At 40.2% G+C, this 69534-nt stretch overlaps 1 protein-coding gene across 1 annotated transcript; it reads right to left on the bottom strand.

Moving 5' to 3' along the window:
* Positions 1-9010: 9010 nt before the first annotated feature.
* ntf3 (neurotrophin 3) lies at positions 9011-48524 on the bottom strand. Its single transcript, XM_030720218.1, has 2 exons — positions 48390-48524; positions 9011-11552 (listed from the first exon to the last, which is right to left on the bottom strand). The coding sequence occupies exons 1-2, from the start codon at positions 48405-48407 to the stop codon at positions 10680-10682; spliced, it is 891 nt and encodes a 296-aa protein (XP_030576078.1). The 5' UTR covers positions 48408-48524; the 3' UTR covers positions 9011-10679.
* Between the last annotated feature and the right edge of the window lie 21010 nt (positions 48525-69534).

Below are 69534 nucleotides of genomic sequence, written 5' to 3'. Positions count from 1 at the left end.
GCACTCCCAAGCTGCCAGTTTGTCTTTGAATTTGTATCAGTCAAACTTTCCAAGCATTCCCGCGTCCCTTGTGCTTTTTCATTTGAGTGTGACCTTTAAGGGTGTTTCGTGGGCTGTTGCCCTGCTGCTCATTTGGCTTGTTTGCCACAGTGACAGCAAACCTGCACATGACCGCGGCGTGTTTTAGTATAAAGATTATGGATTTGGGGTATTTCCAGGGTGTGCACTACTTACAAATTCAGCTGTAGCAAATTTTCATGTGAAATGTAAACTGGTTACACTGGATGATCTATGAATGCTTTAATTAACAGTTTATATTTGGTCCTCCAAATTTTTCATATGGTCCCAAAAATGACACTGTGTGACATCCAGACTCGAGAGTTACAGGGACCCACGGGTGTATTTATGCTTTCCAGAAAACTGTTTGACCAAAATATTAATCTTCCACTCATGCTGTAAGAGGATGAATATACATTTTAGCCGTGCTTGCCTGGTAGCTAAACTCAGTGATTAATGACATCATCCCCGCGTGAACTGCAGTAAAATTAATGATGTTTTTGTGGTGATCAATCTGCCCAAAGGAGTGATGTTTCCATTTTTTGTTACTAAGAAATATAAACATGAGTATTTTATGACCAAAAGTAGGGCACTCAAGGAGAGAGAGAATGTGACGAGGTGTCATTTAGAGTTCCCGGGTCGTGACTCTTCTCCAACAGGATCTAAAATAATATTATGTCAGAAAGTTATGGGAACAGGAGGGCAGCAGAGAAGATCTCTGTCTCTCCGCTGAAGCTCAGAGTTCATGTTTCCAACCTCGTCCTGTGTGAGGCTTTGATGTGACTTGAGAAAAAGACCTGTTTTGCAGGACTTGACACTCTGCAAAAGCACGTCAAAGTTTCGTTTGGCAAACTCGAGTCCTGAGCTGCAAAGTTTTTAAAATAACATCCACTAAGAACTTAAAAAAAAAAAAAAAAAAGCATAACCCATTTATAATAAAAAAGGGAAAAGACCCCAATAAAAGCAGTTTACTGTATGTGATGTAATTTTTTAAGGCCATTCGAGATGTTAAATGATTCCGTTCTATAACTTTCAGAGATGTTATGAAAACAGCAGTGACAGACCTTGAAACCCTTGGGTGCATGAAGTAGCACATATTATGGACGTGCCCCTTGAACTATTAGCTTGCATTTAACCTCCATCAGTGCTGCCAGACAGACAGACTGTTCAGTCTTCTGTCTTTTGGTTATTTTTATATGGTGAGAAGATATCCCCGACATGTACAGTGTTTCTTGTTGTTGCGAACAGCTTCCACTGCTTTACTTCCACTCATGCAAAGCAGCCAAAATACTTGCACTCTATAGAAATGGCAATAAGAGAATTGATAATAGGGATTAACAGTTAACACTTTCTGCAGCTTTTAAATTTCAGTTCTTGTGAGTGAATAAAAATATGCACATTTAAAAGAATTATCATTCGTTTTCTGTTGTTGTGATCTCTTCTGTGGAGTTTGGGATACTGGATTTAATCAGCGATTTTCAAAAGCTCTGCTAGAGGTACACATACTTGATCAGACACGGGTCGCTTTACATTTTGAAGTGCTGCATCAACCACTTTATATCTCAGTCGGGCCCAGCTGTATAAACCGAACCAGACGAGCTCCCTGCCAGAGGAAAACAAAGGAGCACAATCTGTATTCTCAGAGGATTTCCAACCATAATAGTCATCTAATAACACATACAAAGATTTTGATGGGTGTAAATCGCCCACTAGTTGACGGCAGAAACAGACACGGGTTAAGTTTGCTTAACAAAAGACACCACACAGGCAAAAATCCAGTGGAATTCATTTCACTCTCTGGAAAAGCTGAAGGCTCACGAGAGGAAAGAGTGGGCTGAGAAGAGGAGCCAGCAAAACTTTTTTTTTTAATTAATTTCTTTTCCTCCAATTCTTTAAGAATGAACACATTTGATGGTTTTAAAAGCATGTTTGACAAGATGGACTGCAGAGATCCATTTATCACGCTAGAGTCAGATCGGGTGGTGTGACTCATCACTGGTTTTTAGGAGCACAAGAGTTTTGTGAGACTGTTCAGCTGCAGGAGGGAATTAAAGTTCCATTAAAAACTGTCATTTTGTATCCTGCTCAGGTTACAGAGACAAAAGATAAAAAGGAAGAACCTTCCATGTAGGAGGGTTCTTCCTTTTACAATGACGTTTTTCTTAGTAGTTTTTAGGATTCAGGTTTCTGGATTTCAGGTGGAAAACGTGTTCATAGGTCAGTCGTGCTGTTTTAGTGTCAAGCTGTTGATTGCAGCAGCAATTAGAACTGCAACAGATCCTAAAGGAGACCAAATGGATTTTATTTGTGTGTCTGCACACACACACACACACACACACGGACCCAGTGGGTGGTCAATTCTGCATTTAAGTCCAGATGTTCACACTACAGACCAGCTACCCCACATCTCAGGAAATTTTACCTGCCAATCATGTCAGTGAACCGCGCCTTTTCATTTCCTCCATTTCCTCTTTTCTTATCCCCTTAAGTGAATGTCTACACCAACATGCACTCACCTTCTGCCATGTACACAGGCCTCCCATTGTCACCCAATTAAATGTCTCCGTGTGGGCTGGCTTCTCTCAACCGCTGCCAGTGTCAACACTGGATATTCTGTAGCTTAAAATCCTTTAAGACTTTTGATCGAGCTTTTGGCAACACTTCAGTTTTTCTTTTGCTTTTCAACGTAGTGACTGTCAGCACCAACTCTTTGTGGCACGCTAATGGGAAAATAGTTTATGAGCAAAGTACTTTATATACTTCAGCTTCATAAAATCCTTCTGACCTTGTTTGACACCATGGATGCTGATGACGGTGGCATCAAGTTCTAACTATTACTTCTTGTGGTCAGGTCAAAGCCATACTTTTTTTTTTTTTTTAACACAGAAGAGAACCAGTCAGTGATGAAAATGCAGAAATTTGCAGTAACTGTCAGTCAATTGCTTCACTTTTTTTGCTAAATTGACTGGAGCCGTACCTCATAAGTGTTCATATGTAAAGCTATTAAACAATCTTAACCCAAATTTAACCTATTTTCTGTTTTCCAGTATACTCAGTGACATATTGCACCAATGTTATGCAATTCAAGAATGACTCACATTTAAATTATATTGTAGAACATACCTATTTTTGGCAATAATGTGAGTGGGCCTCATTCAGGACCATATTAGGCCATTTTTCTTGAAATGCAGGGAGTTGGTAGAGCCCTCAAAGCCGTTTTATGGAATGTCTGACACTGAATGAAGAACTTGCTCTGGGTATGATCTGATGCTCTAAAGTACTGTTTAATCCTCAGAGCTTTTGACATGAGCACCGAGCATAATATATGTTTGACGAGGTTCCCACAAGCCACAGAAATCTTTGAACTTTTGTAGATTTGAGAAATGTGACATGCTGCTTGTGGTTGAAAATTAATGGATCGCTTCTTTTCTTGCTTTAAGATCCTAATTCATCAATTACAGAAGCTGTCATGTCTTAACCATTCCTGGATTATCCTGCAAATGTGAAGACAAAAATCATTTTAAGTCCATATTGGCTCTGTCTCTCTGGTAACACAATTTCATTTAGAAACATATGCCGTGGATGTTTTCACAGAGGGCCCCCCCTCTTTAAACAAAATAACAGCAGATAAGATTTCAGATGTTACTGAGCTTTTTATACGCGGACTCTTGAGAAGTATTCTGGTGAAACTCTTACAGAAACTGTAGAAGTTTATGAGTGATGGTTTATATGATTAACAGCCTGAGTCACTGATATTTATTACCATGAACCAGCTGACACATAATAAATAAATGACCTTAAGGGGCCCTGCAGATCTCAGGGGGATGAGCTAAAAGCAAAGAAAAAAGAAAAACTGGATTCAGTAACTGTCCGCCCCTCAGAGACTCACAACGTGCTCTGGCTTTTCTGCAGGTCAAGTCATCTTTGTCCCCTGAATCTTTATGTCCTATCAGTCTGACACCTTTTCAAAGTCGTACCGCAGAGAACAAACAGCCTACGTTTCCCCACAGTTCTCACGGGACATCACACCAGGTTGGCCACATGCTTTTTGCCTGTTAGTCTTTGAATTTCTCTTGAATGACCCAGCTGTTTGCATTTTAATAATGATAGCCAAAAAGATGAATGCTTATTGTGCACATGGTGATAATCGCCAGCTCTGCAGGCCCTGGGCGAGGCACCAGAATCCAGCGAAACCACCTCTGAACTCTTTGCCAATGACAATCATCAACGCTTCATTTCATTTATATTTTGTTTGTTCTCAAGATGTTTCAGAAGTTGTCAACATTCAAAATTCTTGTTGGCTTAGAAACAATTTCCTACTATTTAGATAGCTCCAGTCAGGATTACAGTAGCGAGAATGGGCTTGATTGACAGTTACCAGATCTTGTTGACCTCTCCTGTCTTTCTTGTGATCCTGCCACCTGCAGATGCCTCCAGTCTCTATCACCAGGCTACAGGACCATATGGAAACCCCTCCAATTAGCTTTTAGAGGCCGAGTTCAGAATTTTGATTTCACACACTACTTAGCTTCACCTTAAAAACCCCTCGCTGTAAATCCTAGTAGCCCAAGACACACACAGAGGTATCAATTCAGGACAGAGAGGAAAAACCTCTTGTAGTTCAGTAAACAAGATTTACACCCACGCCTGTCAAGTCTGTGTAAAGGAATCCTATTTCTCGGTATAATCCACTGCCTTTCTTGCTGGTCAAGCATGTAAGAGGGATATAAGTTAAGACCCTTACAGACAGGCCAAGCACTACCTGCAGGCACACGAAAATATTTCAAAAAAATATATGGTTCTCACTTGCAAGACACATTTTCTTTCTGTGGGAAATAGATCATTGCTGGCAGGGTTGGGAAGCAATGCAAGAAAACTTTAATTTACCCTTGGCTGATACAGGTGTTAAGAGTTGCAACGGATATTGCTTAGCGGAGTCTTAGTACTTGCAAATACCTAATCGTCTTGGCTCCTCTTACAGTCACCTTTGCCAAGTTCCACTACTAATACTATCTGGAGATGCACGTTGTTGTGACATCACAGATTAGACAAGTCGCTTATAGCTTTGAATATAAGATGAGGAACAAAAGAGCTGATGGGAGCATTACATTTATTTTTAGTGTGCTTTGGTGCTTTCTTTCACCTTTGTATTCCCGTTATAGTAGCTGCTGTTCAGTTAAAGAGGTTTACATCTTCTTTTTCTAGATACTCAAGTCAGCCCTTTGCAGTCAAAGCATTTTAAATTAGCACACACAGTCAGCACACTGAAGGTGTTGGTGATCGGCTCTGCTCTGCAGCCTGACAAGTGGTAAGCTGCTCTTAGAATAGGAGATTACAGCCTCAGATCCCAGCTCTGCATGCATGTACATCTCCTTAAGTCAGCTTTAGCTCTCGGTAAAACTCAGTGTCATTAGAAGTACAGTAACACACTCTGCTGCGCCTCGTTCCACTCATTTCACCTGCTACACAATAATAATAAATAAAGGAAGGGCTATGGATAATCATTGGAGGACTCACTGTTGTCACTTTTCGCAACTGCTTTAGGGAGAAATGATTTGCAATGGATTACCACATGAATTTATTTGGACTGGATCCACCTGATTAACTCACCAGCCGGCAGCTGAGTAGGCGGAGTCTGTACACCATTTAAAGTTTTCTGAGCTTCTTTCACAGATGCACCACACAGTTCAGGGGTTGTATACATGTACACCTACGACTGTGCCGCTAATGCAATCAACAATGCAATCTTACAGTACATGCAAATGCAGCGACTCAATAAACTTTGATTGGCCTGAAAGCCATCCATGCTTTGTTTAAGATGCCACCTCCCCCACCCAACCTCCATTTAAGAGATATACTCCTTCCTTCGCAGCTGCTCATGCAATTTAAGTCTCAAGTGTAGGAAAAGGAGTGCAAGCTTCCCTGACTCAGCTGACCTCACTGCCAGATTTGCTGACCTTTTATCACCTTTTCACCAATATGTGTTTATGTGTAATATGTTTTTTGGACATTTTTCCACTTTAGCGCCAAAGGATCCAGCGAACAAATCTCCTTCTGAGTCCATAAGTCAGGGCAGCCCTACAAATCCTGGCATGTTAGGCGGTGAAACTGCTGCAGTTTTGTTTCACTTGCAGAAATTTCCAAGTAATCACCACAAATAGTTATAACAGGTTTTTTGCGAGTGCCGTAGTTTGTTAAAAATGCAAGAATGAACTGCCCGAATAGACAAGACCATCAATACTGTGATTCAGTTTGCATCCATTTATTTATTTTCTCTGTGCTTTCCAGAACTTATACTTAACTAACATAATTGAACTGTAAATATTACCACTGTGTTCTTGCTTTTTTTTATTTATATTAGGTTAGAGAACTGTCGTGGTTTGGCTAAGAAATCAGGAATGTTTGTTTGAAGAAGGAAACTGTGCCCATCTCAAAATTCAACATTTGATTGCATAAGTTATCCTGACTCTAAATGTTCAGCATAGACATAATTACTTTATTATTTGTTGTGAGCGGCACACCCAGTGCCACCAAACAGCCACACTTTCATTCAGTGCTCCCAGAGTGCTTCAATTTTAATATGGTGCTGGAGTTTGGTTCAAAACTGGCTGCAGAAAACATCTGCTTATAATTCACACCGTTTCATTTCACAGCAGCAGAGACCCTTTAGGATTGAATAAAACTGATCTGAATGAATTGAGAGATCTTCAGTTGCAGACCACACATGGGTTGAATGGGTACTGTGGCGGGGGGGTCTGAAATTCTGCCTTTTGGCAAAAAATCAAGGTCAGAAAGATGAAACATACGTAGTGTCGCTGCTCCAAAGCAGTAGATGGTACTGTAGTACTGCTTCTTTGTCGTGTTCTCTGTGACTTTAAAAATCTACCAATACATTTTCCATGTCGTTTAATATGATCTGCTCTGCGTTCATTTATTTCAGTTTGACCCCATTAGCCATAATTAGTTCAAGTCGGGATATTAGCTTGTAATTCAATCATTCTATTTTTGGTGGATGTTCAGGCTCAGTGCTAGCCCGGTGTCATCTGCTAACAGATACACTGTAACAAAGCCAAATGACAGAGAAAAGCTTTGTTGTTTCAGTGTGGAATCAGAAGTACAGTATTATTGGGTATGATGTTTACTGTAATACCAACAGTAATAATAACAGGTGCAGTATTTGCCCACTAATGTAATTTAGTACGTTACTTTTTAGTTTAGTCAGATGCCTTGTTTTGTTTTTACTTCCTGTCTTTGTCTCCCTTACTTGTTGACTGCTCTGCCCATCATCATCGTCACCTGGTGTTGTTTCCTTTCACATGTGTCCTGTTCCTCTGTGTGTGTGTGTGTGTGTGTGTGTGTGTGTGTGTGTGTGTGTGTGTGTGTGTGTGTGTGTGTGTGTGTGTGTGTGTGTGTGTGTGCCTGCTTCTGTTCCTGCCCCAGTCACCAGTGCTCTTAACCTCATGTTTGTGCTCTATTCTTTTGGAGTTGTGTTTTCACTGAATATGTCAATTTCAAATAGCCTGTATACCTGCAGCAGCTTCAGGTAACTCTCTGTGAGTTCACTGAAATTCCTTTTGTTTGCTCCCTGCCTGTCAGTCTCCAGCATATTAATAATTTTATTCATGATAGCAATTAAAAGCAATGTTTCTTATAGTCTTTCTGTTCACTGCTTGTGAATGTTTCTTCATATTGTTATGTCTCACATTTTTGTACTACTCAACTCTCCCTGTTTTTCCTTGCCATTAGAGCACAAGGCATCTTTAGCACGAAGCCTTTGCTTTTTAATTATATTTGAGGCATCAGGTTATGACGTTACATACTTGGCCAAAAAAAAAAAGAAAAAAAAAAGCCAATCCTGCTAAGAAAACCTTCTGAAACAGCAGAAATGGAGCAGGCTACTCCACGTGCTGCTATATTCTCACAATCATCTGAAATGTATCCCCCCCTATAGTGGAAGTTCAGAATCATCAGTGCCATATGATACACAACAATCTTTTAGTCTTTGTATACATGTGTCTGTCTTCTACAGTAACCTCTTAAGAATTTGATAATGCTTCTTGCTTTTGGCAATCACGTTGCCTCTGCTCTGTTTCTGTAGCTTTGGTTAATTTGATTTTTAATTTGGTGCCATCCTGTCTGTGTTGATCTGCTGTTTATTATTTTCAGCATCAAGGCTGCAGGTTGTTTTTATCAGCTGTTCCAATAATGCCTTATTTTTAGTCTAAGGAAATTATGACCTGCAATATTTTGCTCTTGGGTTTTTGCTCCTTAATGCAGGCTCCGCGGTGACTTTGTGATTTCTCAAACCTCTGAATGCTGTGATATAAATATGGCATTGCAGATGTACTGTGGTGTATTTATCCTCCACATTGCACACAATAGTCAACCCTCCAGATATTTCCTGCATCTCTTCTGTAATTGTACTTTGAAAATTAATGTTTATCATCTTGGTAGAATAATTTGTTAAGCAGTTTGAGTAAAGGTTTGCTGTGTGTCCCAGCGCAGTCTGAAGACCACAGAGGAGATTCCAGGAGACAGGCAGTTACTCTAGGAGAGCTGGACAGGGCCGTAGAAGGTCCTTAACCCATCAGCAGGACCGGTATCTGCTCCTTTGTGCAAGGAGGAACAGGACAAGTCCTGCCAGAGCTACAAAATGACCTCCAGCAGCCACTGGTGTGAATGTCTCTGACCAAACAATCAGAAACAGACTTCATGAGGGCGGCCTGAGTTGCTGCAGTGACATTTTGGTAAAATGGACTAGCTTCCCGCATCATTTTTTTCCACTCTGATTTTCAGTGTCTTTGAATTCAGCTCTCTGTAGGAGAGTAAAATATTTATGTAATTGAAAATTAGCACAACAGGCCTGATTTAAATTGGTAAAAAATCTTTTTATCAATACAATACAAAGGTTAAACATTACAGAATTGTACTGAGTTCCAGTTGGTGACACTTTGATGGTTTGGCAACAACAACAGTTCTTTTTACCTGAGACAATTCATTGTTTTTTTGTTTGTTTTTTTTAATGAAATGTATTTTTAGTGTGAAAATACAGATGATCACGAGTTCATCTTCGACCATTCATGAATTAACCTCACACTCTATTTGGTCTGAACTTCAATTAATGATTTTCTGACTCATGGATATAAAATGTAAAATACAAAAACTGTTGTTTTTTTTTGTTTTTTTTTTCTGTCTTCTCTCTCCTCTCAGCCTCTCTGACTCTGGTACTGCCAAAGGTCTCTTCCTGTTAGGAGGGATATCTTCCTCCCCACAGTCACCAAACTCAGTCATCTGATCTCTCTTTAATATTGCAGCGCCTTAGGATGACAACTGTCATGAGATTATTAGCATTGTAAAGTGAACTGAATCACTAGAACACTTAAAACGTAATAAATCTTTTTTTTTTATTTATCACTATTTAGAGATCAAAGCTTACATCTAATGGCTAGATGCTAATAAATAAACTCCTTTTCATAACAGAATAGAAGTCAGTTGAAGGTCTGCTTATTTGGCAAATTATAGGTATTAGCTCTGTTAGTCTGCAGCTTGTTTTGGAAGGGGCTGTATTTGTTATTAGAGATACATGCTATGGTATAGGCCAGGGAATCTAATCTTTGGAACCATTTTCAAATTAGCCTTTAATAATGAAAATTTTCCAACTTTAAGAAATATAAGTTTTTATTAAAAGGAAGAAACAAAAACAGGTCAAGATACCAGTTGAGAGTAAAAATTGGTGAACAAAGCCAAGGTGGTCTGTGAAAAACCAAACACTTGTATTTTCTTGACTCTCCAGTCACTGCCAGCAGATTCCACAAGAAGATTTTTTATTGGTCAAGATTGTCTCCCCATTTGAAAGAATGGACTTGCTGTGCATTACATCATAAACGTAGTGTCAATTGTGAATGCAGTGTAAATGTATATGATCACAAATCAGTGTTTTGGTCATATGATTTTCTATAGCTTGTAAAAGCACTAATGCTAAGAATTTGGGCTCCATATTGGTCAGCAGGACAGGACAAGTTCCTGCTGTTCTGTCATTTTTTTTTTTGGTTCACCCACCAAACCATTTCCAGCAAGTGCTGTCTGTGAGTTACGGCGTCCTATTGCTCAGCACTGCAGCCACATTGGTCAAGGCACACGTAAAGTCTTACTGTGAAGCACTTTTGCAGCCCAGCTCAATATTACAGTCTCAGAATGAGTTCCTAGATTGTTTTGTTCCTTTTTATAGACATTTTTATCCTTATGAAGAAGACTTCTTTCAATAAATAACACAAATATAGACATACGTCATATATAGATAGATAAACATGTATAAACTACATGCATTTCATATAATTTAAATAATTTATATATACACTTCTCTCTCTCATACACTTATTGCGTCCCTCCCCAGCCCCTCTTAAGTGAGTTCCTCCATGAGAGCAGTGCCACACCAGCGTTTGGATTTGGAGCAGCACATTAATGTTGAAATATTATTTAAATGGACCTAAGTTTCTTCAGTAGAAGTATCACTTTATAGCAGATTGCTGCTTTTCACCAACATGACACATAATCCTGTGGTGGGAAGCTCTGTGAACAGGAAGTAAAATCCTATACAGTAAGTAGAAGCCCAAACAAGTCCCTTACGTCCTGCGACGTTTCCTTGACAATGCGCAAACACAGGAAGTGTTTATGCGTATCCACCTCCAGCGCACTACATTTTTAAACTGCGTCAGTGCTCGAACATACGTCTGCGTCGTCTTGCACTGTGAGTTCCAGTTCTTGTCGTCGATGCCCCTGCAGCCCTCCTTGACAGGCTTGGATGTCCGACAGTGAGTCTCATAAAAGTACTGCTTGAAGTCCTGTGGGGCACTGGTTTTAAACTTGGCCAGAACGGTCACATTCTGTCCGTTGACGTCCACTGCTGTCGTTTTATTTGTCACCCATTGGCTTTCACTATCACAAACAGAATATTCCCCCCGGTAGCTCTTGTGCTCAGTGTGGCGCTTCTTTCGTGTCTTGTTTCCTGCTGCCCCTAAGACTGGCACGCTGCTCACAAAATCATCAGCGAGGTATAGCGGCGGTGGCTGCAGTGGTGGCCGGTCGCTCAGCAGCACTCGCGGCGAGTTGTACCGCTTGTGCTGCCTGAGGAGGTCAGAGTTCAACAGCATCACTGGCTGGTCCACCAGAAAATCACCACCATGACCCCTTTCTAGCCACTGCTCTGCATCTCTTTGCTCCTCTAGAGGAAAGTTTGCACTCAGGAGAGGAGGCAGAGTGTCCTGCGACTCAGTGTCTCTGCTTTTCCCCTGCTGGCTCTGGTTCCCTCTGGTCTTTCCCCTTGTTAGGTCAGCCTGAAGCAGCTGGATTATGAGAGAGTTCAAAGGGTCGGGACTTGGCTGCTGCTGCTGTTGACCCTGGTGACTGCTGCCCATGTTGGTTGCCTGGATACCATAGAGGTACACTAGGACCATGACATACAGCAGGATGGACATCACTAGATTCACCTGTAAGACCTGCAAAGACAGAAAGAGAAAATCTCTTTAAAGGATGATATACCTCAGGGTTCTGTCCTCCTTTTCAGGGTCAAAAGCCAGTGAAACCCAAATCCAGAAAAACACTTTTTTAATCATTATTTTAGATTCAGCTTGACTGTCAGATTCCAAAAATAACCCCAAATTGCTGATGTTTACCTTGGTCAAATATTGAAAACTCTGCTTAGAAATCATAACCTCTTTTCTACTTATACACTGCCAGTTTTGCCACAGTGCCTTTTTGCATTTTTGGCAACAGCGGCTTTTATCGGCAGTGGAGGGAGACAGGAAATGGGGGAAAGATACAGGGGAAGACACGCGGGTAAGCTGGCGACAGGTGTGGACTCAAGCCCGCGCTGCCCGCACCGCAACGCGGCATGTGTATGTGGTCGCCGGCTTCACCACTAAGTCACCCGGGCACCCCGCCATGGTGCCTTTTGAGAACCAGTCCACACCTGGACAGGTTTGAGAACTGAATACTTTCAAACATTACTAGCAGAAATTTGGTAGGTTGTTCTCAAGAACCTACTCCTGAGGGATGTCCCTGGCACCACATAGACAAAGGGGATAATGGTCTCCATGAACAACATGCACCAGGGGAAGGATTGTTTGGTCTTTTTTTTTTTTTTCGGGGGGGTGGTGTAAAGTGCCAGACTTGGAAAACCGTAACTAGTTAAAGTTGCCTGAAGGCTGTGAGAACTTTCACATTTCAAAAATGTAAATAACAGCCAGAGTGCATGTGTGTGCGTGTCTCAGACTGAGCCCATTATGGGAACTAACTTGCTGCAGCATGTATATCATGTTTCTTTTTAGAAAACCCATAATTCTCCTTTGATGGATTCTATGCATAAAAACGCCTGGAACAAGCAGTGGCATAATGAAACCTCACCCTCACGCATGTGTTTATGGTTGTGCCCCCTTTATAATTGCATCAATCTAATCATAATTCACACAAATAAAGTGTGGAGCTTCAAAAGCATCAGTTACCTGTAGAATATCATTTAGAGGCAGTTTTGTGATTGGATGGTTACCAGTTTACCAGGAGAATGATTTCAAAAGGAGACCGCCCTGCTGGTTGCATGACTGTCATACTAATACACCCATCCATTCATTCTCAGTCAAACTCTTTTTCTTTATATTTAATTATAGGTTAGGCATTCCGCGTGGCAGAGTGTGGCCATAAAAAACAAGTGAACTTAGTCAGGACATGCCATTGACTGCCAGATTATCAAAGACAGAACTCGGCTTTCTGTTGTCTCTCATAGTCTTTATGTATTATCTACAGATGACAGAATATATATTTTTTAAATTCATATATAAATGTATGCATATGTGCAAAAGCAGATATATCAGCACCACAAACCACTTCCTACTTAACATGGGTCAAGATGGGTGATGGCGTTAGCCTCAAAGGACTTTATTTACACAAGAAACCTGAATGGCCCTTAATCCTTAATCCCAAAGTTCCACATACAAGCAGAATTCAACTACAGCCAATTCCCCAGCTTTGCTTTTTAAAGTCATAGATATCCAACAAATCATAAAATCAAAACACTTCTAATAGAAAAGCCAGCGTGAAGCTGTTCTTCAGACGAAGGATGAGGTCGAGCCATGGACATATATAGCAAGGTCGTGTGTAGTGAGTGGCTGATGGAAGAGCAGTTAACTTAGTGTCTAAATATGAGCATAATATATATAAGTCTGTCATGTCTCTCTGACTGCAGAAAACTTTGAAGGAGTCCAGATGTACAAGTAAAATGTAACCAAAATATTGCGTGTCAAATCATTCAAATGTAACTAAAGTGTTGCTGTGTATATGCAGGTGGTGTTGAAAGGACAGACACTGACTCCAGTGCACACAAGCATGTTCACTAACCCTCCAGCAGATTCTTGCAATGTCTTAGAGAGAGAGGAGGAGGAAAGAAGAGAAGGTAATGAGCTGACAGATGGACCCAAATAAAAAGAGGTGGCATGTTCCCATCGGCAGTGCTTTGCCCAGACCATGCAGCTGCTGGTTGGGGAAGGTGGGGAGGGAGAGGCAGCAATGTCACCTTACAATCGCTGGCTCAGAAAAGACAAACACACACCCGGAGACATGCATTTCTGTGCTTCTGCTTTATCACAACAGTTGTTTGCAGGCCCATTGAAAAGTATCGCTGCAATGCTGCTGCAGACTCAGACACTCAAACACACAGATGACAGTCATGTGGGGACAAAGATGATCATATTTGTTTTTAACAGCAAACACACTAAGAGCTTTGTCACAATATTCCTGCATCTCTGGAACATATCTGAAATGGTCTTTAGTAACTTAAGTGAAGTGTTTGTTAAAAAGGAACTATTAGCTTTTCCAAAGCCTTGAGCTATGGCACTGAAAGAGAGCATGTATATTTTTAAGAAGCTGTTCGACCTTGTCCCATCAGTCTACTACTTCTTAAAGCTGCAGCAAACAGAAATAGCTTTAGTTAAAAAGAGGATTATTATTTCCATTTGTAGTAATTTATGTTGGAGGTATGGCTCTACTTACAGAAAATATTGGACCTAGCATAAAAAGCAGGAGCTGGGGTTGATGTGTGTTGCATTAGTGGCTTGTAGATGCACAGATTGCACAGACTTGTTTCATTACAGAATACAGAATACATCTGGATACTGTACACAGAAATATTGCCCCCCCCCCTCCCATGACACTGATGTAACTTTAACCTTCACTTCCACTTTAGGCTAAAAATACATGCAACTGGCCTGTAACCATAAAAACTAAAAAAATGATTACACAAATTAATTTCACTCCTGCTCCCATGATCACTGTCATAAAAGCCCAGACTGTAGTGAGATTCACATCGGAAGATAACAAGGCACTATGGGTGAACGATCACCTTTTCAGCTGGAGACTGTGTGTGTTTGTGTGTCTGTGTGCTCATTTTGCATGTTAGAGGAACAAATAAACATATAAGGATATGATGAGAAAACTTTCCTGTTCTTACAGCTTTATGATGCTATTTTAGATGAGTACTTAGGTTTGTGGTTAGGGTTCTATCTGTTCTTACATAGTGACTCTGATCATAGAAGTTTAAGTCAATAAATAGAACCAGGGTGACAAATGTTAATGTTATCCTAAAATAAAATCCAATAATATGAATAACTTTACATGCAATGGACTCAAATTCTGTCCTCAGGTCCCAGTGTTGCCCTTGTAATAGTTATGATGTAAGTATATTAAGAAGAATAAATATAAATATAATGTTACAATAATATAATATAATAATTAATATAAAAATAAACAAATATAAAATTAACAGTTTAAGATGTGGAGCAAAGGTAGTGACACATGGTGACACAGCAGTGACGTGTGTGAATGAAAGCAGCAACAGCTGAGTGTGTGCAAAGACTGATGGAGGGAGCGCAGTGTGTGTGCTGGGTGTGTGGGGTCTCAAGATGCAGGTGGACCTCTTTCTGCATCTGGAGGTGTAAATGTATGTGGTGGTGGCGAAGCTGACTCCAACAGTCCTCTGTGCACCCTTCACCACCCTCTGCAGAGCTTTCTTCTCTGCTGCGGAGCAGCTTCCGGCACACGGTGATGCAGGAGCACAGGACACTCTACACCACAGATCTGTAGAATGAGGAAAGCGCTGAGCTTCTGAGTCCCAGCCTCCTGAGGAAGTAGAGGCACTGGTGTGCCTTCCTGACCACACTGAAATTGTTGTTACCCCAAGGGAGGTTCTGTGGAATGATGTGAAGTTCACAAAGAGCACACAGACATAGGAGTCCTTACACTCCAGGTGGGTGAGAGCAGTGTGAGCCACAGAGGAAATGGCGTCCTCTGTGGCTCTTCCAGTATGCACACTAGTGTGGGTCCACAAGTGGTGTTGATAATATCCTTGATGTGGGCCATAACCAGTCTCTCAAAGCACTTCATGACTATTGGGGTGAGAGCTACTAGCCAATAGTCGTTCAGGCCTGTCACTGTGGAGCTCTTGGTGGCGGTCTTCAGGCAGGTGGAGACAGTGCACTGATATCTATTGGTGCGCAGCCACAAATTGTACAGATGTGAATCCATCTGTTTCACAGGTATCAAGGTGACGCTGCTGACACATTCTGGTAATGAATAACAATTCTGTTTTCTTGTTTTTTACTCCATATTTGAATTCTTTATGTTGGCAGAAGAACAAGAACTGTCATTCACTGGAACCTATCCACTCAGCATTCCAAGTTTTGCTCACATGCATCTGATTAACAAGTACAATTCACATTTCATTAATCCAACAGTCCACTCAGGTCAGGTCATTTTTTTAATCAACTGTAGTCCATGTCTTCCATGATAATGAATGTGTATTGGGCCCAACGTCCTGCCAAAATACAAGTGACCTGAAACAGAGGGGGGTCTCAAACTGTGTAGACAGATGTAGGACACAACGGCTGCTGCTCCCTAACTCACTGCTCTAACTGCACCCCCTTCACAGAGTGCTAGAGTCAAGGAGTGAGTGCTTTGAATAAAGTGCTTGTTGGATTGTCTAACAGTGTTTGAAACTTTTGAAAGATGAGTAAGTTGGCAAGAATGCCTCCCTCCCTCCCTGCTGAACGTCTCACTCACTCTATCTTAGAACCCCCTGACTTTATGGCTTGTCTAGGCAGCATGCTGGATGTTCCAATGGCATCCGAACAAAAACCCTCACATTACCCAGTTATACCATCTGGTGGGTGTCTATGTCACCTTCTGAACAATTATTCAACAATTTTTTATTATTATTTTGCAATCATTCACCCAGTTCAGTACTATCATAAACTGTATGTAATCCACATATTTAAATCTTGTGTTCAGAAGAATGTCAAGAACTACTCCTGAGACACCAAAGCCCTGTTGATAGTCAGGGTGTTCTTTGCTTGGGCAGAATGGACACCTATCTGATACCATGTAGGCAGTCTGTGATGATGATGTAACGTTAGCAAATGGGAAACACATTTCAGTCACTATAGTCACTGAGAGCCAGTGAGACAAGATAGCATGGACCTCATCTCTCTCTGGTTTTACCAGGACTGGGAGTTGACAAATGCTAAAAGAGTGACTGAGATGATGAGTGAATGAAAGACTCAAACAGACCACCTCTTGGTTAGGACTGTACAAGAGACTGTCACTGAGATATGCCTACAGGTGAAGAAAAGCCTGCGCGTGATGTGATTTCTCACAGCTTCAGAAATTCAAATGAGTATAATTAAGGCAGCTGTGACAAGTAGCCAAAGCGCAGTTTTAATAAGACTATAATTCAATAACAATTATTTTGATGAGTAATTTTGAGATTCTTTTTCTTTCTTGAGATTAACTTTATTACTCTAATAGGCTGGTACTGCAAACTGCCATATTAGATTAACTAAATCATACACACTGTGGATGATTTAGTTGAGTTAGATAATTGGGTGCTTTGCCCATTCTCTGAAGTCAACTTGATTTTTGTAGCTTACATGGCACAGTGTGTTTCTAACCAGGCTTTGCGATGCATAAACTGTCCCATGGAGGTTTGAGGAAGAGTTTGTGCAGTTTTCCTTTGCTTTATCAAAGCAGTACTACTTCTAGATTGCAGTTTGAGCAAATTCAATATTTTCTGGTGAATTTAAATTGCCCCAGTAGCTAAGAAGGTCAGAACTTTTTCTCAACCCAGGGGTATAACCCAGGTCTTGTCTTATCCTGATCCTGTCTGATCCTGATCCTGATCCTGTCTCTCTCCCCAACCGGTCACAGCAGATGACCGCCCCTCCCTGAGCCTGGTTCTGCTGGAGGTTTCTTCCTGTTAAAAAGGAGTTTTTCCTTCCCACTGTTGCCAACTGCGTGCTCATAGGGGGCTGTTTTGACTGTGGCGTTTTCTCTGTATTATTGTGGGGTGACTGTTTGCTGTAATTCGGCGATATATAAATAAATTTGAATTGAATATAATCATTTAGCTGCTGTAATCACCAAAACACTGAATCTGACTCACTGTGTGCTGGTTACCACCAAGTTAATGTACTGTGTACAAACTCTAAATTATTAAAGGAGCATGTTAGGACGAGGAGAAATAGCTAAGGCCTCAGGGAAGTTTCTGAGGCACCCTCACATTCATCTACATGTCACCAGAGATTCTGTGTTATTGTGTTCAAGAAAGGAAACGGCTATTGCTCATTACCAGGCTGCTGTTTTAGGGTGAGGTTATCATGAGGCTCTCTTTTTGCAGTTTTTCTTAAGAAGCGATTCTACGTAGCATGTTTACAAGAAATTCACCGCGTGCCTTTGAGCGCTGTGCTTCACACTCAAATGGATAATTGCTCAACGAAAATACATTTTTCATGTGACATTCAGATGGTACTGTGCCCTGAATATAGCCAGAGAACTGGGTAAAACTGGAATGCAGGGTTTTGGGGCTTTGTTGCCCTGCAAAACCACAATAGCCCATGTGATTCACATTAATTTAAAATGAATATTGACTAAATGTTCTGTTGTCTGTAAACCAGGCCACTTATCTTAAATAAGTATTCCATAATAATTCTCCAGCCCAAACTCTGTCTCAGTGATAAATGGAAATGTAAAACAAAATTATCTGTGCTTTAAAAAAAATGACACTAATAAAATTAAACAGGACATTGTTTTGGGTGCTTGATGTTTGGCCTGAAAGTTTTTCCTACTTCATGTAATCAGTTCATGATCAATTATTATAAAAGGCACTAAAATCATCAGCTTGCAGACAGTGTCAAAATCCAACCAACATCCTTCAGCTGGCTTTATTTTCATTGGCTCCTCTTTCTAAGAAAGTACTGAAGAAGATCCCATACCCGTTTAGACAGTCTGTGCAGTATTTCTATGTAAATGTCCCTTTAACGCTTTTTAAATCAATGTAGAATTTTTTCATGTGTAAGTTTAGGGACGGTAAACTCAGAGGGCTGATGTCATGGACTGCTGAAACGAGTTCAGTCAAGTTTGGCATAAATACCTGTGATCCCCTGTGGTTGACGCCTAATAGCTTTGGAGATTCCTTAATGTTTCCTCTAATTCCACTAAATTTTAAATCTAATTCCAGCTCCGTGTAAACCAATAAATGATTATCTGCTTGTTTTGTATTTTGTTGTGGTAACCTTTTAGGCTGCAAAGCAAGATGGGGTTCACAGCAGAAATCAAACAAACCATCAGGTTGAGGCTTGTTGTTAAGTAACAAATCATGCAGATTAGAAAGCAAGTACATTACATACAGTGTATCCCTATACACTGTAAACCCGGATAAGATGAATACTTAAAAAAAACCAAGGTAACTCGTTGTCTTAAATTTTTTAAGTAATGAAACAGTTGAATAAGTGCAGGGGACTATGTTTAATGTACTCGAGACATTTTGGAATGGAATGCTTCTGGGCGAAGCACTGCCGATGGGAACATGCCACCTCTTTTTATTTGGGTCCATCTGTCTAAGTTGAATGTACTAATAACAGAGTTTTAGTAACTGAAGACACTTAGTTTAAGCAATCACCACCCATTTATTTAACTCAGCCTGTTAAATAAGTTCTACTCCATTTCCAATTGAACTAAATTGTATGTTCTAATTGACCAAACTTATCTTTTATAGTTCATGAAAAAATAAAATGTCTTTTGATCTATCAATTCCCCTATCCTTTTCATGGTTGTGGGGGGCTGGGGGCTGGAGCCTATCCCAGCTGACAAGGCAGCATGATACACCCCATACAGGTCACCAGCCTGTTGTAGGGTTGACACAGAGAGAGAGAATCTTTCACACCTGTGGGCAATTTACAGTGACCAGTTAACCTAACCCCAGTAACTGTACGTCTTCAGATTGTGGGAGGAAACCCACACAGACACAGGGAGAACATACAAACCCTACACAGCAAGAGGCCCAGCCCAAGGTGGAATCGAACCCAGACTATTAGAGAGCTATTCTAACTGTGAGGCAGCAGTGCTAACCACCACACTGCCCAGTAACAAAAATGTGTTTTTTACAGTGTTGAACTGTACACTGTTTAAATTTGGTAACTAAACAAACGTGATAAAACTCAGCCCTGCTGAACACTGGTACATTAACATTTACAAATAACATTTGTCCATGGAACAATGAAAAAACTATACGAGAGAGCGTTGTGAACAAAAACCAAACAAAAGGACCAAATATCTGCTATTTCAAACTCCACACAGCAAGAGGCCTGGGCCAAGGTGGACTTGAACCCAGACCTTCTAGATGGCATTTTACCTGTGAGGCGGCAGTGCTAACCATCATGCCACCATGCTGCTGCTCATTACTCCAGTCCGTTTAAACTGGTACTGTATAAACTAGATTTTTAGCAGGTGCAAAACTTGATGATATTAACTTGTTTGAACTCAAACACATGATTACAATAAGATAGACCATCAAAAAGTACAGTCTACTCAGCATTAACAAGTAATGTTCACATTCTAGGTAATTTTAAGTAATATGAACTCAATATTTTTAAGTGGAATCAAAATCTGGGTTTACAGTGTAGCTAAAAGTAGCTAGCAGACCTGACAATAAGAGCAGACAGCTCAAGCTCTGAAAAAAAAAACAGAAAAAACAAAAACCTTCTAAACTAGTCCAAGATTAAATATGAACACAATAGACAAAAGCCAACATACCAGACAAGGTTTCTCTCTGGCAGGTAAAGTCTCACATGACTCAGTTTTGAGGAATTTTACAGAAGGATTTCAAAACAATTCCCACTCACAATGTTACAGGAATGCTGTAGAAAGAGAACACATTGGACACCATTCGAAGAACTCTGGTTTATCTTTCAGTGACTTTTATCGCCGTCTCATCCTCTTAGATACACAGCTCATGACCACGAATGAGGCTCTGAGCAGTAAATTGTTAGATTAGCTTTCAGTGTCTCTCTTAAGCTAAACAGTGTGGATAAAGTGGGATCATTTCAGATGCTGCATCAATTTAACCTGACTTGTAGGTCTTGAACTCTTTCACCTGAAGGAGAAACTTGCCCCCTGTACTGAGAGCAGCAGACTTTCATGTAACCCACTTGCGAAACACACCATCAGCATAATGCAGAGTGGTAATGCTTCATTCTGCAAGTGTTTTACTCTGCCTTTTATTAATAGTCACTTACACAAAAGCCAAAGGTTTAAGAACAGGTCAGGGCTTGATAAAGCCACATCTATGAGTGTGAGCTTTAACACCCTCAGATTAAATAAGAAGGAACCGTTTCCTTTGGATAATCTTCCCACGAGGATGGGGTTGGAGGTTTAAAGTTATGTGAAATGAGGCCAAAGCAAACCTTTTTGAAAAATGTGAGTAGTTTTTGATGTGTGTCAGTTAGAATGATTATTTTCTTTGTTCCCTGATCACCAAGACCTGGGAGAACAATTAATAATAATAATTTTTTAAAAATCCACAGATTTATTATGTCACTCCTATAAATCACAACACTGGCTCTCTGCATAATACATAATTACCTTTAAAATCCATATACCGTAATCTATATTTATAGTTATAGGCTAAATAACTTAAAAGGTGGACCCCTTGGTACATGTTTGACATACTAATTGCTTGTTACTTAGTCAAACCTCAGGTCTTCAGATGTTGTGTGCAGTTGTTGTGTTTTATTGATTTTGTTTGTACATATTTACTCAGCCTCATGTTTGTCGTCTACATTGAATGTTTTCTCAGTTCACTCTCACTCTTCATGCTGACCTCACAGAGTCTGAATAGTTGTCTGTCTCTCTGTATGAGCCCTGCAATGAAATGTCTTAGGTGTCCCCACCCCAGACCATGAGTACCACACCTTTGCAACTTGCAGGTCTTCCATCCTGGGCTGGAGCTAAGTATGTCTTCTTACTGCATTACACTAACAAATGAGCATCTACCACATACACACACACAGCTGGAGGGGGAGAAAAGGAAAAGGTGAAAAAAAAGGAGGGAAAATACCTACAGAAGGAATACAGGGTATGATGTGCAGCTGATAGCCTCTATAGGGTGGGGTTGTTGAGGGAGGGGGGAGAAAATGGTGGTGTCTGTGGCCTCGTGGTGTATCTCCTTTCAGTGACCTTCACCAAGGTGTGAGTATTAGTTGCAATCACGCATACAGTATTGTGCAAAAGTTTTAAACAACCTCTAACTTCTTTTGCAGTGATTTATTGAAACACACATGGAAATTCAGTACATAAGGTCAATATAAGGTCAATAAGTCAATATTTTGTACCATCTTTATTCTTCAACACAGCCTGAACTCTGAGGCAGCTTTCTTCTCATTTCTTTACGTGGTCCTCAGGAATAGTTCTCCAGGCTTCTTGGAGGACAAAGCTCATCTTTGGATGTTGCTGCCTTTTGTTCCACTGTCTGTCCAGATGATCCCACACTGCTTCAGTAGTGTTAAGGCCCATGTTTTTCTATCCATGTCTGCTGTTGCTGTTTCAGCCGTGTGTTTGGGATCATTGCCGCGCTGAAAAAATGAAGCAGTTGTCAACCGGGCGCTTTCCAGATGATATTGCATGGTGGATCAAAATCTGACAGTGCTTTTCTGCGTTAATTCCATCAGTTTTGACAAGATCTCCAACACCACAGCCTCAAACCATCACAGAGCCTCCACCGTGTTTTACTGATGACTGTAGACACTCACTGTTGTTTGTCTCTCCTGACCTCCTCTGTACGTACTGACAATTTGAACCAAAAATTTCACATTTCATCCCTCCAACAGACCTGTTGCTACTGATTTTCAGTTCAGATCTTGTGTAATGTGGCATACGTCAGCCTTTTCTCCCTGTTTCGTGGCTTCTTTACAGCCGCCTTTCCACTGAAAGCATTTCTGACGAAGCTTCAGAGACGGATCAACTGAAGGGCCAGGTGCATCTCTCAGGTCCTGTGTCAGGTCAGCTCAATTTTTTCTATTGCTTAAGGACATGATTTTCAGATACTATTCATCTGCTGCAGTTTCTTAGGTCTGCCACTCCTTCTTTTGTCCTCCATTTGTCCAGTTTCGTCAATTTTTTTAAGGGCACACTCTACACCATGCTGAGACATGCCAATTTTTTTGGTCAATAGCTCATAGGGCATCACCTTGTTGGTGCAAAAATGCTATTTTATGCCTGTTTCACTCTGTTATCTTTGGAATTTTTCATAGCTTCAGCTAAAGAAATCTAGAAAAATTATGTGTTTTTGCAACAGGCTGCTACTAACAAAGTGCATAAAGATAAAATTTTAAAAGGGTTCTTTGCTAAGTTGTCTTCTATGTGTAGATACAACACGGGTTCACCTCTTGAGCTGGGTGTTTTTTTATGCTTGAATTATTCTAACAAAAAAAAAATTAAATTAAAAAAAAAAAGAAACGTTCCTCTGAAAATGTTAAGGTACAAGGACTGTAGTGGAAATAAGAGAGAAAGCAGCCAATGTCCCAAGAAAAACTTGAAAAACTGAAGAACTGTTACTTTGTTGCCACCACTTAAAGAAAATTACATATGAACAACAAGCTGACTCTTATATTATATTCAGAAGAGTCATATCAGTGGTTTTGTTTTGTTCTGTACTTGATTCTGACTCACCTGTCATTTTTCTTCTCTCTTCTGTCACTTTGACTTCCTATTCCTCTCTGCACATTCCTAATATAAATCCTTTGATGTTTTTCTTGCAATAAAAAAGAGAGAAAGAAATACCAAAGGAATGACCTGCCCTGGCCTAATACACCAAGTAGAAATAGCTGTACAGCTACGTAAAGATGTTTACAGCTGATTTGGATGTTCTCTGTACACTTTAAGAAGAAAGACTCCTGGAAAACATGCCTGGACAAGAGAGGATGCACTGCGAACTAAACTCTTGTGTTTATAACTTCAGACTAAAGCTAAAACTGATCTTAAGTCTTGTAAAGCTGTCACTGTTCTTAGTTAATATAAATGGATATACAGCAAGCATAATTAACACACAAAATTAGCTTGGAATTAAATCTGAATGAGTTGGATATTTTGGGACCTTTTAGGGGTAGAGGAATTGCTGGCTTAGCTGTAGGGCCTCCTTATTGTAGTGGTGAACACATTTGCTTGGCAAGTGAAAGGTTGCTGGTTTGATTCTAGCCAGAGACAGAAATTCCCTTTGGGGTTGTGCCAGGAAGAGTATCCAGGGTAAAAATCTGCCAAATCAAGCATGCAGAGCTACCCACCATGGTAACCCCCTTTGAAACAAGGAAGTAGCTTTTAAATGTGCAACTGAACATCCTTCCTACAATGCTGTATTTCTGCCTGTTTGCTATCTATATATTTATGTCTTTCTCCCAGAAACACTCATCTTTTTCCTCTTTTTATGGGTAACGTTTGATTACTTTAATCCCAACATTCATAGACAAATGCAATGACCTGCTACAGACAAAGAAAACATCACAAGACATCACTTGTACAGCATCACAAGAACTATATAAACAGATCGTTCAGGAACTTTTCAAACCAAATATAAACAATTATAGAAGATATCTGTAGGGTCTTGATGCCCAGATGAAGAGAAAATTAGATTTATGTTTAGGCCGATAAATGTGTGGAAGATGTTTTTTTTCCCAGAGATTACAAAAACAAAACAAATCCATCATCCAATGACTTAGTACACTGACAAAAAACAAAGAAAGTGCTTAGCTTTGCAACATTAGAAAACCTGCCCATTCATGGCAGATGATCCCAGAACCATTTCTATGGTTAAAAAAAATGCAGCCAAATGAAAAGCATTCTCCAGGAGAGGTATCTTTATCCAAATCCACCATAAAGAGATGATTTCAGGAGAAAAAATTCAGAGGGTTGGCAACAATGCACAAATTAGACTTTGCAAAGCTCTAAAAGATCATCTGTCAGTGTATAGACATATCCTTTCTCCTCAAATTCAGCCCAATGCAGGAACAATTAATTGGATGACACGAGTCAATCACCTTTTCTCGACCCGACCGAGCTGCATTCAATTCAATTCAGTTCAATTCAGTTTTTATTTATATAGCTCCAAATCACAACAAACAGTCGCCTCAAGGTGCTTTGTATTGCGGGTAAAGACCCTAAGTGCATGTCACTTGCTGAAGACAAACGTCAGAAAGATCCACCAACAAGCAACCAAGGCTACACTGTTCAGTTACGTTTGAGCCACTGAAAATAAGGGACAGTGAATAAGAAATGGGCCTTTACTTAATCTCACTTTCCGAGCTATCCCTCCATCAGCCTCTATCCCTGCGTCATTTCTGTGCCCTAAGCTATCATTCCCTTGGAAAACAGAGCTGAGGAAACTGCCAAGATCTTTGTTTCTCCTGCTTTCCACGCTCACTGAAGCCGTTAATCTGCTACAAGCCTGTGTTGAAACATGAAGACAGAAAAACACGCATACGTGTTCACGCGCAAACTTTAGAAATGTTACAGGTATGTAAGAACAGCGACAAGGGGAGACTGCAAAATTGCATGCTTGCGTGCAGTCTGAGCGTGCAAGGCAGACGCCCGTGACTTTTGGGATTTCCACACTTTTGATTCAGATAATTAGCCTCAGGGTGGCAGCATCTTAGCAAGACCACACGCAGGTTTTGTGTGCGGTTACTGACTGTGTCACAATAGTTGTGAGAGTTAATAGACCCTCATAAATGTGTTTTTTTTGTTTTGGAACTAGCGTGCTTTGTATTGTTGCAGATACTTAGTCAAACAGATGGGAAATGCGCCACAAGGCAAGTAAAGTTACATAGATTCAGTGAAAAGAGACGCCAGGTAAAACCTACATTTTTAATGTTTGCCAAGTGGACAATACTCCTCTCTGAGGACAGTAGGGGGGCATCAGGGGACACAGGGGTCCCAATGTACTTTTAGGCTTTTTAAGCATTGAACAGGTGTAGAATTTTTTGTCACATACAGCAATTGTTAACATCTATGTGTTTTTTAAAAAAGATTTATTAGAAATCCAAAATCTTTTTATTTTCATGTGTCACGTTCATGCACATCGCCCGTACACAACTGAAAGTTTGAATCCATTACAGACATGCTGCAGAGAGCAAAGATGAAGCTCAGCCTCACGTCTAATATTGAATTTGAGGTAGGTATTCACCAAGTCTGAAAATGCTACAAACTAACTATAATGCAATTATCTTCACCAAAGCTGCTGGGATTTCACTCCATCACAGTGAACGGTTCATCAAAAGTAAATTAAAAAGAAAATTAAAAAGCACAGTAACATGTTGGAGCATCACCAGTCCATCTGTCTAATTCACACAAAGGTAAAGGACAGAAGCCTGTCCTTCTTTAAAATGCCACCTCATAGGTTATTTTTGTGACACCTTTTACTGTCAATACCTGTATTTTAAAATTAAGCAACCTCTGTGAATAATGTGTTCGGTTTTCTTTGGGAAATTCCAAGGAAATACATAAATTTGGATTTTCTCAGATTTGTGGGGACTAAATGGCTTTAGACACCACAGGAAAAGCTTAAACATTAAATGGACTGCCTCTTATGTAGCACTTTTCTACACTACTTGAGCACTCAAAGCACTTTATATAACATGCCCCATTCACACCCATTCATACAAGCACTTAAGTATCTTGCCCAAGGAGACTTTGGCATGCAGAGTGGAGCAGCCAGGGATCGAACCAGCCTTCTGATGTCCTGCTCTACCTCCCGAGCTACAGCCACATTACACACTGACACGACACACAAAACATTATTTTAGAAAGTGGCCTGTAGTTTATACACCATGTCACAATATCAGGTTGCGTTGTCTCCTGCCACCTGTAGGGACGCTCTCTTTGAAACGCTCATATGGTTAGTATAGGAACAAACGACTTCTTCAGATTGGAGGACATGTTGCATAAGCCTCATTTTCCGGCACCAGCACACATGCAATTAAAATACAAGCAAGTAATTTGTGTGGCACAAATTACCAGCCAAACAAATATAAATGTAGGAGCACCCAAATGCACTAACATCAATTAAATGTAACACAATCTTCAGCAAATTCTGACACAAGTTGATAAGCCAGTCTGACTAAAAGTCAACCAGGTGGCCTACGTATATGAGAGAAGCCTTGTTTTCCCCATTTCCTCAGCTCCACATGTATTCATTCATGCCTCTGTTCACGGTGATAATTTAGTTATGCTGATGGAAACTAGTACAATAACAGTCATGTCAGGTTTTGCTCCTTATACTTCTCCCCGGTCAGTGTTGAAAACCAAGGGCCTGTGGGGCATCTGCCAGTTCTGGTGTTCTCTGCTGAGTGATGAGCACAGGTCCCATCAGGCCCTCATGCCACACTCATAAAGTCTGTTTCAGTTTGCTCAGAAACATGCACATGAGTAACCTGCTGAGGTCATTTTGTGGGGCAGTGTTCCTCCTTCCACAAAGGAGCAGATATCACTCCTACTGATGGAGCGGTGTCCTTCTCTGGCCCTGCCCAGGTAGCGTCAAGTCTCCTGGGATCTCCTCCACCCTCTTGAAACTGTGCTAGGAGACACAGCTTCTTGTGACAGCACATATGGATTCCCATAATTATTCAGAGCAGTATGTATGTATGTTTCTGTGGGTGCGTGCACATGTTCACAAGAAGTGTGAGACGCTCTCTGTATCTGCACAGTGCTGTGTAACAGCAGGACAGAAAAGAAAAGCAGACTGAGAAGACAGTGAGGAACCCAAAGCTTCACTACATATTGTCATTTTCAGTAAAAAAAATTGGGAGCAGCAGTAGCAAAGGGCAGCAACTGAAAAAATGATTATGGCAGGGGAGCAAAAAGAGGCTAAGACAGGAGTTGTGCAAGAAGATATTTTGAGAAGATGGGGATGAAAAGGACAGTGAGAGGCAGGCCTCTGTGTAACTTCTGAACTGAAGGGTGTTAGCTTGGTAATCTACTGGCACTTATAGTTTAAAATGCTACCAGATGAAAGGAAATCATAAGCCCATGAACGTTTGCATATTTTGCAAAATTAATTTCTCAGACACCAAAGATCAAAAGTGATTCACAAGCTGATTTTGAAGCATAACAGCAGATATTTACTGGCTTGTGGTTTTATTTTCCACTTTCATTTAACTTTCAAGCAGCTAACACTGAAAACCTCTCAGACATGCAACAGTTTTTCAGACAGAATGTAACATAAGAGAAAATATCAGTCATGCATTTTTGTAAGCTTGATTTAATTTAATTGTTTGACTGCTTTTATAGACTCGACAATATAGCTATAGATCTGTGTACTGATTCACTCAAATGATTAACTTTTGCTTTGGCTGCCATGCTAAAAATGTAATAATACCAGCTTTAAACTAATTAGTAATGATATATAATATATATATAATATATATATAATATATATATATATATATATATATATATATATATATATATATATATATATATATATATATATATATATATATATATAAGCAAAAGGTGGCGCATGTGTCTTCTTACCAGCTTTATGTTTGTATTACTACTTTATATTTGGGGTTTGCACATAAATAGCACACTGCCTGTGGTTTTGTGTGTCATATTTACCCATTTTTCACCATTGCTGATCATTTTACAGCATTACATTAATGGATAATGGTTAGGATTAATATAGGGGAAGGATGCTCTTAGTCACAACTACACACCATGGAGTGAGATGCAAACAGCAAAAAAAAAATAAAATACAAAAAATAAATAAAGCATTGTAATCACATGAATGCTGTATTTATTTATTTATGTATTTTTTTGCTATTTGCATTTCACTCCATGGCATGCAGCTCAAATACCAGGCTTGGTACAGTAAAAATCCATAAATAGATACATTTTTTATACAGTGCCAGTAATCAACCAAACAAACACAGCAGCAGTAGGACTTGTGGGATTTACTTGTAAGACAGAAACTCAGTAAGACAGAAGCAGACTGCAGAGCCGGTGAAATACAGGTAATAGCATCTCCCAGCAGTCCATTTAAAAAATTTGGTGATTATTAGTTTCACAGAGTAATTTTGCTGGTGCATTTACACTTAAAATGAACACTTTTGGTTATTCTAAATTGCCCATAGGTGTGAATGTGAGTGTGAATGGTCTCTCTGTGTTTGCCCTGTGACAGGCTAGTGACCTGTACAGGGTGTACCCTGCCTCTCTCCTTATGACACCTGGGATAGCCCCCCCTGAAAAGTATAAGTGGAAGCGAATGGATGGCTGGTTTAACATATTTGGATAAACTGCAAAATAGGTGCTTTTTGAGCATTAAGACATTTACAAAGTTTAATCACAGCAGAGGTGTTTATTTCCCCTTACATTAACACTAACCACAACCTCATATGACGTTTAAGCTGACCCCAAGCTTAACCTCAGCCCAACCAGTTATTCATGCCTACTTGTCTCAGGATCTAAAAATAGATTCTGATGGCAATGCAAGCATCAGTATCTGAAGTTAAACAAATCCAGTACTGGTAAACACAGTGCACTTTAAACTACTTCAATCTTTGAGCACCAAAATGAATTGAGGCAACAGGGATAATTATCGGTTTTCCATATTAGTGATGTATTGTCCCAAGTCAGATTTGATTATCATTAAGAAATAGTCACTAAAATAAACCCTCTTAATCCATTTTCACCCTTGGGACTCCAATCAGAAACCTGCTTGAGCACAGTGTGCTCTGCAGTCGCTGTGGAGACCCCAGTGATGTTGCAGTCAGGGACAGTTATTGATGGGACTTAGTGGAGCAGTGTGCCAAACTAGCAAATCCTCTAGAGGGATTTTCACCCAGCAATGTCTGAGCCCTAATGCTGTCCAATTGACTCCAGATGTTGCAGCACACAGACCGAGAGAGAGAGAGAGTGACAGAGACATCCAGTCCAGTCTGTAGCTCAGCTTCCATCCAAGTGTTTGTTCATCTGTGTGTTCATCAGCAAGCTCAACAAACTGGCAAACATGTTAATGAGTGCCTCTTTCTCCATAAGAGAGATGCAAAAATGCCATTCACATTTGTTACACAGGTGCAGATATGGTGTGGTGAAAAGCTCTATTAACATATACAGCTATTTAAAAGTGGCTCCTGTGGCCCTGAATGAATGGAAAACAGCAAAAGGCTAAAATAGTAATGTAGGGCTCAGAAAGCCTAAACAAAAAATAACAAATAACTTGCTCAGAGTTGAATTAAAACATGGGCAATGTGTGGCAGGTTTAGATTCAGATAGATGCCAACAAACCTATCTGGGCTTCTTTTCCAAATCTCATACTCCCTACCATCTGGCCTGCCAGCATGGCAAGATTAAGGAAAATGATAAAGAACTAGAGAGAATTAGAAAGTGGTCCACTGATAAGGGAATTCCTGAAATATCCTGCAATTTTCAAACATAACCCGTGATAAGGTAAAAGCTGTGGTGCAAGTTGGAGACGATCAGGGTTTCGGGTTTTTGTTATATTCAAAAACTAACTGCAAAACAAGATTTTAAAAAGTAAAATTTTCAACTCAGCCATTTGATGTAGATAACAGAAAGGCATGTCAAGGTCACGGTGAGATCCCTGCTACTGTGAATATCTAAACAAAAGTGTATCTCCTTAAATGTAAATTTATATAAATAGTTACTGAATTAGTATTTTGGCATTTTTTAACTTCCTGTTAGCATATGTGGTCATGGCTACCAGCACATTATCTGTGCAAACAAAGTGAATGTGAAATCCAGCTCTACACACCAATTGAGGCTGTGATGATCTGTGACTTTGTTCTTGATGTTCTTCCACCTCCCACCTCACTCTCTTTTAATGCCCTGGGCTGTTATGGTGAGTACAGGGAAGGGCAGAATTCCAATCATAACTGTGAATTACCCTCTGACTGCTTTGTTGCCTTGAGCCAGGTGAGTCATCTGCATTCACAATAATTATCTCCTGAGAAAACTAGTTTGTGCCCGTGCTTGGACGCCAAAGCAAGCAACGTGGACTCTGTCAAGTGGTGCAGACCTACAAGTACGTGGCTCTGCTGTTATGCGTACTTGTGTGTGTTTAAGAGATGGAAAGTGATGTTGAAGTGCGCGCGCACGCGGGTGTGTGTGTGTGTGTGTGTGTGTGTGTGTGTGTGTGTGGTGATAAACACTCAGTGAAAAGAGGGAGTGGAAAGCTTCAAAGCATTTTGAGGTCAAAGTGTTGTGTGTTTAGGAAAGTCTTCTGCCTGTGCACACACGGGTTCGGGTGTGAATTCTAACTCAGAGTACACGTATGTACACATATACATAGCTACAGGTACACATTCCTTTACCTGACAGAGAAAAAACAAGCTTGAACCCACCTTACAGAGACTGAGAACATAAACCACAGACAGAAGAAAGACAGACAATTCTTCAGAACTTCCTAACAGCACAACAATCTAGTCACCTATTTCTTGTGAATTGTGCACTCATTCATTCAATAAAGGTAACCAGAGTTGTCTTAGTGCTTGCAACTTACCGTGGGTGCCAAAAATGACATGGCAACTGCTGAAGCAGGCTTTGTGAGAATCTGCTTTGGTGTATTTTCCGCCTGTTGTACATCTTCCAATTTGCGCAACCTGCCACAGAATGGCCAGGTCGGAGGCACGAGTGTGCGAGCGAGTCAGTGTTTAAACATCACATGACACAAATTGCTGTTACTCTCAAAAAACATTCATTTCAATTCAATTTTATTTATATAGCGCCAAATCATAACGGTCACCTCAAGGTGCTTTATATTGTAAGGTAAAGACCCTACAATAATTACAGAAAAAGCCTATCAATAAAAATGATCCCCTGTGAGCAAGCACTTGGCAACAGTAGGAAGGAAAAACTCCCTTTTAACAAATGACAATAGACATGCTGTGGAAGAGAGCCAGAGACTAATCATAACTAATGATTATGATTAGAGCGGTGTATAAACAGATGAGTAAAAAGAGGTAAGTTAAGAAGAAATGCTCAGTGCATCATAGGAACCCCCAGCAGCCTAGGCCTATAGCAGCCTAACTAAGAGAGAGGGTTCAGGTTCACCTGATCCAGCCCTAACTATAAGCCTTATCAAAAAGGAAAGTTTTAAGCTTAATCTTAAAAAGAGGGTGTCTGTCTCCTGAATCCAAGCTGGGAGCTGGTTCCACAGAAGAGGGGCCTGAAAGCTGAAGGCTCTGCCTCCCATTGGACCAGTTCTTATATAGTGCTTTTCTACTCTATCTGAGCACTCAAAGCACTTATACAACATGTTTACATTTACCCATTCATACAAGCACTTCCATATGGAACTAAGCTAAGTGCTTTTATCATCTAATATTCACACTCTAACGCTTGCATCAGAGAGCAACTTGGGGTTCATTATCTTGCCCAAGGATACTTTGACACACAGCCCAGAATCAAACCACCAACCTTCCAACTGCTCTACCTCCTGAGCTACAGCCTCCCATTCTACTCTTAAGTATCCTACAAACCACACGTAAGCCAGCAGTCTGAGAGCGAAGTGCTCTATTGGGGTGATATGATACTATGAGGTCTTTGAGATAAGATGGGGCCTGATTATTCAAGACCTTGCAGGTGAGGAGAAGGATTTTAAATTCTATTCCAGATTTAACAGGGAGCCAATGAAGAGAAGCCAATATGGGAGAAATCTGCTCTCTCTTTCTAGTCCCTGTCAGTACTCTAGCTGCAGCATTTTAGATCAGCTGAAGGCTTTTCAGGGAGCTTTTAGGACAGCCTGATAATAATGAATTACAATAGTCCAGCCTAGAAGTAATAAATGCATGAATGAGCTTTTCAGCAACATTCTGAGAAAGGATGCTTCTAATTTTAGAAATATTGCACAAATGCAAAAAAAGCAGTCCTACATATTTGGTTAATATGTGCACTGAAGGACATATCCTGGTCAAAAATGACTCCAAGATTCCTCACAGTGTTACTGGAGGCCAAGGTAATGCCATCCAGAGTAAGTAGCTGGTTAGACACCATGTTTCTAAGAGTACAAGAACTTCAGTTTTATGTGAATTTAGAAGCAGGAAATTAGAGGTCATCCAGGCCTTAATGTCTTTAAGACATTCCTGCAGTTTAACTAATTGATGTGCATCATCTGGCTTCATGGATAGATAAAGCTGAGTATCATCTGCATAGCAATGACAATGTATGCAATGCTTTCGAATAATACTGCCTAAGGGAAGCATGTATATGGAAATAGAATTGTTCCCAGCACAGAACCTTGTGGAACTCCATAATTAACCTTAGTATGTGATGAACACTACCCATTAACATGAATAAATTGGAGTCCATTAGATAAATATGATTCAAACCACTGCACCGCAGTACCTTGAATACCTATGGCATGCTCTGACCAAGATAAGATGTTCTGCAGAAAATTCTGCTATTTCTTTGTTTTCTGTTATAGTTTCTTCTACTTCCATTTCAGCATTGCAGTGGTGACTATTTCTGAGCTAAATCACCAGTTGCCTAGGAGTATGCTGCAGTGAGTCAAATGCACTTCAAGTGCCAGTGTAAAAGGGTTGTGTTGACATCAATACAACATCGAGCAATGACCCAATCTTTGGCATTAGGAGGTAGTGGCAGTGACCTATGTCACAGGACTTTTACATAGGAAAGTAGAATTGGAATATGTAAAAGAAAATTTGTTTTTAGATTTTCTCTTTTTTAATGCTTAAAAGGGACCTTTTGCACTTTAATAGCTTGCTTATCATATACTGGGCCTTGGTGCAACCTCTCAGTTCACTGACTGTCTGAAACAAGTCACTTTGGCTCCCTTTCTCCTCTCCTTAATCAAACTTAAAGAGAGGAGAAAGGACCATATTACAGATATTGACTTTCACTAAGTTTACATAAAGTCAAGAGTAGAAAAAACTGAGCCTGAGCTTTTGGCTTATAGGGATTACTTAGACTTACACTGACCTCCTTATTTAAATCTTTTGTCATGTTTAATATGAACATCCATTATTGTAACTGCACACTATATATAACAGAAAATAAAGACAAGCATGCAGTGTTTCCTTTAAGCTTCATTTTCACATGCTGTTTGTTTGTTGTTTGTGCAGGTTTTGTAAAAAGATCATGGTTTGGGTTGAAGAACATTAACCTCATTTTTGAAAGCTCAACTTTCTCAGCTGGCCAGACAACTCACCGTACCTCAGAGAGCAATCTTGAAAAAATAAAAGTGGTGATATTATGATAACTACAACTGACACACAACAAAAAAGATCAAAAAGAAAGCAATTGTGTTTTGTGACTATTTCTCAAATTATCAATGCAGCATTAAAAGTGGAAAGAAAGCTGAAGGCAGGTAAAAAAATTTAAATACATGTTTGAAATCTGAAAATGCAGTGGCTTAGATGACCTGCCATTTAGTTCTAAGTGTGCCTCGATCCCACAATTCCCACAATGCAAGCCCCTGTCATCTTTTATTATACCCATCGGGTGAACCTACAGGTCTCTTAAACTGTCTAGTTTATAACAGCAAGCTTTAAAATGGCGAACCTATAAAATTGATGGTGTTCTCTTAGAGCCCTGCCAAGTGTAGCATTAAGACTGCATTAAATGTCAGATAAATGAGAGCGCAGCACTGAAACAGCAGGTTACCATGTACCCCAGAATGAAAGCATCATCATAACACAGCACTATGTTACTGAAGCATGCTTTGGTTTATCAGAGCCTTCGCGCTTAAAAATGAAGAGGGCGATTGAAACCAGCTGCTGAAGTGTTTGGGTGGCAAAGCAAATGTGCAGACTCCTCACCCTCAGTGGTACATGCTTGCCCCTCCCTACTCTATTGAATAAACGAGTGCAGCAGTGTTGACACACGCCTGTTTAGTCCTTGTGTGAAAGAGAGAGGAAGAAATGGAACAAGAAAGCCTCTAACCATCTCTTTCTTACACAACAGGCCAGGCAGACACAACAGGGCTGGTCAGTGTTAGATTTCTGTGGTTTGCCCAAAGAGCAAAGCAAAAAAAAAAAAAAAATCATCTTCTACCTTGATGTGGTTTTCATTATGTCCTACATCTGACAAGGCCCACTTTGGCTGGAATTACACACGGACAAACACACTCACAGACTGAGCAGTGTTTCCGGTCTGTCCTACATCTGGCCTATTTTTTTTTTTAAAGAAAAAATCAATTTTCTGCTTTTTCTTTTGTATCTCAAGCACTTTGTGACACAGTTGTTTGACTTCAGATTTACATTAAAGTCGATTTCATAGCCAACACTTACCTAAATCCACAGCTTCTCCACAGGCCTGGCATCAAGCCTCAGGAGAAGAGTGAAAAAAGACTGAGCGCAGGAATAGGCTGACAACTGAGAACTGTGTGATCTGCTCACTAAGAAAGATACTGAATGTGGTAGTGGTCAGGAAAATGCTGAGTGTGAGAGTAGTGTGGAGAGAGAGCAGTAATACTGTAGTTTACCAATCCAAATCAGATGTAGAGATCAGGGAGCTAATCCATTGTCAAGCCTAATAGAATCACACAGGAACTGACTGAACGGCTCAGCAGTGGCTTAGACCTGGCTGCCTTGTGTGCGTGAGAGTGCATGTGTCAGGGTATACTGGTAGTATTCCCCGGATAAATGATTGGTGCAAGGCCACCAAAGTAACCGAATGCTAGCAACGTGTCAGTCCCAAGGTAGGTCTGCCCTAAGGCATACCTAGAATTAGTGTCCTATTTCATTTTAATGTTGATCATACTTTACAAAACAAACAACATGTTTTATTAAATTAGACTTGAAACTAACCACTGAACCCATAAACTCACTGGAAAAGTGTTTACTGAGGTCAATTATGAGGCCAGCTGAAGGCTGATTCTCCCATAGACGTCTACTCAACCTGACTTCTTTATGCAACCAGAAAAGCCACCACCTGCTGGCCATTAGAAAAAAATGCAGGTTTCAGGCACTTCCACAGCAACTTCACTTCAGACTAAGTACCCTTTACTACATCTTTACTATTAGTCTGCCTGCTGAATATCAACCGTGGACTTCTGTCAGTGCAATGGGCTTACAAGCTGTCTCTTTGTGGGATACCACCATGTCTCAGATGTTTTTATATGTCTCCAGTCATATCTGAAAGGTGTCCTATGTGTAAGCAGCTTGGGAGATGTCATTTTGAAATTACTCAAACTAAAGGACTTGTCCTGATTTGCAAAAGTGCAAGTTTTGTGATGCCTCTATGTTTTTTCTTCAGTTCACGTATGATAGGTAATTGGAGATTTGGCAACGTGCACTGCAGGATGTCTCAGCCTGCGCGAGCAAGCAAACTCATTTGACATGCAATTTTGAGCCCTAATCAAAAATACATTTCTCTGCCCAATATCAGAACGGGCACAACTTAATTTGCAAAACCAGATGTTGCAGGTGCAACTGCAACTTTTAAGTTGTTATTTAGACTCTGGAGATGGTGGAAAATTCCTTTGGGGCTTCCTGCCAGCCAAAATCTGGGCCAAGGCTTCTTGTTCATTTTTTGACGATAGTTAAATGTTTTGAGATGCCGAATGCAAGTGCATTCCCGCTTTTGCTCCTATGCCTGTTTTTCTTTTCTTATTTTTTCATGTAGCAGTTGATGTTTCAATGACATTAAAAGCGCAACCAGCAATCTACATAATTATATTAACATGACTTTCAACGTTTAAATTACATTGACAGTTTTAAAACTGTACATTTTTTTGCTTCTTTTTATATGTGATCGAGCGTTATCGAGTCAGACACCATTATCCTTCTCTTTCTTTGCGCGATTCTCATTAATTAGCTCTCAAACTGTGATAGATTGGACAGACAACAATCAGATAAGTCATTAATGCAGTGGGTCACATTCAGCGCACATGATCGGCCTTCCTCTCAGTGAACTGTTCTAAATTTCTCCGAGCACGCCAGCAGAAACAACAACAGAGTGACAAAAGTCAGGGTGAGTTTATTCACAATAGGACCTGCTTTGCTGTTTTGCTCTCGCAGGCACTATTTATCATCTGACTGCGATCCAAAGAAGAGAATTTGGCTGGCTGTGTATCCCGTGGTTAAAGGAAAATTGGCAGGAGTTGAAGCCAGACCAATCACTAAATTGAATAACTAAATTGATAACTATGTTTTACAGTCATTACTTTTTGCCCCATTTGTTTGAAAGACCAGTGCAAACTTGTGTGAATGTGTTTCTTGATTAGTTAGACAGGATTCAAGGATGTAAGACTTCTGAATGGATAAATGTAACTTTCCCTTAGCTGAAAATGTTCTCTCAGACTCACTCGTTTTCACTGGGGTTTAATCTTACTGATTAAAAAGTTGTGATTAAATTATGGGTAAGTGTAAAGTTTAGGGTTTGAATGCTGTCATTAGAGGTCGTCATAAGTATAGCCACTCATCCTGTGTTTGTTCCACTCTGGGTGCTGGTGCTTATACTACTGTCAGGCACTTTGGATACTAGCATCCCTCAAGTACTTAAAAAATTATTAGTAATCTAATAGGCTACAGTTCCCAAAACAGTAATGTTGGTGCAAGATTCCTGAAATGTTAAAGACTCGTGACTAATTCTGTTTGCCCAAAGACTGCTGTTGTTTGTGGACAGAGGAAACCACCACATGCTGAATGATTAACTACCTCCTGTCAGCATTTTGGCAGTGGGTTTGGAGTGGTTTGGCAAACTGAAGGAACTCTAGAATTTCTTGTTCCACAACAAATAATTTTCTCTGAGTTTTAAAAAAATTGATTGCACACATTTTTACGTGTACAATCTTTCGTGTTGCTACAAATTGTGCTGAATGGAAAGTGCTGATGAGCTGAAACTCGATACCAAACCTGAACACCACTAAGTGTGGCAACGCAGTTCTTTAAATGTGTCAAAAAAGTTTTGTGAGGTCAGGTCTACAAGTGTACTTAGACAACTCTTTGCAACAAGGTTACTAACAAGACCACAGCGTCACATTTCCTAATATTCCAAGTGAGTTTCAGACTTATAAGCCAGAATACGCTTGCTAGAATGCACCGTTTTATCTAAGCACCAGACATCTTATAGATGGGCACAGGATGGTTATTTTCAGTAATGAAAACAATACTAATAAAAGCGCATGCTATGCAGCATTGTGTAGCAGTATCCATTTCAACTCATCACATATGGACTCTTGAAAAGGACTCATTTAAGTCACAATTACATGCAACAAGTGAGCTTTTTTAAAAAATATTTTAATGTTTTGAAGGGTCATATTTGAACACAATTGATCATCTTTTTCCACACCTAACCATGTAGTTTTTGGTGTCTAACCAGCAAGAAAGTGAGTAAAAAAAAAAAAGCTATAAATGTACAGAACATAAATTTAATCAACAAAACACAAACCTCAGACTTTTCAACCTGTTTGTATTATCAAGTCTATGTAATCTGAGTAAGCATCCATATGCGAGACATATGGATGCTTACTCAGGACCCCTTGACGCCACATTGTAACCCACTTGGCACCACTTGAGCTCATTTTTCAATGTGCAGGGTATTCTAATAGAGCCAATGGGAGTAACTAAGCATTTGAAATGGGTGCCTTGAGGCTCGACTCAGAAATACCCTGCCGGTGTCATTACTGCTGCAGAACGGATATCTGTGCTCACAGACAGCAATGAATGTGAACAAGCCTTTGATCTGAATGTGGACTTTCATTCTTTAAAACAGAATCATTATCAGTTGGTGTCCAGTACTGACACGGCCAGAGCATCTAAATTACACCTTGTATCTGTGAGATGCTACAAACACTGCCTGGTTCTCAATCCAATTAAATATTAAACAGAGTAACATGCAAGTATACATATATGTAATTACATATATTCAGTATCTATCTAAAATAATCTTAGGTAATGCATTATTTATAGATGTAATGCCCAAACATATGGAGTGCAATGGTAGAAAAGTTCACTGACAAGAATAATAATTCCAGCAATTTTACAGTGAAATTTGTCCTCGTTTACTGGTTCCAGCATCTTAAATGAAAGAAGTTACAGTCTGTAACTTACAGAGTTAAACTTTGGACACATGTTAAAAAAACAAAAACAAAACAAAAAAAACATTTTTTTTTTTGACTATCAAGTTAAAAAAATCCATAATAAACATATACAAAAACAAATAGCCCTGCTGTTTTTTTCTTCTCTCTTGGTGTCAGCTGATTGAATTTTACATGCTGCCAGGTTTGATGTGTTCTACCTTGTGGTTCTGTCCCAAAAGTTATCATATTGCATACAAATGACAGAGATAAACTACTTTTTTTTTTTTTTTTGTAAGCATGAGTACAATGGTAATACTGTACCAAAAAAAAAAAAAAACAACAAAAAATTCCAGCTGCTGCCAGCTGGTTCTTGGAGTGTTTGTTACAAGATGAAACCACCGGGGCGGAAAGATGAAGCTAACGTACAAATGCCAAAAAAAACTGCATTTCCTTCAGAGGTAACTTGAGTCTGGCTCCAAAGGTTAGTTACTTGGCACATACGCCAATGTAAAATTCCCATCTTAGAGGCATTAAAAAGCATGTTTACAGCATGGTATGAAAGCTAACTTAGCTTCTGCGGATGGTTTTTGCTCTATTCTAGGCTTCACCTCCAGTAAACAGAATCACCGAACTGGACTTCTCAACCATGTTTTTGGTTTCGGCGCCTTTTGGAGCATTTTTAAGGAATTTATGTAAATGGTGGTAGATGGCAGGCATTTGTGCCTGTGCATTGCTCCCAGGCACTTTATGGATGCTGTTTGCTAGCCAAGCTAGGCTGGCTGACTTAACTGATGACTCCTATCAAAATATGTTCACTTCTGCCTTGAACAAAGCATAGTGGCAGCTTCAACATTCAGAGTTGGCAAAATAGTGGGGGGCATGAAACTATGGCTATTTTTCATATACAGTCTATGGTTTCATGTAAAGCACCACTAACAACAAATTACTTACATAAAGAAGAGTTTCAGAGCCATAGAAAGACCTTTAGACTGAGGAAAAAAAACACTGACAAATCTCTTTTTTTTTGCCGAATGTAAACATCTGAATGATAGCAGTCATTTGAATTTGCCATAAAGCTTTAATTTGCCTCAACACATCTGTTGACTGTTGGGTTGGAGCATACCACATCACTTGCAGCATGTTTCCAGAGGAAGTTAGAAATTGCCTAACCTCTGTTTTATCATTTGTTTTGCAATGCTTATTAGATGTAGGCAAACAAACCACACTGTTGTCCTTCCACATGCTTGCAGCAAGAAGTCATGACATTAGACACTAAAATGATATACAGTACAGCAGTTGGGTTTTCTTGCCCTTTGGTTTTACTAAACCTGAAGGCTGACACATGGAAGTGCAACTAGATCTAAAAATAGTCTCCTTTAGTGCATTTATCCTCCATTAATCCGCACATACCTAAGACCATTCATGTTTAAAGTGTGAAAGAAAGAAAAAAGGAATAGTACTGTGGAATCAATTTGGTTTATGTTGTGTTTCAGATCTAGAACTGTTTGGAAGCGAAGCGGCTTGTAAAATCACCCAACGGTCACAGAATAGAAAGGACGAGAAATACAAGCAAGATTAAAGGCCCCAAATAACTGCAGCAGATATAGTGCAGATTACAGATTAAGCATCCAGTCAGTCTTGAACAGGAACATAGGACTCTCAGGAAATAAACAGTACTATCAGCCACAGAATAGGAGTAAGGAATATCGAGTCACCTTCATGCCACACAAAGCCTGTGCAGCTAGTACTAGAATTGTGATCATACTGGACCATAAAAGGCCAACCATCAGTGCCACTGCAAAATAATGAAGTGGAAGGCACAAGTATGGCGGACCAGTCTGTATCATACCATGGGTCTAAGCTCCATATATTTCTGAAATACAGAACTTTCATCGGATGTAAAACAGCTCGGACATTGATGGAAAGCAGTGTTTTGTATAATCGTCCAATAGCAGCATTCTTTAGGTTTAGCGTGCACTGCTCTCATGTTTCCAAACGCCACATAAACACATCATTCAGACAGGCTTTCCAGTGCATTACCACCTCTCATTTATACAAGTCCCATTTCACTTAAAGTGTGCTTTGCTTATTGTTACTTCACTCAGATGTGTGAATGATGGATTTAATGTTAGCTACATATCCACGTACTGACCAGTTATACTGGGGAAAAAAAGATACCACGTGTGGCAAACCTGAGTCATAAATCTAACCTTCTTCCTCTCACTCATTCATCACACCTCAGTCAAATCTTGACACACAGGCATGAAACACATCAGTGTGTCATCAGTGTGACTTATGGTTGTAGGGAAAATGCAGTCCGCTTGGTCAGAATGATTACAGTTTTGTTTTTTCTTAACTATCAGGTAATCAGAGGATAGTTGCCTGTACATTCAAGAGTACCCTGCAGACAGGAGCTTGAACAGCTAATTGATCACGCTGCCAGAACTGTATCCACAGGATGCGTTTGCTCCCAGCCGCTGCCACTAATGGAACAGAGGACTGTGAGATCAGGGCTGTATTCCTGAGTCATAAAATGCTGGAATCCAGGGGTGACCTCTGGAGCTGAAAAATCAAGCCACTGTGGAAGTGGTGAAAACTGCAGCTCCTCTAGGAACCACTTGAGGGATCATTCATTTCTGGCCTCTCGTCGATCACCTGGATTATTGAGTTAGGGGCGTGGCCGCATTGATTACAGGTGTCCTGATACAGGCAGCTGGAACCTAGGCTAATATCTGTGTCTGTGTGCACTGTTGGTGCCTTCTCAAGCATTTTTAATGGATTATTTGACTGATATTATTGCTTGTTGTGCAGTACAGCCCATCCCAGAAGTTTATGCTTCAGTTTTGATGAGTAAAATTTTACCTTTTTATTAGTCCGCTGCTTAGCGTTACTTAGCATATGATGCCACTTACAAACTCATATTTGTGATTTCATGTGAAAATATAATGGCAAATTTTAGGCCCTACACAGACAGTATGTACATGGCCAAAAAAATAAAAGTAAACCATGTTAGTATGAACCAGAGATTTTACACCACTGGAAACATTTCTTTGGGGTTATGCTTTTTGCGTTCAGGATAAACTTTAAAGTTAGGATTAGTATTATGTTTGGGTTAGAGTTAAACTGTAGAGGGGACTGAGTTTGTGTGTGATGAGTGTGAGACTGTTAAAAGCACCAGGCAGCAGGTTTCCCCCGAGGCCATCTGAACAACTGCCAGCTCAAATATCAAAGGTGGCCACATCAGCCCACACAGATGTCACCTATAGGCATTTCATTCTATACGTCGAAAGGGAAGATGACCACACCTCAGTATCTGAAAATTGGTTGTTCAGCTAGTTTCAGCTGGATCTTCTTAGACACATTGCAGATGTGTGTGTGTGTGTGTGTGTGTGTGTGTGTGTGTGTGTGTGTGTGTGTGTGTGTGTGTGTGTGTGTGTGTGTGTGTGTGTGTGTGTGTTTCAATAATGCTCTGTGAATCCACTGCTGTCAATGGGAAGAGAAAAAACACAGAAGTCTTTTCACATGGAAGTGACATTAAGATGTGAGAGACAGTATAATCTGTAGTAAAAACAGCACCTCCACAACATCGTCTAAAATCATATAATGGGCTGTAATTTAGTAGATGTGAGAAGCGCTGCAGATTACGCATGAGCCACTTAGGCGCTATAAATCTCTCCTGAAACTGACAGATTGGAGTCAAATGTGACTGGACTTTGCTTTGCAGTTTCATAGATTTCGCTGAGAAACCATAATCATCTTAATGGCTAAGACCCCAGATATTAATCTGATATAACAACTAAATGAAATCAAGTTGCAAATTGGATCAGTGTGACCAAATTTAATGAAAATGTGTACATAATTTCTTAGATACCATCTGACCGTCAGGCCCCTTCTGACAAAGGTTGAGTTGAGCAGCTAAATAGAACTAACTAAAGTGCACATCTGTTTTTGTTTCTATTTTTTAGTTAATTTTATTGTAATTTTTGGTCACTTACTCTTATGGCTGCTGTGTACAGTAGGAATACAGATGAGGATTCATACACATTAGTCTCAACTGATTAAAAGAAGGAATCTGGACCAGTTGCTAAAGTTTAGTTTTCTTTATATTTGTTAAAGCTCATGAAAATAAACACAATTTAGACTGACACAAACTTAATGTTTGCCACACATTAGTTCTTGAGATCTGGTCACCCTAATGCTGACATTCACCTCTGCAGCTAAGCTGGATTAGCTATCATTGTGTTTATGTCTAAAATTTGCATAACCAGAAATAAATCTACAAGTCAAACCAGGAACCTTGCAGATCCAGCAGGAAGCAGTCATTGTGATTAGATACCTACTTCCCATAAATGTTCTGTAAGCAAGGTCAGAGAAGGAACTATTGGAAATGTTTCAAAGGATTTCATTTAGTACTTTCAGTCAACCACACTCCTAAAATTTAGTGTTAACAAGCTGAGGTATTTAGAAACTGTTTTAAAACTCCACTAAAGGATCCAGAAATTAACTTGGTCCTGAGAAGCTGACATTTGGAAAAGTCACGGGACAGCAGAGCCGGATACTAGCCATCTTATGCCAGTTAAATTTTATGTATGTTCATAAATAAACACTTAAAAAGTTTTTTATGGGAATTCGTCCCAGCTGATGTTAGCAGAGATAAACTGTATCAAGATCAGGATATTTAGAAGGAGGTTGGAGAGTCTCCCTTTTAATGTGGAACAGTGCAAGTGGAAAGAAAAATAGCTGGGAGGGAGATGTAAAGAGTTCTAAATGAAGGACATAAAGATCCACACAGTAGACGTGAGGGAGATAAAGCAAATTGCTGAGACAGAGAGGCAGATTACCGGCTCAAGACGAACAGAGTGAGGACAGCTGGACTGTCATATGACTGAACTGCCGGGAAGGCCAAGCCTCACCTTGAAACCTCATGATCTCGATCTACTCTGACTGTCTGGAATATTTTTTTTTAATTAACCTTTATTCATACAGGTATTCCCATTGGGACCCAGTGTCTCATTTGCAAGAGAGACCTTTTTCAAGAAACATTCCATTTCACATCACAGCAAGAGTTAAGGTTACAGGTCAAAGTAATGAATGTCCTTAATGAATTGTCGAGTATGCATCTGCATCTGTGTCGTTTCTGTTCTACAGAGCAGGGCTGTCTCATCCACATCCTTACAGCATGTTTGGCTTTAACTAGTCGTGAGAATGTGCAGTATAAACACTCTGCTAAGTGTGTAAACCATGTCGGAGCAGACAAGGCTGTGAATCTGCAACCATAGGATGAAAGGATCAGCTCGGTCCACAGCAGACGGCAGGGGAAGTCTGGTGAAAAAAAAGCTCAGGGAAAACTCACTAACATTTTTGCTCTCCTCACCCTTTTGGTATGAAGGCTGGTGCTCATTCACCTCACTTGACATTTAGGCTTTAGCTGCCTGTGAATTCTCTTTCATTGGCCAGACAGCTTATAAGATGATGTCAGAACAGGCATGTTAATTGGTCTGCTGCAAAAGGACCCACACCCCATTTGGGTGGTTCACCCCAAAAATCTTAGAAACACCACATTTAACACAAATCTTTTGTTTTCTTCATCTTTAGAAAAGTACTTGAGGTCCACTTGACTTTAATTACAAAAACCCTTTCCCATCTCAAACAGCAGGAACATGGTTGAGGGCTTTTGGAGATGTTGCGTGATAAGTGGACCTCTAGGAATGCAAAAGCTACTGATCCAGCCATCCATCTTTTTCTGCTTATCCAGTTCAGGGCTGCCAGGGGGCTAGAGTTTATCCCAGCTGCCAAAGGGTGAGAGGCAGGGTACACCCTGGACAGGTGACTGATCCATTCACACCTATGGGCAATTTAGAGTGAACATTTAACCTATCCCCAGTTACTGCATGTCTTTGGACTGTGGGAGGAAACCAGAGTACCTGGAAAAAACCCACACAGACACGGGGAGAACATGCAAACTCCACACAGAATGGCCCCAGCCACAAGGTGGATTCAAACCCAGGACTTTCTTGATGTGAGGCAACAGTGCTAACCACTGTACCAAAGCGCTGCATTTCTTAGTATTTTTCATTCATTTCAGTTTGCAGTTTCATGTAGTTGCTGAACAGCACCATAAGGTGGTGCCATTTTCCTGTTGGTTGTGCTGAGCAAGACTTTTGAGGCGTACGCAGACACTGACGAAGAGTATGTCGTGAAGACCTGCTGCTGTCTGATCAATGTTATGTACTGAGAACAAAGTGTGGAAGTCTCCATCCCCGCATCCTCCAAATTTCTAAGCTAGGAAGCTGTACCATGCTAGGTAAGCTAGCCATCTTTTGCTAGTTTTTGACAGGCACCGCCATATGCTTCTGGTTTTGCACTCTGATGAGTGTGGGAGGTTGTGCTGCACACACAAATACTTTAATGAATATACTGGCAATTATCAGTTCTTGTGTTGGCCCTTTGGAAAACTTTTTCCAACCCTAAATATGAGGAAAAGTGATGTATTCTGGTATCTGTAGCAGCAGATACCTGTTGCTTCCAAGCTTTTCTTTGGTAGTCCATGGCCCACCTACCATGGCTTTATGCTTCTCTAGTGGGGCCCACAGCTTATGAGCCATTGGCTGCTCTTCAAACATCAAAAGGGTGCAGCTTCCATGCTGACAGCCAGAGCACCTAATCCAAGTGTAGGCTTTATGTGATCTAATATGATGATGAAAATAGACATGATGGATGTAATGAGTACTTTGAGTACTTTTCCCCTGCTGAGCACAACTGGCTGCTCTTTGTGCATTGTGGATGGACCCTGCTGCCTCCAAGATCCCATTAAGCTCAGCGTGAGCAGACAGCCTGTCCTGGAAGAATATCTCATCAGTGTTTGTTAACAGTAATTGAATTAAAATCAGTTTTATTCAGGAAAATCTACCTCCTGAGCACAATATGAACTTTTTTTTATCAGCTTTCTGTCCCAAAGCATGTCAATAGTGCAGGGCTTTGTGTGTAGTTATTTGCGCATATCTCTAAATGAATTTATAATTAGTTACAAGCAAAACAAACTGACACTGGGACTTATAGGGATTTGCGGCTTTACAGTTGCCACAGTTGGTTCCCTGCAGTAGGTTTGTCCCACTAAAAAATTCCCAACACTGATATAAAACTTGTTTGTGTTTAAAAAATAACTTTATGTTTCTTCATGGTCAAAGTTGTTAAACAGATCTGGCATTAAAAAAAAAAAAATATATATATATATATATATATATATATATATATATATATATATATATATATATATATATATATATATATATATATATATTTTGAAGTTTAAGCTAATGTATATTGATTCATTCATCAACCAAACTTAAATTAATATTTCTCATGTCAAATATTGAAATGCGATTAATTTCGATTAATTAATTACAAAGCTTGTAATTAATTCAATTAATTTTTTTAATCGAGTCCCACCCGTAATATATATATATATATATACACATATATATATATATATATATATATATATATATATATATATATTATTCATTAGTGATTCAATCCTCATTCATCTGTCAAATTGCCATGTTTTCTGTGATCTAATCAAACTAATTTGCCATTTTGGAGAGATTTAATTGTACAGTTTCTGAAGATGTGGAAATGCCAGTTGTAAACCGAATTACACATAATGTTGCAGCACGAGGAGAGGTCACATGTTGAGGGAACATATTTCCAGAAGGGGAAAGGGAGTTCAAGGACACTACAACTTCTAGTCAGTCCCTCTGGAAGTGTCACAAAACATCTGTGATGAGATAACACTGGCGATCCACCCAGGCTGCCTTTTCCTGGCTCATGCTCTGATCCAACTCCATCAGTCGACAAGAGACCAGTTAAACAGGATGAGTGAAGCCTGCATCACATGTTTGCATCTGTTTCTTTATTTATGCTTCTATCTGGCCAGGGGGAATAAACTAAGCACTTTTTTTTGTACAAGTTTACAGTCGCACATTTTTACACCTCGAAGCTTCTTTGGCACACCTACTCTCATTTTTACTCTACATAAGCGTTAAGGCTGATTTCATTCCTCATTACGTTTATTTCTGTTGAAATAAGCTCACATCAAGCTGATCTTAATGTTTGGTTCTTGAGTTGTTGGCAGCAGTCCTTTTGATAGTGACGCATTCTTACTGTCTCGGCATGTTTTTCTCAAGTTTGTCTCGGAATTTAAACCAGCAACATTTAGTTCAAACTTCCCAAACTTTTATACGCTGTTGATTTTGGTCATCTGGGTGAAGTTAAAAGAAAAACAGTGATAGGAAATGAAACAAAAATAAAAACCTATGCAAAAAACATAGAGGACAGGAGATGGATAAGCAGCAACGACAAATGGGTTCGATCCACAGTGCAATCATCGTTTTTGACCATATTTACTGCACTTCATGTTCTTTTAGTGAGCACCGCCCGTAATCTTTTCACAGCCCTCACTCTTTATTTTCCCCATTCTTACTGCAGTAAAGCACAAAATGAACGCTGTTGAACTGCAGCTGCGCTAAAAGCTGCATGGCATGCACGCACGCACGCAACAACTCACAGCTGGAGTAGTAGGTTCTCTCGGGATGCCTGGGAGACTATTATTGACTCAAGTGCCCATAAAGACGGTTACCTTCCATGCGTCCTAATTTGCCTGTCCTGCTGTGTGTCTGCATGTCAGGAAAGCCTCAAATCCGCCACCGCAACAGCTGCTCCAGCGGCCTCTTCGCGTGCACGCACACTTCGACGCACGCACGTACACTCAAAAGTGGACAAGAGGAAGCAGGGACGCATCTACTAAAGGCTGAAGACGCCCACGGATGCGCGCCATTACGCAAAGCTGCCCAGACCACAGGTCCTATAACACACGCGCCTCATCAGGCCGTCACGCAGAGCTTCCGTTCAGTATTTCTGGGAGTTCAGGGTTATTTGGCTAATTCTTGTAAGAACTGCCAACACTGAAATCTGATGTCTGAGGCGGTTTGGTGAAAAATGACAAGGTTTGCCCACATGTGCACTTACTCCAACCCCAATTCTGCAAATATTTTTTTCTTCATAGATTTTCACATTCAGTTTTAATCAGTTTTGAATGTTACTGGCATGCACACTCTTTACACAATAATTATTTATACTATTTTGCAAAACGTTCTGTGTGTAATAAGATTTTGAGAGAGTATCTTTGCGCACTGAGACCACTCACTGTTTTAGGTCTAACAGGTTTACATACGTGCAGAAACAATATGCACGCATACACACTGAACAAGCGGCAAGCATAGAGGGGAAGCAGGGCGCATAATCCGCCTTTGTTTTAGGAGTCATCTGTGACATATCAACTTTCACACCCACTAACCGCAAGATGAGCAACAATTAGCGCGTGGGTAATCCAGAGGCACATCGTCCCCGTGCGCATTCAGCCAAAGCCGCTGCTTCCAACAGGCAAAACTCCCGAGTGTGACTGAACAGGACTCCCTGACATTTCTGTGCGCAACCCAACTTTGGAAATATCTTAGACTACCTGTTCCAAACGCAGATAGAAAAGAGTTTATCCAATCTGGTTTGCCTCGAGGTGCGTTTCGTCTCACATTTTTCTTGGTTTTACTGACCAAAGCTCAAAGTTAAAAGGTGAAATAACTCTGGGATCACAACATGCAACTCACTGTTTAAAAAAAATAAAATAAAGTAAATATTTAATCTCCATCACATATTTAGACGCAAACTGAGCCTTTCTGAAACTTTTTTAAGCCATTTATGAAAGTTGTAAATCCAGCAGCTCCAGAGCCATTTACCCCAGGATTTAACAGACTTCATAAGAAACCATTTCAGTCTTTTACCTTCGTTTAACATATCGCACACTTTGGCTTATTCACTGTCACTTTTTTAGTGTCAAATGAACCGAAGAGTTTTGCACCGACAAAAATACTCCACTGAGCACCCAATTAAATACAATTAAGAGAGTTCCTACCGTAATAAAGGTAACCATAGCATCGGCGGGTTAGTATCCAACAGAGTCGACATGAAGGTGATTAATTTTTTATACAGAATCCTTTGGCGAAAACTTCTCACTTTGTGAGGGCTGCCGCCTGTCTGTGCGCTACACTAGTTCTGTGTGGACAAGATCAGGGTGTGCGTAATTCTCTCTCTCTCTCGCTCTCTCTCTCTCTCTCCCTCTCTCTCTCCCTCTCTCTCTCTCTCTGGACAACATAATCTATGCCGCTCTTTCTGTTACGGGCCAGATGGCTCTTGGCGCATGTAGCAGCAAAGAGCAAAGACCTGCATGCATGCATGCGGCCACTGTCTGTCAGCGTAGCGAGCCTGCTGACATGAATTAGGACACCGAATTAGGAGCGTGTGTGTCTGTGTGTGCGTGTACCTACTGCGCTCTTTCGGTATGTATGTAGTGCCCGCTTTTATTTGTCAGATTCTTCAAAGACTAAAACTTTTAAGTCAAATGGAGACAAATTGTGAATTATATTTAACATTAAAAAACCTCCAAACTAATTCAAATGTTCACCAAACCCTCTATACTATGTAGAGGATGGAGAAGCTAATTAAAAGTTGTTGTAAATTACAGTGAGAGTAATAGTTTAAAAAAAAAAAAAGCATGATTAATAAAGACAAAAACTGTGATTATTTTGTTTTATACTCTGTCCAAACTGCTTGGTAAATCATTGATGAAAAAAGTACTCGTCACACCTCTTAATCTTTGAATTCAGGTGTTTTCAGTCCCATTGTTACAGGTGTATAAAAGCAAGCACCCAGCCATGCAGTCTGCCTTTACAAACATTTGTGACAGAATGGGTTGTTCTGCAGAGCTCACTGAATTTGAGCCTTGTACCAAATTGAGTGATAGGATGCTGCAACAAGTCAGTTCTTCTGTGCTTGATATTTCCTTAAGTTCCTAAAGTGGAAGCCTTTAGGACCCACAGCAACTCAGCCATGAAGTGGCAGACCCAGTAAAAGTTAAAGAGCATGGTCTGAGGCACATGGTGCATAAAAGACAATACTGCACAAAATTAACATCAGCACAAAAACTGTGTGCTGGATGCTTCACGGATGGGTTTCCACTGCCGAGCAAAGTGTCCTTGGGCAAGATACTGAACCCCAATTTGCTCTCTGATGCCAGCCTTGGCCAGCCACACGATCGTGTGTGAATGCTAGATAGAAAGCACTTTGAAATAGAAAACAGTGCTTGCATGAATGTGTGTGTGAATGGGTAAATGCAAAACATGTTGTGTAAAGCACTTTTAGTGCTCATCTAGAGTAGAAAAATGCTATATTAGAACTAGTCCATTTACCATTTTTGCAAAAGAGCAGACTCATCCACAGAGACACAACACTACAATGCACCAACTAGGCATGCACCCTTCAGGCAGACTTCAAAGTAGTATAAGAGGAATGACTATTCATCCCTGATATCTGCATCTGTCCATGTCTGTGCAGCTTTGTTCCACCTTGTGTGTTTCAGGTTTCAGTGCATTCACCTTTGAATAAAATAATGTCAAGCTATGCTCAACTAAGTTCTGGAGTGCTGCTTGTGCTGCTCGTGCTAAAGAGCTGACAAAAGTTGAACTTTTTTAAAAGCAGGTGCAAGCTAATCAAATTGTGAAAAGGTGCATTTCAAACCCACACCGTCCACACCAGCTACCTCATTCTACCTCCTTCGGCAAGATGTTCCCCTGCATGCCACCAATGAGACTAAAGGATCTTGGTGGATCTTTTACTGTAACCAAATAGGCTGTAGACTGCACTATTAGTTTGTAATTTAATTCAACCGACCATTCACAATGCCCTGCCCCACCCAGTAACTGGTGCTACACCTGTTGTGTTCTCCATTTTAGCAGAGAAGAGTAATAACCCTTAAGATTACTTTAACCCAAGAATATCTGTAGCCAGCAAGCTAATTAAGCTTGACACCAGGCAATCGTTGGCTGACACGAAATCTATTTTGTCTTTAAGGAATAGGAGGAGTTTGTGCATGTCTTCCCTATCAACTATGGTACCAGACCAATAATATAAGGTTGTTTAGAAAATAAGAAGAAGAAAAAAAAGAAAAAGAAGACTTTTTTAATGGGCTGTTAGTACAATTAAACACATATACAAAGTCCTCCGTTGGATCTGGTGGCCATTTTGGCCATGTTGTGTAAGCGCTTTGAGTGCTCATATCTGAGTAGAAAAGCGCTATATAAGAACTAGTCCATTTACCATTTACCATTTACCATTTGAGTAGAGAGAGGTTATTGTGGTGTTCAAGAAACCAGTTTGAAATGTTCTGAGCTTTATGGTATGTCGTGGTCCTTTTCTGCATACCTTGTTTGCAATGAGTGGTTGTTTGACTGTTGATCCTCCCATCAGCTCAACACCGTCTGGCTGTTCTCCTCTGACCTCTGGCATCAACAAGGCATTTAAGCCCACAGAGCTGCTGCTCACTGGATATTTTGTCTTTTTTGGGCCATCTGTAAACCCTAGAGATGGTTGCGTGGGAAAATCCCTGCAGATCAGCAGTTTCTGAACTACTCAGCTCAGTCTGTCTGGGACCAACAACCATGCAATGCTCAAAGTCACTTAAATTACCTTTCTTCCCCATTCTGATGCTCAGTTTGAAATTCAGCAGGCCGTCTTGTCCATGTCTGCACGACTGTATGCAATCATTTGCTGCCATGTGATTTGCCTGATTAGATGAGCAGTTAAACAAGTTAAACAAGACAAATATTTAGCTAATATTGATCTTTTTTTTTTTTTAGTAAGTCACTCTTTAACACCAATGGACAGCTGGTGAATCTGGGCCATTTGAGGGTCTGGGGCCCCTGGCAGATTCCCAAGCTGTTAATCCACCAACTTAGGATCTCTGGACTGACTGCGGTCAGTGAGTGGAGGACAGCAGCTCCACCTTCAGCTGACCAGTCAAAACAAACAGAAATATCAATGAGTTATGACTGCATGTATGCATTGCCCACTGTTCCCACTGTTTCCAAGAAATCTCTGTGTACTTCGATTCTGAAGCGATTCCAATGAAAGTTATTGCATGACAGCAATATTAAGTCTTTTAGAACAGAACCAAGAATGCTGTAGCAAAATTATGACTACACTGTACATGTGCTTTTCCTATGACTAAGCATTAGTCATACATCACAAGAAGTCCCTTTTGTTCAGCATCATCACAGTAAAGCACTCGGTAAATTTTTAATCAGCACAGTGGAAATGCACATCTCCTGCAGGTCCCACAGGCTGCCCACGTGACACGAAAACTGTGTAATTATTATCCTGTACCGTGGTGGAATCATCAAATATGTACAGAGAGTGGGACGATTTAGAGGAGTGACGAGGATGTAGGGGCAGAGGATTAGAAAAGTAAAGGAAAATCTGGAGAGAGGAGGTGAAAGGAAGAAAGGACTGAGTGAAAGAAGGACATACTGAAGAGGAATTATATAAAGGTGGAGGAAAAATAGATGAAAGAGGTACACAGTGAAAGGGAACCTTGAGATATTTTCAAAAATGTTGTTTTCTGTTATGCTCTAAAAGATGTTCATCTGACCTTCACACATTATCCACTTTGGTTGAAGGAAACAGAAGTTTTGCAGCATCTCGTCTAGAAACATTTTTATATTTATGTGTAAAAAATATGGAGCTGGAGTTAAAGACATTCACTATATTGCCAAAAGTATTCACTCGTCTGCCTTCACACACATATGAAGTTGAGTGATGTCCCATTCTTAATCCATTGGGTTTAACATGATGTGGACCCACCCTTTGCAGCTATAACAGCTTCAACTTTTCTGGGAAAGCTTTCTGCAAGGTTTAGGAGTGTTTATGGCAATTTTTGATCATTCTTCCAGAGGCACATTTGTGACGTTGGAGAGAAGGCCTGGCTCACAGTCTCCACTCTAATTCATCCCAAAGGTGTTCTATCAGGTTGAGGTCAGGACTCTCTGCAGGCCAGTCAAGTGTTTCCACACCAAACTCACTCATCCATGTCTTTATGGACCTGCTTTGTGCACTGGTGTGCAGTCATGTTGGAACATGAAGGAGCCATCACCAAGCTGTTCCCACAAAGTTGGGAGCATGAAATTCTCCAAAATGTCTTGGTATGCTGAAGCATTAAGAGTTCCTTTCACTGGAACTAAGGGGCCAAGGCCAACTCCTGAAAAACGCCCCCACACCATAATCCCCCCCTCCACCAAACTTTACACTTGGCACAATGCAGTCAGACAAGTACTGTTTACCTGGCAACCACCAAACCCAGACTCCTCCATCAGATTGACAGATGGAGAAGTGTGATTCTTCACCCCCAGAGAACACGTCTCCACTGTTCTAGAGTCCAGTGGTGGCATGCTTTACACCACTGCTTCCAACGCTATGCATTGCACTTGGTGATGTAAGGCTTGGATGCAGCTGCTCAGCCATGGAAACCCATTCCATGAAGCTCTCTATGCACTGTTCTTGAGCGGATCTGAAGGTTTAAAGGTCTGTAGCGACTGACTCTGCAGAAAGTTGGCAATCTCTGTGCATTATGCGCCTCAGCACATGACCCCGCTTTGCCATTTTATGCGGCCTACAACTTTGTGGCTGAGTTGCTGTCAGTTCCAAATAACTACCCCTTTGTTATAATACCACTAAACTCTGGCTGTGGAATATTTAGTAGTGAGAAAATTTCACGACTGGACTTGTTGCACAGGTAGCATCCTATCATTCATTGGTTTGATACTCTTGTAGCCAAGGAAGTGATTGGCTCACTAGAATTCAACTGGATGGGTTAGTGAATATTTTTGGCAATATAGTGTAGCAGGCTAAGACTAACTAAGTATGAAGGCTGAGAATGGGAGGAATGGTGACCCTGCATTCTGTATCAGTGGATTTACAACTTGCCATCTGTTAATTCACATCACATTTTCTCAGAAAAATGGGTGGCTGTGGCTCAGGCGGTAGAGCAGGTCATCTATTAATCAGAAGGTTAGTGGTTCAATTGCTTGCTGCTCCAGTCTGCATGCCAAAGTATCCTTGGGCAAGACACTGAACTCCAAGTTGCTCTGGGATGCAACCGTCAGAGTATGAATGTGTGTAAATGTTAGGTAGAAAGCACTTTGAATGCTACTCATTCCACTTGTCACACAATGGGCATCCTTCAAGCTTGGAAAATATGGACTCAACCTTCAACTGAAAACTGCTAAAACCTGCTGCAAATACAGTAATGATGATGCTCCACAAGGAAGTCTGGCTGACTTGAAACACCTATTAACCTTTGCCACAAGCAAGTGGTCATAATTGGACTTATGGGATGCAGTCTAAAACTAGCAACCACATGATACATGAGATGAGATAATGACCCTGAACAGGAGATCGGTTCAATTTAAATCAGATGGGCCAGTCCCTTTACCTTGAATGATAGATGTGGTGTAGTGGTTAACACATTTTCTTGGCTAATAAAATTTGCTGGTTCAATTCCAACTGGAGACACAAACCCCTTCGGGGTTGCAGTAGCAGGGAACACAATGCCAAAATTGAATAACAAATGTTTATTGATAATGGAACAAGTCAGGCCAGAGGCTTCAGTTTGGGGAATGCCTCATCGAGGAGCGCCAGTGGCTCCCGGGGCTGGCAGATCCCCCTGATACTTTTGGGAGAGGTTGACGACCAGAGAAAAAAAAAGGGGGGGCATGCAAGTTGGCATTTATAGATGTATGACAGAAAGGGGTTATATAGTTTGGGGTGTGGTCCAACTCCTGAAGTTCAGATAAATTATCTCCAAGTAATGCATTAAACTCTTAAGCATTAAAAACACACCCATCCTCATGCATGTTTTGTTTTACAGTGAAATCCCTTTAGGGAGCATAAATTTACTTTCTGTGGGAATTGCAGCCTGGCCTGCTTTTCTCGCTGTCCATGCTTTCATTTTGTCTTTTGCTCTTTGTTTTTGTTTTGTCTGTCTTTAGGATTGTTTAAAACTCCTCGTACATAAATATGACTTGTATTGACCTGACTGGAATCCAGATATTAATTGTGAAGTTGCTACGCAGATGGTGAAACAGATGCCATTTTGGGATACCGCAGAAAACATGAAAAAAGAAGACCCAGTCTTTCCCGACAGGCTAAATCCCAACAAGATCACAAGCAACTTCCTAAATTACACCATCCTGATTTGCTTGTTTGCACAATAAATTCCATGTGCTTTATGCTGACATCCAAGAACGCCGATCTACAAGCACAGTGTGCCCCTTTTTGTTTGCACTGTGATAAGCATCAGCCACCAATAGCAAACACCATTCCTGTTGAAAATATCAACAACAGGTAATTGATGGTACTGTGTTTTCATCAAAGCGTTCTGGGTAACACACCACCCTTTGTTTAATGGAAAATTAAACATCACTGCTGATGAATGCATTTATAAAAAGGATGAATGTCGCACATGCAAGCTTATTTAAACAAAATAGGATGATAAACACACACATAATTAACACAGACAGATGTGTGCGGACTGATAAAACACAACGTGAAAAAGAACGAGGATGAGGAGCTGAAAGTGAGAAATGAGTTAATGATAAGATGGAACTTAAGAAAAATGGGAAGAAAGTTAAATGGAAGAAAGACAGCTGGTGCATGGAAAGCAGGTGGTGAGGAAATAGAGCACTAATGGAGAGAAGACCTGAGGAGGAAAGGGAGCGAGGAGCGCTGAAGAGAAGGTGAGGAGGGTTACTGTGCCACTGCTTCCTACACATGTAGACAAACGGTGGAAGAAGAGAGTGATAGCTTTAGGTTACAGACACAAAGTGTGTGTGTGTATATGTACTAATCTTCATACAACCTGTGGCTTTCACAAAGTGGAATGCGTTAACACACAGACCTCACAATGAGAGAGAGTGTATTTGTGTTGACACTGGAATGAGGTCTCTGATTGTGGTATTAAGGGACTAGTGCAAAGAGTGCAGATTACAAAGAATACACCCCCTATTCTTCCCTGTGAAATACATGCTGTTAAGGACTATAAAAGGTAATACGTTGCATGCGCTCATAAAAAATAATGACAGAGAGTCCAATTTGGCCCTGCTGTGGTTTTATTGTTTGTCTTTATGTGGACAGGTAATAGATGTGTATGCAGTAAAGGCTGAAAACAACCTGTGCTGGTTTTGGCTCCATACAACTTAATGCTTTGGAAGCAAATATTTAAAGCTAGGTACCATAAATGGAACAAAAGTACTGCAACAACAGTGGTTTTAACTTAAATACTTTTGATATTAAAACACTGCAAGCATAAATATACTAAGAACAGAATGTCATAAAGTACAGATCAAAGTGACTTTGCACTGTTCCTTCGTACCCACTCTGCAGTGGTTTCACCTGCAAAGAGCCGTTTTGGTTGCTCATACATGTCTCCCAAGCTTTTCCAAAGTGGGGTGTATGAGGCTGGTTGTGTATCGAGCACCTTAAGGCAAACATGTGAGGCCGCCCACAACTAACCCTGAATGGGCCCCTTTCTGCCATTACAGAGCAGGCATGCCTAATTAGTCTAACATCACAGTGAGGATAATTATCATTTTAAAAACAAAGTTCAACAAGCCTCTGAATAACACTTGACACAGATTATGAAGTTAACTGTGTTAGGTAAAATTTTATGCTGTTAGAGCCTGAAGGAGCATAAATTAAGACTAATTGTACAGTGTCACAATCAGTGTCAGTGATCACATGACAGCTATGAGTGCCAGAGCTGTTCAGGGTATTTCAGTATTCTTTACTTATTATTGCACATGGCAGGATTTCCTTATGGAAGTTAGTAAAAAACACACCTGCACAGAGAGAGAAAAGCTTTTCCTTTAAGGCTTCCTGCAGCCTCACTGTAGGTACAGCTTTCATGTTTTAGTTTCATTTTCAAAGTTGCTACAGTTCTGTTTACTGACTGTGATGTCACTGAGTAAGCACTGAATTTGACACCCTTTATGTCAATAGGACCAGAAAAAAATTCTTAGAATTTCCAATTTAAACTTTAAAATTATAAACAATATTGGCATTTTTTTTTTTATTGATGGTTATGAGTAGGGCTTGTCATAAATGGAGTGTGGTTTCACACTGACACGGTTGCTGTGGCTAACAAGGCAGGGAGGACCTCAGAGCAGGATAGAAGGTGAGAGCTGAATGTGTACTGTATCTTTATTTACACCTTGACACACGGCTGGTCTGGAGCCAGCAACACGAAAATTCAAAAAACCCGAAAACTTGAACCTCGAAATACAAAACTGAAAGCACACAGCAGGCACATCCACCTGGACGTAAACAATGATGAGGACCCGAACCAAGAACAGAGGAAAACTAAGGGCTTAAGTACACACAAGGAAATCAGGGGGAGTGGAAACAGGGAATAGGTGAAAGAAATGAACCAAATGACACAGGGGAACCAAACTGAACACAACACAAAGAGCATGAGACTACCAAAATAAAACAGGAAGTGAACAACATAACACATGCAGACCTAACACACAAAGGAAACTCAAAAAGAAACTCAAAACACTGAGCCACCGGCCCAGGACCATGACACACACATCTCTGGATCTACAGGGCTTGCAATCCTCCCCTATCAACCAATGAAATTTAGGCTTTGGTCTGAAATCAGTTCTTAAGGCCAAACCAAGTCAAAATGAGTGGAAGTAAAAGCTTCCGTAATAAGGAATTTCTTTGAAGGCTTGAAGCAGATAAGATGTTAAAGGTAGCCTTGTTTTGTACAAGGGTTTCAGGACCTTGACAGGCAGTTTCTGTGACAAGCGACTCTGTTACGCCATCAAGCTCAAAGTAAGAAGCTGCACTGGACAGTAATGCGTTTCTTTTTGAACCGCTGCCAAGGGCAGTGTAGCTCTCGAGCTCTTTACGCTACTTTATGGAGGAGTTTGGAGCTACAGGCAGAGAAAACGAGGGAAACAACTTGTGGTTGCGGTTTAGTGCACGGTGGTCACCAGCACATCGCAAATCGAAGTTATTAGTGAGAGTCCAATTTGTCATGCCTTCAGGGATTAGCTGGGGTTAACCCCAGGGCTTGCAGATGTAAAGCAATCAGTTTTTCCTTAAAAATTGATTGCTTTACATCTGTTAGTTTTATTGACTTGTACAATCACCATATGACATGTGTATGCCAGCTGAGTGGGAAACTCGACAAGGCTGTACAAGGTTTCCCAATGGGTAGAATGTGAATAACAAGCATAACTGGCGGTTTTACACATGGGAAGCATATGCTCTAACTCTGTTTGTCTTGCTGTGCTACCCAAAGACAACAGCATACCAGCCACTTCCTAAACTCTGCTGGCAAAGTTCCTAAACCCCTGAGAATCACGAACTCTGGAATATGGAAGTGTTTGGTTGGCAGTGATTTCACTAAATACCACCTGACGAAGTTAGCCAACAATGCTGAAGAGAAACCATGATATGAAAGGGTATGAATAAAGCAAAAAACTAGACATACCTGATGCCGTAGAAACTGCCAAGCAAAGACTCACAGGCTCGGCTAACTGTTTAAAGAAATAAACCAAAGAGATATAAGCTGAAAGGGCAGAGAGAATTGCTAGAGAGGATGTGAAAGGCATCCAAGATCTCTGTCCAGAAGAGTGCAATTCTAGGAACAGCTAAGATACTGTGCAGGACCCTCAAGCTCTCAGGCCTCCGGTAGAGGATCTGAGCTTGAAGAACAAACAAAGACTGCCTGCAGGGCGAGTGGGAAATTTTTTTAAAACCCAAAAATACCTGATCAACTGCTCATTAACACAGAAACAAAGATGTCTAATCTGCCAATCACATGGCAGAAGCTCAATGCAGATGGGCATACAATTCAATTCAATTCAATTCAATTTTATTTATATAGCGCCAAATCACAACAAACTGTCGCCTCAAGGTGCTTTGTATTGTGGGTAAAGACCCTACAATAATACAGAGAAAACCCAACAGTCAAAACGACCCCCTATGAGCAGCACTTGGCGACAGTGGAAAGGAAAAACTCCCTTTTAACAGGAAGAATCCTCCAGCAGAACCAGGCTCAGGGAGGGGCAGTCATCTGCCGCGACCGGTTGGGCTGAGGGGAGAGAAAGACATGCTGTGGAAGAGAGCCAGAGATTAATATCAATTAATGATTAAATGCAGAGTGGAGTATAAACAAAGTAAATAAGGTGAATGAGAAACAGTGCATTATGGGAACCCCCCAGCAGACTAGGCCTATAGCAGCATAACTAAGGGATGGTTCAGGGTCACCTGATCCAGCCCTAACTATAAGCTTTATCATAAAGGAAAGTTTTAAGCCTAATCTTAAAAATAGAGAGGGTGTCTGTCTCCCGAATCCAAGCTGGAAGCTGGTTCCACAGAAGAGGGGCCTGAAAGCTGAAGGCTCTGCCTCCCATTCTACTCTTAAGTATCCTAGGAACCACAAGTAAGCCAGCAGTCTGAGAGTGAAGTGCTCTGTTGGGGTGATATGGTACTATGAGGTCTTTGAGATAAGATGGTGCCTGATTATTCAAGACCTTGTATGTGAGGAGAAGAATTTTAAATTCTATTCTAGATTTAACAGGGAGCCAATGAAGAGAAGCCAATATGGGAGAAATCTGCTCTCTCTTTCTAGTCCCTGTCAGTACTCTAGCTGCAGCATTTTGGATCAGCTGAAGGCTTTTCAGGGAGCTTTTAGGACAGCCTGATAATAATGAATTACAATAGTCCACCCTAGAAGTAATAAATGCATGAATGAGCTTTTCAGCATCACTCTGAGAAAGGATGTTTCTGATTTTAGAAATATTGCGCAAATGCAAAAAAGCGGTCCTGCATATTTGTTTAATATGTGCATTGAAGGAGATATCCTACATACAGACATGGACAAGACAACTTGCTGATGGATGGAGCAGCAGCTCTACAGAGGATGGTCTGAAAAGGAGAAAACATCAAGTGAGCAGCAGCTCTCTGGATAAAAATGTCTTGCTGATGCCAGAGGTCAGAGGAGAATGACCAGACTGCTTTGAAATGAAAGGAAGGCAACAGTAACTAAACAAAACTAAGGTATTCAGAAGAGTGTTGCAGAATGTCAAAGGTCAAAACCCTTTTTTTTTCTGTAAATGGCTATAAACATGCTTTTTAATGCTGTTAAGTTGGATATTTTATCATGAAGTGTATGGGAAATTATTTAGTTTTGGCCTCCAACCTCAAATGGCCTCTAGAGTTTTGAAAAAGTCTACACTGGCTTTTCAGCCCTGGAGGCTGCAGCATGGAGACAATACTGGTGTACATTATACATGCAATTATTTACACGGCTGCTACAGATCCCTTAACTTTAACATACAGTTATGGGTCATAGCTTAGCTTACACAGAAAACCTATCCCTTTTTTGCTGGGGTAGAACAATGTTGATGTAGAAATCACATGAATGAGGGCTGTAAGTTGTTCAGGGAATCCTTGTAAACACTTATGATTGAAAAGTGTTTCTACCATCTTCCAACTCGTCTTTACTTTTATAATTTTCATTTATCAGCTGTCATAAATGCAGATATTGATAGATCGGCAAATAGCTAAGGTGACTATGAAAACACAAAAACAAGCCCATTGGCCTTTTTTTGCATTCCTAGACCCTGCCTCAGACCCAGACATAAAACCATTTGTGATATGCTTATCTTCATAAGAGATGTTAGTATTCAGGCACACAACAGATTAGAGCTCAATATTGGTATTTTCTACCCTTCTAAATGGGATGGCATGAAGGTTAAGGATGTTCTATCTTATCCCACAAATTCATGCTTCATGACTGATTTTTGTAAGTAACTTTTATTGAGTTAAATTTCAAGATAAGTCTTTCCAAATAATGTTTCAGTTAATATTTATATATATGCATATGCTGCTTTTGCCGTGCAGGCGGCGCAAGCTCAAGTCCCGGCTTGTTGCCGATTTGCCCACGTGTCTTCCCCAGTATCTTTCCCCCATTTCCTGTCTCTCTATACTGCCAATAAAGCCAAATATTTAAAAAAAAAAAAAAAAAAAACTTACCTCTGGGTAATTTTTCTAAAATACCACAAACACTCTCCAACCTCCCTCATGTACACACAAGTTGAGGCATATGCTTATATGTTCTAGGTTTCAGCTTGTGCCAGCTTCCAAATTACAGGTGACTCTGAAAGAAGCCTATTGGCTTATTCTGCATTCCTAGACCCATCTCAGATTTGCATATAAGGACAGCTTAAGTCACTCACAGCTGTTAGACTGTGGTGAGTGTAATTACCATTGAAATGCAAAGAACGTCATAGAGAAGGAATGTAAAAGGGAGAGGACTAACATGAGTAAATAATACTTCATAGGTCCCTCAAGTAAATCTGGGTGTGAATTATAGAAAGGATTATATATGCAGTTAAGTTCTATTAAGTTTGCTGGGTTCTTTTCTTTCTGGAATTAACAGTTACATTGGGATAAATGTAAAAGGTAGAGGCTGCAACACAAGGAGTGTTTCTGTAGAGCAATGCACCGGTGCATTATAATTCAGTCAAAGTAAATGCATTTATTCAATTTAAAATCATCCCTGAGTCCAACACTCTCTGGCTGTCAATGCTGCTTTACTCAGCAGCATCCAGATCAATGTGAATGTACTTATGTAGACAACAGAAGTTGCATGCTTGCATTTAATCACTGGTTCATTAGTTGCTGGTCACATCAGCGCTTCAATTCATTGGGAAAGGTTTACTAACAAATAAAGCAATCTAATTAAAACCGTCCTCCAAATGAATGTGAATCTTCAAAAGTTAACAGTTAAAATAACAGCTCTCATTCATGTCAAAAGAGCTGAGTCACAGAGCATGAAGACAGTGGCAGCGGATTTCACATATTATCCAATTCAGTTCAATTTCAATTCAATTTTATTTATATAGCACCAAATCAGAACAAACAGTCACCTCAAGGCACTTTATGTTGTAAGGTAAAGACCCTATTATGTCTTCTTTTTGTTTTTAATGGTGGTCCTGTTCAATACTGTATAGCATTGAGTTTTCATGAGTGATGAGAGTTGCCGAAGACACTACGTAAGCTTTGTAAACACAGTGCACGCAGACATGGATAATAATAACTTATAATTTACTCACCCGAGAAACGTTATAGAGAAGTTTATTCCATTTATAGAGAAATGGAATAAACTTTGTTTGTATGTAAATACTATATTGTTAATATCAAAGACATTTCTCCATAAAGTTTTTATTTTGACATGTAGAGTCATATAATAGAGGATAGTTATGGAGCCCTATTACAATGTTACCCTCACAGGGAACTTGTATTTGTCCCCTAAAATTTTCATTTTTATGTATGATTGCAATGAATAATAAATTATTTTCACATAAATGTGTATATTATATAATACATACTATTTCCTGTAGTGTACTTTTTATACTCTACTTGCTTCTTTTATACTTTTTTATCAATAATAAGTAACTGTGTTGTCCAACGATTAGCTTTTTACAGTAATGAGAGTTTTTGTAGAAGTTGTGTACGATGCTAAGATACCAAAAGTAAATGTAAAGAAACCCAATATTTAAACCACTCTTTGTTAAAGTTGTAATGTGGTACTGCGGTGAGCATGTGGCATGTAAATGGCTTTTGAATAAACTTTGTTAGCAAATCGCCCTTTTGGATAACAAGTGGGCTAAATGAGGCTCGCTAACACGCTGTCAGAAAGGTTTTAGTTCATCTGTCCAAACTCTTCAAAGAAGCCCAGCTACATGTATGTGAATGTGTGACACTAAAGCTTAGCAGATAGCTTTTTATCTACAGCTGCTCATCAGCTGCAGCCCCATGACCACACCTCCCTCATTATTCCACCCTCAAGAGTTCCAATGAGCAAGGCACTACAAGTGCTTCATAGAAATGAAGCTTAGGTGTATGCTCAATAAGGAAGAAAGATCTGTAGTCATTCATCTGCTTGCTTTCCCACGTGTTTTTCTTATATCACTTCCACTTTCCCACGCTATCAGACTCAATGTTAACATCATTGCTCCTACTCCAGTCATCTTTCTGGCTGCCTTCTTTGAGCCAATCAGCCTCCACTCAGCGTGCTTTAACTATCACTGCTCATCTGTCAGTCTCCCTTTCAGACTCATTCATGCAACCCACTTACTCCCCATCTCCACCACCCAAGTCTCTCAGAGCTCCTTCCGAGCCTCCATCTTTGTCTTTGCCACCACCAGCGTCTAGACTCTGAGGAGTCCTGTCCTAACTCCTATCTCCACTGGGAATCTGTTCTGCTATGATGGGCCATTGGAGTCTAATCACCAAACAGCTAATTAAATTCCTTATCAATAAATCATGTTCAGTTCTTCCTAATGATCTCTCCTTATTGAACTTTCTCCAGTTACATCAGAGTGAGGTCATACTGGTCATCTTGTATGTGCAAATGTAAAACAGGGTGCTACACAAACCTTCCCTGAGTAAATAAAGGTTAATTTAACACACACATACACGAAGGGTGAACTAAAGTTCAAAGGCTACTTTGTATCCTGAAAAGCTCTATGATGACCAATATGCAACTGTATAATTACTATGGTGGGCAGGCTGGGTATATATTTTGTGTGCATCACTTATCTGATGAAACTGAGTACAAGCATTTGATTTATTTGATTCTCATTAAACGGGGATTTCTGCACACTAAGATTCTGTAACCAATCAGACCAAAAGTTTTAGGATAAAACTTTACTTGGTCAAAGTTTCGTGTTTCTTGTTTCTAAAGAAAGGAAACTCTCCACAGCTGTTGAAATAAGTATAACAGTTTAACAGATTCCAAAAGCCACTTTTTTAAACATTAAAAAAAAATAAAATCTTATCTAGGAAAAATGAACATGAACAGAAATGATGGCACTGAAAGTTCAAATACATATTGGTTAGTATTATACGGTACATCACACTTAAACACCTCATACTGTATCCTGAAGAATATCCGTGATTATAAATAAATAATCACAAATTCATAACTTTTGGATATATAAGGTGCCAAAGGCTGAGTTCTAAGTAGTTTTTTCAAAAAAAAAATTCATGTTACTTTGCAATTATGCAAAATTAAAGATGAACTCAACCAGTGTCAGAGGAGGTTTTTTTTTTTTTTTTTTGTACAGTAGGAAAAGACATGTTGAATGCTGAAGCTAATCTGCAAGTCAGAAGCATCAAAAGATGAACAAAAAGCAAAGAGCTTCCTTCTTGCTCCACCTGTCCAGTCAGACAAGTTTGTTTAAGACACAGCAGCTGCCTGAGCGCAGAAAAAAAAAAACCTTTGCTTCTTAGTAACGTCTATTTATCCACCTCATATGCATGTGTGTGTGAGTAGAAGTTATGTATACTTGTGTTCATCTGCCTGCATTGTTATGCCTTTACAGCATGTCAACATTCAGGTGTTGTGAGCTTCCTGGCAACTGGCTCTGGCTCTGTATACCAAATCTCAATCCCCAATTTTATATGTAGCATATTAATAAGGGGTGAAGAGCTTGGAGTCTTGGTGCCAAACTCTAACTGTAATAATTCAATCATTTCAAGCACGAGTTGATATTAAAAGTAACTCAGTTACATCTGTGAGGAAGTTGCTGGCCAGCATTTACATCTTCCTTTAACTTTTCCTTTTGTGTGGAACTGGACTTCATCCCTGACTGCTGGTGTTAACATGTTTAATGAATCATGCTGCTTGGCAAAAAATATAAAGCTGATACCTGTGACAGCTGACGACAGTTGATGCATGACCCTCTTACACCCCATGAGCTTTTTGTCTCTTTTTATTTTCAATAGACATTCAGAAAGCAATTCCAAAGATGGCACGGGGTGAGTGACGTTGTAATAAACTCAGCTCTTTCAGTGATGGAATCATCACGTTGTTGTGAATTCCATCCAGATTAACTCTTGTCAAACATTGTTTCTGTTTTTATGAATAGCCTGTATGTTTGGGTTAGATGTGCCCAGATGGGTTTCTGTTTGTTTGCAACTTTGCATTGTAACAGCCAAGACGAGAAGAGAGTTCTGTGATCTGCCCGACCTGATTTTCATGCTTGTGTAGGTGTTTTGCTTCCTGGGCTGTTGAAAACATCTGGCACTTACAGAGATATGGTAGATGTTCCCCGTCAGTCAGCATCTACAGACAATTAACGAGCTAAAACAGATCATTTTTGATGGATAGACTTTGTCTGTTGGGCTGTTGTGGAATTTGAAGTCGGTGGGTGGAAAAAAACTGCAGTAAGAAGCTGCTGCAGATAATGTGTTAATTAAAACGCTGTTAGATTTCACACTAAAACCTCACGGTTACTGGTTAGTCATGGTTAAAAGGAACCAGTATTAGTTATAACATCCACTAATTTAGTGGGCTCCCAACATTCAAAGCTAACCTGACACTCTGCCTGAGTGCGCTTTGGACAACCAGGTCTATGACTTACCTCAAACACAGTATTGTGTGTCTCTCCAAACAATAAGTGGCAGCACAGAAACAGTAGTGAGCAACACAGCCATGATTTCCACAGACAGGAGAAATCTCACTCCTTTTTTTCCTTCTTTTTTTTGTAGCAGATTACAGATTATTTGCCCCCAGTCCTCTTCTCCTGTTACTGCATTCTTCTGTGTGTATGTATGTGACAGTGATCCTTAGCCTGAAGCTGAATGGGACAGGAGGAGGTGATGTGCAGGAGAAAATAAAGAAGATAACAGGAAGAAGCCGGTTAGAGAGGCTAGGATGAAGCAAGTACAAAAAACAGAATAAATAGATCAAAGAGGAAGGGGAAAAGGAGAAAGAGTGTGAAAAGTATAAAAGGAAAAAATTATCATGAAAAGAGGAGAAAAAAAAGGCGAGAAAGGGAAAGAAAGGGGGAAGATAACGCATTTTAGTGGTGTATGGATCATATTTCTACCCAGTATCGAGGGTCATTCCTTAGCTTGTGTTCACATGAAACAAGCAGACAAAACAGTCTACTGTAAATAAGAAACTCGGGAGAGCCATGTAAACGTCTGACACAAAGGAACAAGATGAAGAACAATTATGATGAAGACTTAAAAGAAGCTTCAGCGATATGGTTTAAATTTATAAACACATTAATCTAATTAGAGGCACCAAAAGGGATTAATAAAAGAAAAATGAAGGAGAAAATAAAATGCATATACACAATATGGCCAGGCTGCCCTGTTTTAAGTTTTCCCAGTGAAAAGGTTGTGACTTTTCCCCCGGGGCCTCTCAGTTCCTTGGCTCAGTAGTTGGCTCGGTTTCATGTTTACACTCTTCCAACACACACTGCCTTTATCTCTATCTCAGCCACTCTTTTTTTACTTAACTACACATGCTCTCGCTTACATGAGCAACATTTAATCTGTGACTAAAAACACTGTCCTGCTCACACAGTCATCTGCTGTTGTTTGCATGTCTCTCATGCAGTGATCACATTCAAGAAGGCACACACCAAGACTGAGCTGGAACACTGTGTTAAAGCACACAGAGTCACTTAGTAATATTTTTTGACTCTATAGTTTGTTTGTTTTTGTACCAAACCATATACAAAAATATCAATACTCATATGATCCTCTCACAGGTATATGATTCCAAGGAACCAGATTTTCTTACATTTTTTAAAGTGCTCTTGAGCAATAGTTCTCCAGGTTCTCTAAAGGTCTCCGTTGGACTGTGGCTGCAACCAGTGTCATGTCTACACATAACAGACAGCTTGGCATAGAACCAATTTTAAATAGTAACTTTAGACACTTTTTTACTACCAACCTGTCACAAAAAAGAGAGAAAACAATTTGATTCCATTTCTTTAGTTGAATCTATGAAATATGCCAAAGATAACACAATTTGTCAGGCATGAAATAACACTTTTGCACCAACACGGCGTTTTCCAAAGAGCTATTAGCCCAAAATCTTATATCTCAACATGATGTGCATTGAGTCCTTAAAAAATTTCAGGAAACTGGTCAAGTGGGTGACAAAAGACAATGCTATCAACAGCAGATGAACTGTATCTGAAAGTCATGTCCCTAAGAAATAAAAGAAAATGGTAAATGGACTAGCTCTTATATAGCGCTTTTCTACTCAGTATGAGCACTCAAAGCGCTATTACAACATGTTTACATTCACCCATGCACTCACATTCATACAAGCACTTCCATATGTACTAAGCTAAGTGCTTTTTAATTAACTATCATTCACACACATTCATACTCCGACGGGACGGTCGGAGAGCAACTTGGGGTTAGGTATCTTGCCCAAGGATACATTGGCATGTAGCCTGGAGTAGCCAGGAATCGAACCGCTGACCTTCTGATCAGTAGGTGACCTGCTCTACCTACTGAGCTACAGCCACCCCACTGAGCTACAGCCAGTGGGGTGGCAGTGAAGACCTCACACAGCACCTGAGAGGTGCATGTAGCCCTTCAGTTTGAGCCATCTGAGGTTTGCTGAAGAAGGAAGAGAATCAGGGAGAAATTAAATTGCACAAGAGCTCTGCTGAAAATCAGTAGTAACAGGTCTTAGAGAGAGATGAATCCAAATTCAAAGTTTATGGCTCCGATCATCATAAATATGTATGGAAGATGCCAGGAGCGAGGTACAATGGTGTCTACAGCCTTTTGTAAAACATGGTGCCGATTGTCATACTTTGGGGCTGAATTTCAGCCAGTGGTGTTGCAGAACTTGTCAAAACTCATGGAGTTATGAACAAAGAAAAGTACTGTCAGATTTTGATCTAACATGCAATGCCATCTGGAAAGTGTCTGTTTGGCAAGTTTTGTTTTGTTTTTTTCAGTATGACAATGAGCCCAAACACTCTGCCAGTGCATTAAAACCATTTCTGGATAGAAAAACACACAATGGAGCATTAGTGCTTATGGACTGGCCTCCCCAGAGCCTGAACCATAAGACTATTGAAGCAGTGTGCAATCATCTTGACAGAGACCAGAACAAAAGGTAGCAAACATCCAAAGAAGAGCTTTGAATGCCCTTCAAAAACTTTTCCTGAAGACCACTTAAAGAAATTACAAGAAACCTTGTCTAAGAGAGTTCAGAGAGCTTTATTACAAAACAAGTTCGACATACCCAGGATACTGTATCTCTCCATTATCTGGGTTCACTTACCGTAACATCGGCACTCAGGATAAGCAGTAACAGAATGCTGGTTATCAAATTCAACTAGGATTTCCCCTGCATGTTCACAAGAAAGGGGTGGCATTGGCAGCATCTGACCTATCACAGCTATCACAATGTTCATCAGCAGTAGAGCAGCTGATCTGACAAAGGGAGATGAACTGAACTATCAGGAAAGTATGAAGAGGTTAAATGTGTAATATGACAGAAAGCAACATAGCTGCTACAGACAGAGCAGCAGGATGAGTGTGTGTGAGAGGAAACACATTGTAGAGTAATATGGTGATAAAAGAGTGTTTTGTCAGTAAGACTGGAAAGGAGCTACAACATTAAATGATATTAAGCTCATCTGAAGCCTGGAAAGAAAGCCAGCAAAACTGCAGAGTGTGTAAGTTAACAAATTTGTTAATATTACAGCTTTATAATTAAGGCAGAGGAGAATCTGATGGGTTATGATCAAGTATTTCATTAAATATTAAACTGCGGAGAACTGATTGGTGCTTTTGTACCTGTTGATCTTAATAACCCAGTCACATACTAAATCACGTATTAAATTTATGCATCAGTCTGCAGCTTGGGCCTCTTTGACTGGTACAGCGTGGGATATACCACAGACATATCAGTCAGGCACCAGTCAAAGCTGGTTATCTGAAGACACAGTAAGTGTATTTCTACACCTGAAACCAACCCATAAACCTCCGCCCTCCAGAAGTACCCCTAAGTATTGCAGTAAACTTTTATTTACGTACAGCCACACGGGCGCAGTTACAATATCATAGCTTGCTGACATTAATATATGGAACCCTGTAGCAAAATAGAGAAATGGTAAATGGACTAGTTCTTATATAGCGCTTTTCTACTCAGTATGAGCACTCAAAGCTGAAGAAGAAGAAGATGTAGAAAAGAGGGGGAAGGGAGGAAAAGACGGAGGAAGAGGACGCAGTAAAAAAAGGGAGTAATTCAAAGCCACAGGTTTAGTTTACCAGTCATGGCAGCCAGACGGCAGGAGAGCTGCTGCATTAGATCACTCTGCCAGATAGGAGACGGAGAGAGATTTTTTGTGTGTGTGTGTGTGTGTGTGTGTGTGTGTGTGTGTGTGTGTGTGTGTGTGTGTGTGTGTGTGTGTGTGTGTGTGTGTGTGTGTGTGTGTGTGTGAGAGAGAGAGAGAGAGAGAGAGAGAGAGAGTACAAGAGTGCTACAGAGTTGTTGGGTTAGATTGCCCAGTCCGATAACGCTGCAGTTCCCATATGGGAGTAGGAAGGTAACAGGTAACACTAGAATAAGTGGTCCTCCTGGAATAAATAAAGGCCTCTCTTCAATGGAAAGGGAAGGGGAAATAGGAAGGCAATTGAAACATTTACAGGGCTGAGGTGAGCCAATGTGTGAGCTTGTAGTTTTTATGGGTTAAGACAGCAATGATAATGGATTGTAAGAAAGAAAATTATTGTTGTTGTTATAAATAATTTGTAGTAGTAGTAGTAGTAGTAGTAGCAATAGTAGTACCAAAAACTACATGACTATATGTAAACAGATAATAAAAAGAAAAAATCTTCTCTGTACACTGTATTCAATATTTGGTAGTAAACTATGTGAAGCAAAAAATAATTTGTTACAGAAAGTAAACTAACCATAAGCATGAAAAATATTAATTATGTTAGAAATATGGATGTGGCCACTAAAGCATGGATGGTCATGGAGGGGGTGTCAGTAAATCAGTATTTGGAATATCAACAATCAGCAGGTGATAGATGACGTGAGCAACTTAAGTAATATCTGACAAATGTGCATGTTTGACAATAATTTCTAATGAAGTTTAAGGATCATTCCAATAGTGCAAGTTTCCTGGAAGAAACGCAGAAACGGCGCAGTGCCAGCTGATGGTCTTGAAATGCGGGATGATAAATACTGTAGGTTTAAACATTTTTTTTTACTTTAATTTTTTTAGCTTCTTTTATTCAACGAACAGCGGGGCGAAGCACGTGATGAGTATTGATGGCGCCCTTTCCTGGACCACAAAATGTGCAGACTGCACATT

This window comes from Archocentrus centrarchus, chromosome 23 (assembly GCF_007364275.1).
Source record: "Archocentrus centrarchus isolate MPI-CPG fArcCen1 chromosome 23, fArcCen1, whole genome shotgun sequence".
In the NCBI taxonomy this organism is placed as follows: Eukaryota; Metazoa; Chordata; class Actinopteri; order Cichliformes; family Cichlidae; genus Archocentrus; species Archocentrus centrarchus.
This window is presented reverse-complemented; position numbering and strand designations above follow the sequence as displayed.